General features: G+C 44.0%; 2 protein-coding genes and 1 pseudogene across 6 annotated transcripts; 1 reads left to right on the top strand and 2 right to left on the bottom strand.

Moving 5' to 3' along the window:
- The first annotated feature begins 26,292 nt into the window (after nt 1-26,292).
- On the top strand, nt 26,293-33,620 carry LOC120669524 (formin-binding protein 4-like). 5 transcript variants are annotated; one of them, XM_039949259.1, is made up of 10 exons: nt 26,296-26,549; nt 28,031-28,111; nt 28,590-28,711; nt 29,090-29,712; nt 29,794-30,983; nt 31,074-31,153; nt 31,650-31,742; nt 31,820-31,893; nt 32,786-32,930; nt 33,169-33,620. In XM_039949259.1, exons 1-10 carry the CDS (start codon nt 26,462-26,464, stop codon nt 33,250-33,252), a joined length of 2,580 nt encoding a protein of 859 aa, XP_039805193.1. In that variant the 5' UTR covers nt 26,296-26,461; the 3' UTR covers nt 33,253-33,620. The 5 variants fall into 5 exon arrangements, 4 of the variants coding, with proteins under 4 accessions (XP_039805193.1, XP_039805194.1, XP_039805196.1 ...); XM_039949260.1 differs by having other exon boundaries at nt 26,475-26,549; nt 28,031-28,386; XM_039949262.1 differs by having other exon boundaries at nt 26,475-26,549; nt 28,031-28,390.
- Nucleotides 33,621-35,255: 1,635 nt separating this feature from the next.
- Nucleotides 35,256-40,074, bottom strand: LOC120671489. Its single transcript, XM_039951831.1, has 5 exons — nt 39,444-40,074; nt 39,214-39,360; nt 38,953-39,114; nt 36,343-36,458; nt 35,256-35,685 (listed from the first exon to the last, which is right to left on the bottom strand). Exons 1-5 carry the CDS (start codon nt 39,615-39,617, stop codon nt 35,667-35,669), a joined length of 618 nt encoding a protein of 205 aa, XP_039807765.1. The 5' UTR covers nt 39,618-40,074; the 3' UTR covers nt 35,256-35,666.
- A 14,839-nt stretch (nt 40,075-54,913) lies between these two features.
- LOC120670539 lies at nt 54,914-56,701 on the bottom strand (annotated as a pseudogene).
- Nucleotides 56,702-72,089: the final 15,388 nt, after the last annotated feature.

The following is a 72,089-nucleotide window of genomic DNA, read 5'->3' as shown; positions in this document are numbered from 1 at the left end:
AACGGTTCAGTCCAATTGGCAATTTGACAAACTTGTATAGACCGGTCTGACCGGTTTATATGAGAGGCCTGACCGATCTGCCCAGATTGTCCAGAAACCTTAATCGTGCCAATTTTGAGTGTCAACATATGCCCCCCTGTTTGTTGGTAAAGCTTCCGTACCAAGAAATATATCTCAAAGCCCAAAAATGCACTTGAACAATGAGAAGCACCTACGCACCAATCATGTCTTGCTTTCAAGGACTATATCGTATATCGGCCACGTCATCTTGTGTAAGTGAGACAAACCTAAGTATATAGAACCCCGGCTGTGAATCATATCCTTTAAAGGAACTGCTTCAGTCCATTTAGTAAAATAATCTGTAGCAACTAACACAATGCAATGCCTCTTTGAAGATGGAGGATTAATTTAAACAATGAAATCCAATCCTCAACCTCGGAACGACCATGATTTGATAATAGGATGTATCATCACAGCGGTCACCAACAGTAAATCTCCAAACCACTGGCATTCTTCACACCCCTTATACTTCTTAAAACAATCAGACATCATGGTAAACTAATACAAACCAGCTCTTTTTAAACAACCACTTCATCTCAGGAGCCAATTAATGTGTACCACAAACGTCTTCATGAACTTTCCTCATGGCAACTTTGGCCTGATCCGAGTTCAAATATTTAAGAAATAAATCTTCGGCTGTTCAACGATAGAGCTTATCGTCGACTAAAACATATTTGAGTGTCATCCACAGAATATCCCTTTCTGCACCGCGACCAGGATCTTTAGATAGGAGATTATAGGAACCCTCCAATCCTGATCTTCGGCTTTAGTGATGAATCACCTTTCATAGCCGAATTGGTGTCTCTAGTAGTCTGAGCGGTCAGACCGGTTGCATCGACCGGTCGGACCGGTTCGTCCAAAACCTGCAACTCAGCTTTTGCTTGCATTGGCTTTCGAATATAAAAATATTTCTTCACAATTGCTTAGCCAGATGCTTGCTGAGCGAAAGCGTTAGCCTGTACATTCTCTTCCCTTGGTATATGTCTTATAACAAATTCATCAAAGGAAGAAATAATATTGAGGCACTTATCAAGATATGCATTTAAAGATCGATTGTAATATTAGCATACCTTGAATACTTGCTGCATCACCAGAAGTGAATCACCAAAGGCTTCAACATGTTTCACGCCCATAGATTGCAGAAATTCCAAGCCAAATAAGAGCGCTCATACTCAAATTGATTATTTGTGCAATCCTCTTTTGATCGGTTTGAGAACTCAAAAATAGCACCATTCAGAGAAATAAGAATATCACCAATTCCTTGACCATCATCACAAACCGATCCATCGAAATATAATTTCCATGGTGTGCAAGTAACATAGCTGACTTCCAAATCATGCTTATCATTAATCCGATGCTCAACAATGAAATCACATCGGTTTGACATACTACTATGTGAGTACTAGATAGTAGATAATGCCTCAATTTGGTACAAGCATAATAGAGAGACAAACATAACTTCTCAGCAAAAGTATACCTTGTCTCCGTATTAATAAGTCGTCGGCTTATATAAGTGATGACATACCCCTTGTCTTCGGTTTCTTGAGTCAAAACAGCCCCAATGACCTCGTCTTCAACAGCCACATAAAACCTAAAAGGAACCCCTCTCCTTGGTATCTTGAGAACCGGAGGTGAAGGCAAATATTGCTTGATCTTTTCGAAGACCACTTGTTGCTCTGCCGCCAAGTAAATTCGTCTTCATTCTTTAACCGAAGAATAGGAGCAAAAGCATCAATCTTTTCATGTAAGCTGGATATAAATCTTCTCAGAATATTCACCTTGTATAGAAACTTTTGCAAGTCTTTCTTGCAAATAGGAGCCTTAACATGCTTCATTACTAACAGTTTGCCAATTTTCTAGCTCGAATTGAAAAACTTCTAATTCGGCTTTTATTTGATGATGTTAAAATTTTCAACCAGCTCAAGACCTCAAATACTTAATCAAAGTCTTGAGAGCCCTTTGCAAATTGATCTGTTGCATAGAAACTTCATAAGGTAAATTATCATTTGTCAATATTTTGTCCCCCGAGCACTTAAATGTTGTTGAGCTCCATATTGCTGCGGTTTTGGTGTAGCCTTATGATCTACTAGCTCCTTATTGCCTTGTACCAAGAATGCTAGCGGTATTTCTCCATCGCAAGGAGTCAAAACAGGCATTGCCAATTTGGCTTTCTGTTCTGCTGCAACCTCAACCAGTCTGACCGGTTGCTCTGGGCGGTCAGACCGGTCGCTTGTACCAGTCAGATCGGTCGCATGAGGTGGTTCGACTGGTCGTGCTAGCTGGTCAACTGCTTTGACCCTCCATACCTTGCCCTGAGGGACCATTTATCTGTAGAGGTTGAATTGTTTGTCCCTCAGCCTCTTGAACTCCTGCTCCTTCTTCTATTGAAGCGTAAACGTTGCAGCTTCCTCTTTTGAGTACGAGTCAACCATGGAGGACACAATCTTGGTTGAAAGTACTTTGATGTTGAGCTACTACTGCTGGCCTCATGATCATTAGCCATGATTGGCCTTTGGATAGAAGGATTGACCGATTTACCAAAAACCATCGGTCTTGTACCCGCATCATTGACAACCACTTTGATATTGCCGATTTGCACAACATCATCGGCTTTAGCTTTCTCTGGATCAATAGTGGGTTGTACCTCTTCTTTCTTCTCCTTGACACGGTAAACCTATTTTGGAGAATGAGCTTTGCCCGGCCTCTGATGAGACCGGTCTGACCGGTTAGTGGTGGCCGGTCTGACCGGTGCAGGCTGCCGCCTCTGACCGGATTGGTGGGGTCCCAATCAGTCGTGCACTGGTCATGAAACCTTGCCGAACACAGGCCTTCTATGGTCCTCCTCCCTGTGGTGAGATGGCGGGTGTAGCATCAGATAACAATACATCCAAATTCCTTCATGCTCTCATGCAGGACAAGAAAAAACCGATGCTGGTGACGCCCACGGCATAGTAGCATACACCTTCTAAGAGGGGAACACTGTAGTGCTATCACCCCTACGCTTGCTGAATTCTCCCCTAGGAGAAGAACACTTGCCTTGACGTGGAGGTGAACTTGGTTCTTTTTTTAGTGGCCGATCTTTTGGAACGGCCTTTGTGTACTTGTTCAGTATCTGAACAAAGGTGAGCTTCTGCTTTGTAAAACTCCCCTGCACCTTTGACTCATTTACCTTCCTAGTACCTTCTTTCAGGCACTTAGGCTTGAAAGTTCTGGGTCAGCTTTTTGCCTGACCGGTCTGACCTGTTGAGGTGACCGGTCTGACCGGTCGTGCCTGGGCAGCAGGCCGACTCGTGTCTCATGAGGAACTCTCTTGCACCCCGGACTTTGAAGCTTTGACAGTGATCTTTAGTGACTCCTCTCCATCAGGAGTCTTCTCCATCGTCACTTCCCTAGCCTGAATCTTATTATTGATATTTTTTGGCCTTGGCTCACCAATGATAACATTTTTTCCTTTTACTCCTTCGGCTTGTTCTGGCCGAATGAGTACCTTGACATTATCCAAATCAATCGTATGGACAGGGAATGATGCCTTTTCATCTTTCATCTCATGCATTTCCAATCGTCCTTCATTAATGGCCGATTGGATTTTTCGACGAAAGATATTGCAATCATTAGTTGCATGAGAAAAAATATTTGCCACTTGCAATATGCATGCCGCTTTAGCTCCTCAAGCGACGGTATGGCACGAGACAACTTGATGTTTCCGCTTCTAAGCAATTCATCAAATATATGATCACACTTAGAAACATCAAATGTGAAACGAACTTGTTCTTGCCGATTCTTTGGAATCGGCTTAAGCGATGAACAAGAACATGGCTTAGCTTCTGATGGCCATATGAATTCAGCAACTTCCGTTTTCTCATCGTCCGAATCGGATTTACAATCAACATGTATGGACCGATGAGTATTATGGCCATCTTTTGCATTCCAGAGTCTAAATTCTAAACCCAAGACTTTCATTTGCAAATAATTAACAGTGTGGTACTCAAAGCCTTCGAGTTCTTTTTTCAAATAAGAACGCAAACCATCAAAAGCCAAATCAGCCAATTCCTTTTCAGAAACTGTTAAATTGAAGCATCGGTTTTTTATATCTTTAAACCTTCGGAAGTAATCCGAAGCATGCTCATCTTGGCCTTGCCAAACCGATGCCAAATCCGACAGCTTAGCTTCATTGTTCCCATTATAAAAACGATCATGAAACTTATGTTCCAACTGATTCCAAGATTGAATAGAATTTGGGGGCAATGAAGAAAACCAAGAAAAAGCGGTTCCAGTCAAAGATAATGAAAATAAGCGAATGCGCAAAGGATCATAGAAACCAGCTTTTCCAAGTTGTAACATATATTGATTAATGTGCTCCCATGGCGTTCTATTATCACCACCACTAAACTTCACAAAATCAGGAGCACACCAACCAGCAGGAAAAGAAACCAAGTCAAATTCAGCGAGATATGGCTTTTGGTATAATCTAGAATTACCCATATCCACACCGAGTTTGGGTTTCATCATACTAGCCGGATCTTCTTTTAACCTAGAAAGATCGGTTTCGCATCTACCACTCGTGGATGCTTGTGTTGCAGAAGTAAGACGATGTTCTATAGGATCAATTTGTGCCATCGTATGAAACGAACTCACTGGTGCACGCCTCAAAAGATCTCCATGTACATTATCAGGAATCGGTTCGTGAAGAAAACCAAATTCCTGTGGAGGCAACGATGGGACAAAATTTGTCAACTCATTTATTCGGCTAGGAGCTGCCAAACAAGGATTTGACGCAATCGGCAAGCTGACCACCAAACCACCGGTTGAATTGGTCATCTGACCATGTCAGACCTGGGGCAGCGGGTCTGCTCATAGGCATAGAATGTTTTAGAGTAAGGGATAGCATATGGATGTACCTTACCTCTTTTGTAACTACCTGAATAGTCGTATAACTAGCTGTAGTACAAGGAAACTACCCGACTGGATTGTAGTAGGACTCCAACAGTACTCGGCTAGGACTTTCCATGTAACCCTGTCCTCTCAGAATATATAAGGGCGGGTAGGGACCTCCTCAAAACACATCAACACCTAAGGCAATATAAGCAACCACACAGGACGTAGGGTATTACGCACCTCGCAGCCCGAACCTATCTAAATCCTTTCGTTCCTTGTACCATCGAGTTCCAGAGCTAGTCTATCCCTTACCTACAATCCTACTGCTAAGGGTATCCCTGAGCAGGCTTGGCGGCTAAACACCGACAGACTAGTCTGACCGGTTACATGGACCAGTCTGACCGGTCCTGTGTGGACCGATGAAGGAGGTGGTGTTTGCCCTACAAAATAGGTCATCGGCATAGCATACGATGCTTCTTGGGTAGATGCTGGCGTAGCCAATGAACTAGCAGTTTGAAAAACATAATTATCATCTACAGATTTGCTCTTTTTCATGATATTTAATTAATCCTTTAAATTACCAAGCAAATCATTCGTGGGCTTATATATATCAGCAATCTTCTAATCCACAATAGATGATAATTGGCTGAGCAAGTCGGAAGATGAAGTGCTTACATTGCTTATTACCTCGACTTGCTTATTCTTGAGTGTGAAGGAGGGCATCACAAAGTCTTGAACTCTCGTGACCTAACCTTACTGATTTTCTTGAATCCCTTCAAGAATTGTGCTTTGAAGTGCTCCCTGACCACCAAGTAATCTTGGTGCTCCTCCTTGCTAAGTTCCTCGATAGATGTGGAGATGTTGCCTTCGTCGAGGTCGGTGATGACGCGCATCTTTTTTAGGGAGTAGATTAGATCGGTTTTGAATAACCAGATTAATCGTTCCCCAGCGGAGGCGCCAAAAAGTGTGTTGACGCAAAATCTGGTCACACACTCGAATGCGCTAGAACGCACAGCAAGATCATCAAAACGATCAACACCAGCAGCCTCTCTACGCAGACTGGTCAAACCAGATATGCGGACCGGTCAGACCGGTGCTCCAAGGAGACGGTGAAAACCTAGGACCTCGAGCTTGGGAGGGACCCCGTCGGAGCTCGTGGATCTAGGGTTGCTCTAAGGTCGGCAGGCCACTTAGAACATCCTCGAACACCGTAGAGACGAGCGAAGAACAGCAGATAGGGTTGGAAAAGTAGGGTTTGGAGATAAAAAGTAAGGTACGAGTTGTTGAATCGATTGGGATTACCCTCAATCGGCCGTGACCCTTCATATAGATAGGGTGGGGAGGTCTGTAGTACCCGTTAGGAGTCGAAACCCTATCAAATCCCGTGTTAAAATACAACTCCTAACTCGGATTGGGCATTTTGGACCGGTCTCTGAACCGGTCTGACCGCCCTGGACCAGTCTGACCAGTCAGACCGGGGTGCAGGTCTTCCGGGAGGCATAACTTCCTCATCCGGACTCCAAATTGGACATTCTATATATGCATTTCGATTGTCTCAACAAGATCTACGCAATGGTTCAGTCCAATTGGCAATTTGAAAAACTTGTATAGATCGGTCTGATCAGTTTATATGAGAGGTTTGACCGGTCTGCCCAGATTGTCCAGAAAACCTTAATTGTGCCAATTTTGGGTGTCAACAGACACATCGCAGAAACATCACAGTATGTCCGGATCCACGTCCACGCCATCAATGCCGTTAACTGACATGACTAGGCCACACCAGCACTCCATGTGATTTATCCAGGCTGGTAGGTGACGTGTCGGGTAGCGCGTGTTGGAAAGAGGATAGCCACGTGGTGTGACGACGCAATGCCATGTGCCATTTTCCTACAAGGCCACGTGTCACTTTCAGATTCGCCCACATGTCATTTTCTCATTGGTCCACGTGTCGTTTCCCTATTGGTCCACGTGTCGTTTTGTTATTCATCCACATGTTTTATGCCTATTGGTCCATGTGTCAATTTCTGATCGGCTCCTATTTCGTCACAGAAAAATTTCATCACGGAACCATTTGTTGTAGAATCATAAAACAGAATCAGGAACCAGAATGCAATCTAACTAGGATCAAAGGCATAAAAGGTCGTATATAGTCTATATTTCTCTTTTTAATCCGTAATTAAAACTTGAAACCGGTATTTCTCTCATACAAACTACGAATTTGATGATTCTTTTTCATAATTTTATAGTAAATCACTCTCTTCCATTTAGTTGTGGTTTTTGACATGTGAGATATTGTTACTTCGATCTTGTTCATATTATGTAGTTTCTTACAACTAAGTACAAAAAAAAAACAAAATGATTCTGCATAACAATTGGAAATTTAACTTCATATTTTGTAATTGTAAGGTAAATACAATATTGTGTCCAAAATTTAGGTGTACATGAGGTCAGCGCTATGGAAACTTGAATGTTTGAGTTAATTTCTAGGAAACTATCTGGGAGATGTGATCATTTGACAAGTGTATGTACCTAAAATAAGGTGCTATGTTGATTTCTAGAATGTTCTGACAAATAGTTAATTTTATTAATTTTTTAGTACTACCTTAGACAAATATGTTTGAAATATCCATAACAAACAATTGAATTTTGTTTCCATACCTAGGACTTGGACTACAATGGTATATATGATCATGAATATATATTTTCGGTAATTTTTTGAATCCTGTTGGTGGCACATGTAGTTCAATTTGATCATACTTTTTAACTTACCTATAACGGTAAGTATTTTGAATATTAGTGTTAGATGGGCCGGAAAACCGACTGTGTGCCTTTTTCTATTCAAGCCCGATACCTACTAGTCGTTAATCTGGCCATCAACGATTGAGATCCTATTGCTGCGGCGTTCTTCGTCCCCACCACCCGGTCAGTAGCTGGTCATCCCCACTAGGCAGCCACTTCACTTGTCCGTCGTCCAATACCCCAATCCTTCTCGGCAGCGGCAGCGCAGGTAGCAGATCTAGCGGAGGCGTGCAGGGCGTAGGCAATCTGACCACTCCCTCATTTGGATCTTTGGGGAACATAACTACAGTTTCGTCGGTTAGTTTCGATTTTGGCCTAGTACATATCGTTGTTGTGTTTACCAGATTCCTGATTTGTTTAGGAACTTTGAATATCGATGGACAGAGGTTGGATAACTAATGGGAGAAAATTCACACCTTCTTACACTAATGGAGTGGAGGAATTCATGGATTTTCTCAAGCAACGATTTCCTGAGCACAGCCATATTCTTTGCCCATGCACCCGATGTCTTAATCAAAGTGAATTGGCTCAAGCTGTTGTCCACGATCACCTTCTTCTGTTTGGAATGTCAGCTGCATATACAAGGTGGACTCAACACGGGGAATGTGCAAATGCTGGGAACATTGAGTTTTCAGAGCAGGTGCGTGCCCATGAGTATGATTCTGGATTTGGGTTTCAAGAGGACGAATCTAACCATCATGATGGGATTGCTATGGATGAGGAAGCCAATAATGGTAACGAAGATATGTCGGATGTGGAGATGATAGCAGAATTGTACAGAGCCACAGAGGAGGATGGACAGGTGCCAAATTTTACTAGAGTGCTCCGGGATTTGAAGCGGACTCTTTGCCTGGGATCTAGCCACTCAAGATTCTCCTATGTTGTGAGGCTGCTCCGTATCAACTCGCGCTATGAAATCAGCAATACAGCATTCAATGCATTATTGAAGCTGATGTCCCTAGCATTCCCTCAGGCCGAATTACCTTCAACATACAAAGAGGCAAATAAGTATCTCCATGAACTGGACCTTGCATAAAACAACATCCATGTGTGCCATAATAATTGTGTGCTGTTCAGTAACAGTTTTGCCAAAATGGATGTCTGCCGAATCTAGATGGAAAGATAAGGAAGGCAAATGTGGTCCTCGGAAGGTTTTGAGGCATTTCGCACTAATCCAAGGTCGAAGAGGATGTTTGCTTCAAGCCGAACAGCTAAAGAGTTGCAGTGGCACAAAATGAGGCGGGCACCTGTTGAGGGCCAAATGAGCCATCCAGCAGATGGAAAGGCATGGAAGCACTTCGACAAGAAGTGTAGACCCTTTGTAGAAGATGCAAGGAACGTGGGACTTGCCGTGGCTACAGATAGTTTCAATCTGTTTGGCAACTTTAGCTCGACCTATAGCATGTGGCCATTGCTTATTATGCCCTTAAATTTTCCACCATGGCTATGTGCCAAGCCTTCGTACAACTTCATGTCTTTACTGATCCAGGACCAAAATCTCCCAGAAAGGACTTTGATGTATTTTTGGAGCCTCTTATAGAAAAACTTCTTGAGCTCTAGAGTGGTGTTAGCACATATGATGCTGCTAGCGGTAGAAGGTTCAACCTGCGCGCAGCAGTGCTTTGGAGCATAAATGACTATCCGCATAAAGCACCCTGTCAGGTCGACTAAGGCTATTATTCATGTATTCATTGTGACAAAACCCCATTGTTGCGTCGACTAAGGAATAAGTTAGTCTACATTAGCCACCATTGTTACCTTCCAATGACACATCATTGGCGGAGGAACAGATCAGATTTTGATGGGAATCAAGAGTTGCAGGAGACACTAGGAAAGTTCACTACAAAGGAGGTTGATGAGCTACTAGAGAGGGTCAGCAATGTCCGGCCAGGTTTGAAAGACGCAGGAAACAAGAGAAAGCGTGGAGAGAATGGGGACCAAGTAATTTATAGCCGCAAAGCTGGGTGGTGCAAGCTGCCATATTGGAAATACCTGCTGCTGCCCCACAATCTTGATGTGATGCACATAGAGAAAAATATATGTGACAACCTCCATGGCACATTGCTGAAACTGGAGGGCAAGACAAAGGACACAATGAATGCAAGGCTAGATTTGGCCGATATGGGCATATGACATCATCTGCACTATTACCAGGATGGTAGCATGGTAAAAACTCCACCAATTTTCTATGTGCTGTAGGTTGCACAACGAAGTGTATTTTGTAAGTTCCTCAAAGGTGTAAAGTTTCCAGATGGATATGCAGCCAACCTAGAAAGCTACGTTACTCCAGATGGTTCAAAGGTCCATGGTCAGCTGAAAACTCATTCTTGCCATGCCTTTTTACAAAGAATCATACTTGCTGGCTTAAGGGGGCTTGTGCCAGCTGATGTATATGAAGTAATTGCAGAGCTTGGGAACTTCTTCCGGGAGCTGTGTAGCAGAAATCTATGGGCAGATGTCATGGAACACCTCAAAAAAGAGATCCCACTGATCCTATGCAAGCTTGAGAAGATCTTCTCTCCTGCCTTCTTTGATGTGATGGTGCACTTGGCAGTCCATCTACCTGATGAGGCACTGCTTAGAGGTCCTGTACAGTATGGCTGGATGTATCCAATTGAATGGCAGCTTGGCACATTGAAGAATCTTGTAAGAAACAGGGCTAGGCCTGAAGGATCAATAGCTAAAGCCTACAAAGAAAGTGAAGTCTTGGCATTTTGCTCTATGTGCACGGAAGATGATGGCGATAAAGTCCAGAATTCGATGGGCCATTAGATGATGACACCTCTGTTTTCATGCATGGTGTTCAATTTATTGGCAAGGATCGAGTATAATACATCGATCAAAAAACCTTTGACAAGCTAGTTTGGTATGTACTAAGTAACTGCGAAGAAGTTGAGCCGTATTTAGAGTAAGTATCTTTTACTTTGTCCCTATTTATTATATCAACACACATATTTTGTCCACTGCTGATATATTGCTATTGTTTAAACTTTGTCATGAAGGAAGCACAAGGAATTGTTGGCGCAAGTAGGGGTATGTGATCTTGAGAGAAGGCATGAGACAAAGTTTGCCAAGTGGTTTAAGAAACATGTATGTTAATAACATCCTATCATTTATGTAAGTCACTGACATTATCTTACACTAGGCTCAACTACATTATCTTATCATTTATGCAAGTCATTAACATCCTATCGAGCATTGGTACAAAGAGGAACCTAATGCGGTCAGCGATGGATTGTATGCGTTGTCTTGTGGTCCTGATCTTCGAGTGAAGACCTGTGCAGCTTGCAGTATCAATGGAGTCCGATATAGCACACTTGACCATGAGAAAAACCTGAAGACATAGAATAGTGGTGTCATGGCCGAGGGGACACATAGAGGCCAGCAAATTGAATTTTATAGTGTCCTCAAAGAGGTAATTGAGTTGCAATATAACTCTACGCTGGAATTCCGTCGATCGGTGGTCCTATTTCGATGTGATTGGTACAATCAAGAGGGAAAGGTTGTAGGCATTAGAGATGATAAATATTTCAGGTCCATCAATATCCAGTCAATGTGGTACAAGTCTGGCCCCTTTATTCTGGCTATACAATCCACAAAGATATTTTACTTGCAGGATAATGCTTTAGGCAAGACTAGTGAGTTGTGCAAAAATTTGAACATAGAGGCATGTACAATGTGCTTGAAATAGATGATGATGTCGTACACCAAGACAATTACTGTTCGGATACTGATCGTACAGTGCATGAGGGTGATGAACATGCTGGTGATGTGCACCAGATAATCAATGGAGAGCACACTGTTGTCATTGAAGGTAATTTAGAAGTCCTTTTAGGAAATAAGAAGGGAGTCCATGAAAACGATTTTGAGTAACATGAGGAGGAAGATGAAGAAGATGACCCTGTCTTCTAGTATTGTAGTGATGCCAGTGACACCAATGGAAATGGTGTAAATGATGATGATGATGTAGCCGTAGACGACGACGATGATCTATAGGAGTGTGCATCGATTTCGGTCATGTGTTTCGTTGTTGCCTTTTATTGGACATGCAAACAACTAAACAATTATTTATTGTTATGCTGTTGTACAGTAATAACTTTTTATGATGCTGATTGCACTATAATGATGATGTACTAGAAGAATAACACATTTACATATGCAAAAGATTAGATTGTTCATTCATAATCTATCAGATACAATCTAATCTTCACATAGGAAGACCCTTTTTACAACACTATCGGCGCTGACATCATTGCCGATGGCATCGGCGGCTACATGAAACTGCATAATGAGCTCATCGAAGCCTGCTCAGTCTTCTCCTTCAGGGAAGACAGGCTCCAAAAGGTGAAGCTTGTGGCACAGCCAGAGTAGTTGCAGCCCCCTGGCGGACCCTGTGGGTGGCGATGTCCCTGGCGCGGTTGGGGATGTCCTGCAGTCGGTCCATGAGTAGGTCGCCTCTGGCGTTCACCGCTGTGGCGGCGCCGTTCGCCGCTTGGTGGAGGGCCTGAATTTGTGCCTTCAGGGCATTCCATGCAGAAAAAAGAGATGGTTATTACGAAACGGACTCTTGGATGGTTGAGTGCTTAGAGAGAAGAACCGCAATTGCAACTTTGCCATCCGCATCGGATAGCATCACCCAAGCGGCGGAGGTATCACCCTCGGCGGCGGCCAAGGCGGCCTGTGTGGCTGCCAAGCAAAGCCGGAGATGCCCAGCCTCACGAATTGCCTTGGAGTAGAGGTCGCGGGTCCCCTTCCACCAACTGAGGTAGCGCCGAGCATCGTCTCCGTTGTAGGAGCTTGCTGCGGCTATGGATTTGGCATCGCGAGCACCACTGGAGGCCAAGCCAGCCATTGAGATGGCAATGTATGATCAGAAGAACAGAGTTAGTGGTGCAAACATGCATGAGGCCACGCAAGATGAAGATCTTCTTACCCTTGGCGGTGAAGGCGGGCACGGAGCGGCAGATTGCCTTCTGGAGCTCCTTTCTGCTGGGCGCTTGTTGTTACCCATGATCCTAATCGGAGAGACCGGAGAAGATGAGAAGATACAAATTGATTTTCTTTGCTCTACTCGGGATATGTATTTATAGCCATGGAGGAATTGTTGGAGAAGTGGAAGGGGTGTCGTTCGAATTCATCGCCGTGAAGTTTGGAGGCGCGCGGGAAAAGGAATCGTCACGCGGGAACTGGCGAAACGTCGTTGACAAAAGATATGTCGTATGCTGTTATTAAAAAAATACAATTGTGTAGTTGCACGAAAATAATTGACTAGCACAGTGGTTTATAGATACTGCCCAACAACACTGTTCCGTGTTCGAACCCGCACGACAGCAGAATTTTTTTTCCTGTCATTTATTGCTCGTTTGGCACGTGTTTTTCTTCGTGGGCCGGATCGAGTTGGATCCTAAAACATCAATTTCATTTTGGTCGTAACATGGAAATAGGCTGAGGCCTTATTATCTGCGGCCTCCACCATGACACGCTAGACCCCACTGCACGTACACGTGGACCTCCGGGACCACCCAACAGGAACTACAGTTACGCATGCTAGCCACGTCGGCCTGATGGGCCCATAGTGTACACAAGGACGGCCAGGTCCACCTATCATGTGGACCCCTTGTTGACATATTTGACCCACAACCCTGACACTTCGACCTTGGGGTCCTAGTCAGCACATGTCACTGCCAGGTAGATATACTGGACCAAACAAACGGACCTACAGTTACACGTGTCAGACACGTCAGCCTGCTAGGCCCGCACTCGTACAAGTCGACACCTAGGCCACACCTCTCCTGTGGACCTGCGTTGATATTGTTGACCAACAAGTGTGGCACGAGGACCGGTCCGGTTCTATGACGAGTCGGGTTTTGAGGGCGTCCCGTTTTGTGACGCTATTAGATGATGTTTTGTGACACGCGTTTTACTTTCATCACAGTTCCGTATCAGATGAGGGTTGTGATGGTGAACTGTGACGAAGCTGATGATGTTATGTGATGCGTGTTTTATTTTCATCATAGTTGAACAGGGCTCGAGGGCCGTCACCGGGGAGCTATGACAAATCCTGAATTTTTGTCATAGAAGCGGTCCATTCAATGATGATTTTTTTGAAATGTCAAGCTCCAAAACATTATTGGAGCTACTATTTCTACTAGTGATTCTGATTCCCAGTAGGAGGAATGGGAATAATCGACTCAAGTGTGCAAGTAACTCTAGTGTCTAGCGGTTAAATGGGCCAGGAGCTTATTGGGCCACTATGTTTGAGCTGGCAGCCTGCTAGGGAATTTTTTTATATTTAAAAAAAATCAAAATTTCAAAAATATATGTCCGTTTTGAAAAATTTCAAAAATACCCCCCGGTCGCCCTATGGGGGGGGGGCGACAGGCCCTAAATGTAATTTTTTTCTCCAAATTTGCAACGAGGTCCCTGACCAGGGGTGCGCGCATGCAAGGGGGGCCTGTCCCCCCCCCCCCCCCCCCCTCCGACGACCGGTGGACCTCGTCCACAGGCGCGACAGGGGGGCCTGTCGCCCCCCACCCCCCTCCGCGGGCGACAGGGGGGGCCTGTCGCCCCCCCTCCGGGCGACCGGGTCCCCTGCCCCCTATATAAGCATTCTACCCCCATTCCCCCTCATTTGAGCTCAAAAATTCCACCAAAAATCCAGAAAAAAGAGAAGGGTGAGGAGAAGGGAAGCGGCGAAGCCCTGCCGGATTCCGCACTTGTGATCTGCATGTTAGTACATTTAGTTTATGTATTTTTCCATTGGTATTGTAGAGTAATTTAATTTAATTAGTGCTATAGTAGAACTATTTAAGTAGGAGTTTAATGATACTTTAGTTACGTAGTAGTAAATTAGTTTAGAAAATTAGTACTACGCGTTTATTATTACAATTGCAGTACTATTAGAGACATATTTATAAATTAATTATGATTTAGAATAGAATTTCGCATATGCAGTATAGAATTTGAGTGTCATCACGTAGTTATGAATACTTATATGTTGTAGTTGAATTCCATACTTAGTTTTTACGGATTATTGAATAAGGTAGTGAAGTAAAGAGTATAACTCGATAAGTATTCTATGATATACAGATATGTCGAGCAAGATGCAGTTTCAAGTATTTTATGGTGACTACAATGTTTTGTACGGGCCAAATGGAGTAGACCTTTCTGCCTTTAAGTGCACATCTAGCGCCATAGATAAACCTCTGGAAAGGAGTTTTGGTTCCATATGTAAGTGGCTGCAGCGTGGGTTCCGTGTTGATCCGTTGACACATGTGATGACCGTCCAGTCTCTTGTTAATTGGGAGGTAGAAAGTGATTTATGGGAATTAATGATGATACAAAGCACTGATGACTGGCAGAAGTACATGCAAGCAGCTCTAGAGCGTGGCTGGCATCTGGCCATTCTTGTTCAAATCCGTGAGAAGACACAAAATGAAATCCAATATGGTGCAGATCAAGCAACTCCGAGTATTCGAAGAGAGACCAACTATGTTGAGCAAGATGAGTCAGAAGAGATAGAGAACCAAAACATGGGACCACAGGGCCTTGCTGATGAGGGAGAGAGGATACATAGCATTGTGGACGAGATGGAGGCAGAAGACCAAACCGCAATAGAGATGGAAGAATATGAGGGCTCATCTGATGACGAGCAGTACTCATTGCCAAAAGAGTGGAAGGAGCATGGTTTTGGCAGTCATGTCGCAGAAGACGTATGAAATCAGGAGTGGGAGTACAGAGGGAATGAGGTAGTGCAAGGTGCAACATATCCAAACATTGAAGCCATAAAAGATGCTGTGAGACTATGGGCAATATCATTGAAACAAGAATTTAGAGTCGTAAAGTCTGGCAGTAAAGAATATGAGGTGAAGTGTGTGAATGATGGATGTTCATGGCGAGTACATGCATTCAAGGGAAAATGGAAGTCGAACTGGAAATGGTCCATTGTGACAGAGCACACTTGTTTGCTGTCAGAAGTTCTTCCCTCGCATCGCAATATATCATGCGACTTTGTTGCAAAGCAAATATATGGGTTGATTATGGACAACCTAAATTATGAGCCAAAAATGATTGTTCGACACATTGAGCAGACTTACCAATACACCATTAGTTATTTGAAGGCATGGCAAGCTAAAAAAAGGGTGTTCGAGATATGGTTTGGCACATACGAGGCATCATATGATAACCTACCTCGTATGTTATCCCAGGTTGTTGCTAGAAATCCTGGAAGCTTTTATGACACATACCTCGTACCAGCCATGACTAGGGGGCAAAGCATTCTGCAACGAGCCTTCTTTTGCCTAGGTGCCTGTGTTAGAGTATTTCAGTGTTGTCTTCCGGTGATCTGCATTGATGGCACATTTTTGACTGGAAGGTATAAAGGTCAGATACTCACCGCAATCGGGGTAGATTGCAACAACCAAATAGTTCCGCTCGCATTTGCATTTATTGAGAATGAGAACTTAGACAGTTGGTATTGGTTCCTTGAATGAGTGAAGGTTCTTGTTGTTGCTGCACGTCCAGATATGTGCCTTATTAGTGATAGGCACGCAGATCTGCTGCAATCAATACTGAAATTGCAATGTGGAACTGCGACAACGCCTCCATTGTGGCCCGATGTCCAAAACAGGTGGTGCATTAGGCATATGGGTGCAAACTTCTATGACCACTTCAAGAACAAGGATCTTAAGAACATGTTCAAGAGGTTGTGCACCCAAAATCAACAGAAAAAATTCAATGTATTATGGCAGATGCTTGATCAGTTGACTGCAGAGCTAGTGAAGGTAAGGGCATCAGGAACAAGCACGAGTCAGGCTGCAGAGGCTAGGGATTCAATTGTGAAGCCATTTTCACACTGGATTCGAGGTGCACCTATGGAGAAATGGTCATTCCTTTATGCTACCAACGGAATACGGTATGGTATTCAGACAACAAACCATGCAGAGTGTTTCAATATGGTTATGCGTTCTTGTCGTGCCTTTCCTCTTGTGGGAATTGTTGAGTTCATCATGTATGGGTGCATGAAGTATTTCAGAGAGCATTACATGGCTGCAAGCATAAATATCAGCAACTCCCAAATTCAGTTTTGCACAAGAGTGACACAATATATGCAAGAGAAGATTGAAAAGGCCAAACTGCACCGCGTCATATCGACAGGTACAATGGAGCATAGATTTGAGGTTCTATGCAAGAATAGAACTGGTCGTGGTATCCGTAGAGATAGGGTGGTACAGAAGAGTTTGATTAGAGTAGATGGCAAAGCCTTCTGCTCCTGCATGAAGCCTAAGTTATTGAATTTGCCATGCTCGCATCTCATTGCGGCATGTGCAGAGTCTGGGTTGCAGCCAGGAGTATTTGTTTCACCTTACTTCAGCAAGGAAGCAGCTGTATCCACCTGGAGACATGAGGGATACGGGATTGGAATAGTGGGGGCTTTCATTCAGGATAATGAGAATAAGATGTTTATTCCTAATGCAGCAACTAAGAAAGGCAAAGGCCGCCGTCAGACACGTCGTATTCGGAATGGTATGGACGAGTCCGAAGCAAGCAAGGCACAAAAGCGTTGCAGCCAATGTGGAGCATAGGGTCACAACTACAAGAAGTATCCTCAGAATGCACTTCACGATGCTGCTGACGTCGGTCCTTCCAGAAATCCCAGAGATGGAGCACCTCCTACATTCAGACGACCATCGGCGAGAATTGCTCGTGGAAGGCACTCGGTGTCATGATCCACAATTGTCGGTACCCAGTCGCAGGGATACCCACTTCTACTGCAGCAAGGCAAGGCTCGCGTAGTCATCCGTGTCTACGCGGTAAAGGGCGGAGCAGCCGGGCCCCACGGGTCAGGCCCTTTCCTCACCGGGCCAACGGCCCCGGACCCACTCCCCGCTTGGGGACGAGCCCGGAGACGCCACGTGTCCCTAAGGAAGGGAAGCTCCGAGCTGACAGCCGAGGCCGCGGACCCCCCATAGGGGTTCGGGACCTCCCGCGTCCATCCGGACATCCCACGTGGTAGAACCAACATCCCAACGGGGGGTCCGGAGCCGCCACGTGTCTCGCAGGCGCGGGTGCGGGCTCGAGCTCGAGTCTTCCGCTGGAAGACTCACCCACCCACCTTATTCAATGCGGGTGGTTGAGGCGTGCTCTGCCGTCGCGGCACGCGGGGCAGCCTTTGTCAGGCTTCACTGTGGACCGCGTATTACCAAGGTACACAGTGCAGCTGCCTGCGCCGCACCCGCGTAGAGCCCGTCTGCCGCATTAATTGGATACGATGGCACGACACTTTTCCATCATGCCGCCTACGCCGCAAACTACACGGCCCGTTCAGCTATGTGGCAGGTGACGCCGCTAGCTACGCCTAGCGCCGTTTCGACAAGACAACCCCTGGTTATGCTGAACCGGGGATTCAAGGAGCAGGCAAGGAAATCCAGGAGTGAGATCCCCTTCGTCTGCATCACCATAATGTATGAACAGTACGTTATTTTATACTACACCGGTTGGGCCCACTTGTCGGGGACCCAACGGCCATGTACGCGCCTCCTTTGAGATATAAAGGGGAGGCGCTCGCTGTACACAACAGGGCTCCATAGCTCTCACACAAGGACACACAAACTCTCGCAGACTCTCTCGAGGCTAGGCAATACAACACACAGTGGACGTAGGGTATTACGCTCTGGCGGCCCGAACCACTCTAAACCTGTTGTGTTCATCGTGTTCTTGAGCGAGATCGAACTAGACGCTAGCTAACCCCCGAGTACTCACCCTCTGGGCTTAGGCGGGTGCATTCCGCCACCCGGCTGTGGTTTGCCACACCACGACAACAATTGTATCGAACATATCTGTAATATGTAGTAATCGTGCGTCCAGTTTGTATGGAACATATCTGTAATGTATAAATATCGTGCGTGGAGTTTGTATCGAACCTATCTGTAATATGTAGTAATCGTGCATGGAGTTTGTATCGAACCTATCTGTAATGTATAAATATTATGCGTCCAGTTTGTATGAAACATATATGTACCTATGTGTTCTCATATATTTTTGAATGCAGGTATGGAGATGGACTCCTTGCTAGACCCAGTTATCGACTCGAGCCACAGGTCTCACTTTGCAGTAGTTGACCACCGAGCCCTAGAGGTGCTACGTCCTCGTCCACCCGGTGAGGCGATCTCTATACACCACGATTGGGTTGACAGGTATGTAATGAAATATTATTGTTTATCACTTATGTATTCGTCGGTATTCCTTTGTTTCGACAATTTTATTTATTGTAGGTTACGTGAGGCCGGTCTACTGACTCTGGGCCGTCTTGTCGAGGGTGGGCCTATTCAGCTCGACTGATCCCTTCTGACGGCGCTCGTTGACAGATGGAGGCCGGAGACACACACGTTCCACCTCCCGTGTGGGGAGATGACTCCTATGCTGCAGGACGTGGCCTACCTCCTCGGCCTCCCTATCGTCGGGGAGGCTGTAGGTCCGCGTGTGGTGGCGGCCTCGTGGAAGGATGACCTGGAGGCCCATTTTGCCCTGGTTGACCGCGTGGAAGAAGCAGGTCCGATCAACCCGCACCTGCGAGCAGCAGGTCCTTCGAAGACCTGGTTCCTATAGTTTACAGTACGTATTCATTGCATATTTAAATTTAATTGTTATAATTCATATGTTGCATTGTCAGTTGAAACCATTAATTTTAATTGTTTATGCAGCCTGCCCTGTTGGCTGCGGATGCCGACGAGTACAGTGTGACCAGATCGCTGGAGGCATACCTACTTTGGTTGTTTGGTTATATCATGTTCAACAACACTCCTGGCAACTCGGTCGATAGGATTCTCCTTCCGTATGCACGGGAGATTGCGGATGGAGACGAGGACGTACCGGCCTACAGCTGGGGTGAGGCGATACTTGCATCCACTTACCGTGGACTCTGCGACGGCTGCATGAAGACACATGGGAACGCTATCCTGGCAGGGTGCCCACTATTGCTACAACTTTGGTCGTTCGAGAGGCTAGCCGTTGGTCGGCCCATGGTCAGCCACGAGCCTTACCACGGGGCCATGTACGGCGACGAGGAGAACGACAGGCCCATTATGGGAACTCTCTGGATCTGGCGTCAGGTACGTTCGCAACAAATCTAATTTTGTTATTCATTGTTACATGATGCATTAGCGCACTTTTAATTCTACTTAATCGGACTGCAGAGGTCCTGGGCGCATGCGCAGGTTAGACGCGCATATCCTGAGTTTGTTTCTGAGCTCGACATGCTGACGCCCGAGGACGTTGTTTAGGAGCCTTACAGCCCAGAGGCTGTGGCTACCCGTGCACCAGCAGGCCTGTCTTCGCACTGCTCCGTGAATGCGAGCCTGTGGCTTACTACAGCCATCCTGGTTTATGACATCGCGGTTGAGGCATATTGCCCCTAGAGAGTCAGGAGACAGTTTGGGCAGCGCCAGGAGTTTCCGGTGCCCACCGCGTTAGAGCGTGTCAGTCACCAGGACCACAGGTAATTATGAATGAACTTGGCTCATACATTTGTGTCGAATCTAACGATTCTTCGTGGTCCACTTTTATAGGTTGTCAAGGAGTGGCTTGCCATGCTCTGATGATTGGGTCACCAAGATGCAGCCGTGGGTGGACCAATGGGAACAGGCAGACGAGCACTTGGTCCATCCAATAGGACCACACACAGACAGCTCCTTTAGGGCTTACCTCACCTGGTACTTACCCCGGACTCGGGCTCGTCTGGTTTATGTTGACACTCACCCGCAGCCACACCAGGCGAGGCCTCAGCATGGCTATGCCCGGCACCACGTGGAGGCACTAGCTGGTGCGGTGAGTCTCTTGATTATATTTGCATATATATTAATATTCATAAGATAATTCATGTGTTTCTAACTGTTCCTTTACTGAATGGATGCAGTTTCGCCTTTGCAACATGATGGAGACGGACTGCTCGACTTACCTGACGAGGGTACGTGCCGGTTCCCCAATGACCCAGTTTGAGCAGACAGAGGCATGGTCGAGGCAGCGTGACCAGTTGCGTCAGGTAGTGCACAACTTGGGAAGCCGTGTGCAGTACGAAGACAGCCACGGGTCGTCCTAGGCCTCGTCGTCGTTCCCGTGTCCATCCACCATGCACGGGCCGACGTCGCAGTTCTTCACAACTGCAGGTAATGTAGATATCTCTTTAAAATTAGATCAAGTGTTCCTACATATTTACTAATATCACAAACAGGATACGATCCAGCTACTGCGTTCGGCCATACTGGAATGTTTAGAGGGACAGCACTAGTTGGCGGACCATATCCAGGGATGGTACTGGGGCCACAGATACCAGCATACACAGGTTAGTTTATGTTTCGTATTTCGGTTTGTACATGTCATGACGAAAGACACGAGCGTACGCTAATATCCGAATTTTATGCGTAGGATTCTACCCCGATGCGGGCGCCGGACCTTCTTCCTCCTTTCGACCTGGTACATAACACTCTCTCAATGCACTCACTAATTTACCACGCAACATATGTTCGTTTATGTTTATATGTTACGCAGTGTTTGTTTCGAGTACGTTCGTTCCAGATAACGAGGGTTTCACCTTAGACGAACTCGACAGCCTGACTCTAGACTCACCTGGTGCGCACGGTGACCCCAATGTCTTGGGGTATTCACAGCTAGGAGGAGCACCACTTGGGATCTCTCAGCAGCAGACACCGCAGCCCCTTTTGCGTCCTGAGCGACAGGTGAGGTCTCCGGATCTTCACACCTACTCCGAGGGCCATGTCCGTGCCCAGCAGAGGGCTAAGAGGGTCCGACGCCCTAGGGGTGGTTAGATATATCCGATGTTTGTATCTCTGATGTTTATTTGTAATGAGATAGCTGTGGACCACTTATTTGTATCCGATGTTTATGATTGTGATAGTTTACTTGTCATTTGTTTCTATAGATACTATTGATGTGAACTTGTTATGTTTGTGGGTTCCATAATACTCGTGAAATAAGGGAAGTTCTTACGAATTTTTCCCATTATTTAATGAAGGACAAGTTAGGTGCGGTAGGAGTTAGCGGCCGAGATCCCGCCGACGATGATGACGACAACCGCATACAGTGTAAACTTCGTGACACGCTCGAATAGCTCAAAATAGGGACCATAGTGTATGTAGCTGCGAGTACAAGATCACAAGTTGCCACTGCTCAGCACGGCGATCACGGGTTTCCCACATGTCGCATTGTTTGCCCAGACATACGTGACAAAAGACGACAACCCAATACCAGTGCCCTTTCACCATTTCAAAAAGATGTGACAACACGGCAACCACACCAGCTCACCTTCAAAACAGTCTCTCTGGCGAGGACGACGGACCTGTCATTCTACAGCAAAGGTCTGTGGCGTGTAGTGGGGAAGGCGGCATCTAGGCGCGATCGACCGAGCGACAGCAATGCAGTGCTGTGAGTCTCCATGCACTTAGATGCTCTACATGCACAGAGATGCATCGAGTAGTCATTTCGAGAATCGAATCTAGCCTTTTCAGTGTTAGGTCAGCTAGCCTCTTCACTGTGTTGTCATGTAGGCTTTTTAGGTGCATTTACACTCCACACTCCGGGTATCAGACATTTGTGCGCCTATAAATACTCCGAAGTTTGTGAACTCCCAGCAGCACTCAAACACCAAAGCTCATTGTATACCCAATGTCTGGAGGTGGGTCTAGCGGGAAGAATTACTACAGTTTTGGGAAAGGAAAAGGGGGAAGAAAGGGAGACAACATAATATGGGAGGGACCTCTTGGACCTGATTCCATTCCGAAACCAGTGTTTGAGTTTCCGCCACAGCACAAGAGTGAATTTACCAATGAAACTCCTCTTCGACAATACGATAACCGTAGAGAACTATGGTCAAAATGCAGACATGGTGAGGACTGCTTAGTGCAGATGTGCACCGACGGGATGGATGACGGTCGTCATTTCTTTAAATGTCCACACGCATGGGTAATACTCGGTTGTTTCATTTCTTTATCTTCAATGAGACACCTTACATGAAATTTGTTTTGCAGTCTTCCGATGCTTCAGAAAACTGTGGTTTTACTAGGTGGGTCGATCCTGCACCAATTGATTCTGTTCAGGAGTTCACCGAGTACCTCCAGATAAAGATCTTTGATCTGGAATGCAAGGTGAACCATTATGAGGAAGTGAGCGAGGCTAACAAAGACGACGAAGATGATGATACCAGCAATGCTGCCGGTTCACAGGATGAACCATGCACTATTCCTTACTGCAACTGACCTTGTCACAAGAAGAAGGGTCCTGCGCCTCTGGCACCACCGCCTGCACCACTTGCAATGGGTGGATACTGCGGAGAAGGCTCAACGCAGTTTGCTACGTGGGGGTACGGCTACTAGGACTACCCTAGTGCTAGTGACATGCTGCATCGTTGTGTTTGTTGTGTTTTTTTTTTAAATTACCTAAGGCATGTTAGGTTAGTCCAGAATCTGTTTACCGTAGTTTGCAACGGGTTCTGCCATGCCACTGCATGTGTGATGTGTGTTTCATTACCGTTGTATTATGATGTAAACTTGATGGTTCACATTATGTAATGCATTTCTTAGTTCTTATTTCTTATCGTCATATTAATTAAATGTGTGCTTTTTAGTATTCTAGTGACATGAAAAGCTCCGAAAATATTAAGGATAAGTTCAAAGATTTCATAGATTCCCGGCTACAACTGCAAATTAATGGTAAAAGTTACAACACACAGAGTCAAGCTCTCAACTGAAAATATAAACAACTAGTTGCAGTGGCATGTGCACGTGACAAGGTAATTTCTTGTTGCATCTAAACCTACCATGCCTTATGGAATGTAAAATGCCGGGATTACATGGTACTACTCTACTGAGTGCACCAAGGATATTTGCCCTTCCTAATTGTTTCGGGCCCGGCTTCCTTCGCACGGCGTGCCCTCTCTCGCTTTCTCTCCCTGTCAGCTTCACGTTCCGCCGCCGCCTTACGATCCACCTCCTCCATCCTCTTGCGGATCTCTTCTTGCTCTTTCTTGCGCTTCTCTTCTTGCTGTTCCTCGTGCTTCATTCGGCGCCAACGTTCTGCAGCCCACCTTGCTTGTTGTTCCACAAAGTCCTTTGCCTGCTGCGACTACACGGTGTCGAACCACTGTATAAAATCACAAAGAAGCGGAGGAGACTTTGTCCAACAAAAGTTAGAATCATAACTCAATGTTAGGTCACAAAGAAAAATAGCGTCTGTTGTCCTGCTACCTTGGCCCGGTCTTTGCCGTATCGCTTAGGTGGATCATATTCGTAGTTCTCACACATAAAGAACCTCATGCCGTAGTCATCTCCTAAAACCTCAGATTGCATGAACTTGCATAACGAACCGTAGAAGCACATTGACACATCAATTCCTTCGGGTACGGTGGGTTCACACTTGCTCCACGGAATGTAGGTTGATCCTGACGAAGACATTGGCGCTATAGTGTGGTGCGCCAAATGACGAACAATGATTTCAATAATGCACATATCATATACCAAATCAATGCATAAAAATATAGAGACTGTCATAATTCTATTGTCTTATGCTGCCATATCAATAAGCTACTGTCATAAATCTATTCTAATTCATAATTAATTTAAAAACAAGTCTGTAATAGTACTGAAATTGTAATACTAAACGAGTGTTCTAAAGCATCAAATCTAATTCAGTTAATCCGCTAATTAAATTAAATTGTTATACAATATCAACGGATTCATACGGAAGTTACCGGTAGATCACAAGTGCGGAATTCGGCAGAGCTTCGCCGCTTTTCTTCTCCTCACCCCTCTCTTTTTTTCTGAATTTTTAGGCTCAAATGACAAGAGAATGGCAACCAGGGCTTATATAGGGTGGGAGAACCCTGTCGCCCCTAGGGTGGGCGACAGACCCTTGTTGCCCGTTGGGGGGGGGGGCGACAGGCCCCCTCCCCCGGGCCAGGGACCTCTTTGCAAATTCCAAAAAAAATTACATTAGGGTCCTGTCACCCGTTGCTTGGGCGACAGGACCCCTGTCGCCCCCCTATAGGGCGACGGGGGGGTATTTTTGAAAATTTTCAAAACGGACATATATTTTTGAAACTTTGATTTTTTTTAAATATAAAAAAGAAAAAGACGCCCCTACTAGTGGGCGCAGCTTGTTGAGTTCCCTATCTAGCTTGAACTCACTCTTTTTTTTTGAAGGAAAAACTGTGGAGGAGTTCTCCACAGCACTTCAATTTTCATTAATAAAAGGGGTTAGCATGGTTAGTACAGAGTTTGAAAGGATACTTACAGGGGGGAGGAATAAAATTGAGATACTTACGGGGGGAGGAATAAAATTGAGACACCTATACAAAGGTTAAATCAGAGAGAGGTGAGCCAGGTTCTAACTAAAGAGGCCCTATCATGCTTGAACCGGTGAAGTTGAAGCTGCACTTGGTCTTTGAACCTCACGGTCCAAAGGTGAAAGGTTGGATGAACTCCCTCGAAAATAACAGCATTTCTGAGCTTCCAAATTTCCCATGCTGCAATCAAAAAAAATTTCATAAAAAAGGATAGCATAAATGCATCCTTAGCCTGCGGAATTCTATCATGTATGTCCAATGTTAAGTCCCAATGGATTTGTAGCTTATGCCAGCATCTTGTAGCAAAAGGACAATCAAACAGGAGGTGATAAATGTCCTCCTCAAGACCTGAAGCACAGAGTACACAATTGACACCTGCTTGAATATTGAAGTTCCTTCTCCTGAGCATGACTCTCGTGTTTAGACGGTCATAACTGCTTGAACTCGCTCTTTATACTAATGAGGAGAAAGCTCACCTCCGCTCGTTACTAAATTGCACTGAACCGAGCATCTAGAGGTTAGTTTCTTGAAAAAAGCCATTGAATTTCTTTTGCATCACAAAAATAAAAATAGAAATTGGTGTAACTCAAAAGTACATATTACCAAGATTTGTTTTCTCTTTTCAGGGCTAAGATTGTGTTAAGCAGTTAGCTAACTTGTCTACATAATATCACAATCAAGAATACGATACACAAGATTTGGGAGTCAACATTAACATTCAATGTTTTCCGACCGGAAGATCGATGATTTGGTTATTCTAGCTCTATTATGCCTGGTAATCCTTGAAAATAGGTTTCGGACATCTCTGTCTTTCATGCAAAGCTCCTTTTCCCTATTCTTGTTTTATATAAAAAGAAAACTCACGGTCCAATGTTGTCAAATGTTTGAGAGTAGTTCCGGTATTCCCATTTTTGCGCGGATACGTGTACATAGTTTCAAAAGCAATTATGCTTATTTGGTGCTTTTCTCTCATAGTACCTGTGATGAGTTTAAGTACATGACTTTTGTCTTCACACCAATATAAAAGGATGATATCCTGAAATAGTCCCTTCATAAAATGACCCAGAAATGATGGGATAGGGATTTGGAAAAACAAGGTTGAAACAATATGCATCTCTCACACACACCGGCCTGCTAATATAATTCGATGTGAACTGGACCAGATAAAATGGGCCTTATGTGCTGTTAGTCCGTGGCAGAGCCCAAGACGCTTCTCTCTCCGCTTCGGCCCCTTCTTCGCCAGTTCGCCTCCTCGCTTCCGCGAGACCCCTCGCCTCTGCCTCATCCGTTGCAAACCTTTACGCCCGAACCCTAACCCTAGCTCGGTTTTCTCACCCCCCCGCAAACGCATCGAAAATCCTCGCTCCCCGACCGATGGGGAGGAGGAAGGAGCGCCGCCTGGCGGCCATGGCGGCGGCGGGCCGCAGGGTCAAGCTCGACCTCTTCCTCGATCCCTCCCCCGGTAAGCTCCGAGCCCCGCCCCGGTCTGTTTTCTTCGATCTGGTCGCGTTCGGCCGCGGGGCTGTGTCCCAGCTAGCATCGACATGGTTTGAGTGTTGAGATCGATCCCGGATCGCTCGACTTAATTGTCTAGCCTGTAAACCGTTTTATATTTTCTGCTTGATTAATACGAAAACTGGAGCTTATTGCGACCTGCTCGTAGTGTTTCACGATTAGGGTTTCTCTGGTCCTCCGAGTCCACCCGTCCTGCATGAGTGCATGCAGTGACCTTATCTCGAGCAAGATGGATTTAGACTAAGTTGTTTGATCTGCTCCGAGTTTCGGGCAACAAGATGATGATCTGTTCCCCCGTTTGGTTGGTCTTATCAATATAAGTTGGTTTCTATGAAAATCTGTGTCAATGTAAAACACACACATGCTCCCGCAAGGAACAACACAGGGCAATATGTCTGGCCATGTTTTCTGTCCGTAGAGTGTTCTAATGTTAGTATACATCACTTTGACATTCGTCAATCCAGTTGCAGTTTCAGTGGTATAGCAAGAAATACTATAGTCACAGTATCAAGTCCATTCTGCTGCTAATCTGTTACAAAGCATAATTGAAATGCCTACTATTTTATGAAGCGGTGTCAGGTGAATGGTCAAACCTACCAAATGTTCGAACTCAAAGAATGAAATCATTTCTAGTATTGAACTTTTCGACAGTTTTCAAGAAAATGTTAGGCGATAGCCTATTGACTAGCGCCTAGGAAGGTTAAACTAGGTTAAACGTAGATGTTAGGCCTCCGTTTAGCGTTTAATCTCGATTAAATGACATTTAATAATGTTTTTTTAACCTTGCTTTTCGACTTATCAACAGCTATAAATGCTAATATTCTTTTTCATCAGACTTAAGTAACAGAACTATAGCTGAATAGGTTCATTACCACAATGTACCAAAGCACATTGAGGTAATGCTACACTGTCCTTAGTTTGAAAGTTCCAATCTCGTTTTGAACTTTACGTTACTAGGGAACATAATCTTGGAACTAGGATGGTAGATCTGATCCAACATGCATGCTGAGGCATACCTTACCTTGCATGGATTTTGGGGGATTTTGGCTGGGAGGCGGGAGTGGTTGGCGTCAGCAAGGGTGATAAATAGCTTTGAGAGTGGGTGATCTCATGTTGCATGGTAGGTTATTGGTTAGTCGCCTCAATCAATGGAACAATAAAAATGGAAGCAACCTAATACCAAATGCCAGTTAGTAATAAAAAACTTATATCGGATTTTGCAGAAGGATGGATAATGTAACTATTTTTGGATATATTTCGTATTCATGTTACTGATTCAACACATTCTTGTAACAGTAGAGATACTGAATATCAGTGAGATATGATTATTAAGACATACCATCTGTCTCAGATCTGTTAGCATTTCAATAGGCTTTGATATGGTTCTATTTCTATACATAAGCTGACTCCTGATACTGTAACTTGCAGGGGAGGCATCACGGAAAGAGGGAATAGGAGGTGAAATCCGTGACCAACAGACTGTGGTTCGCACTTCACCATCTTCTTCAGGTGGGTTTCATCAATTTCCTTCCAAGGGATATGTAAAGAAGACATGCCTATGGATTATGGAACATAAATATGGTGGAAATTTGGATTTGTTGTACAAGCATGTATGTGCTCCGCATGTCTGGTTCTGAGATACATGTAGGGTTGCCGGCCTGCAAGGAACATTGAGTTAATTCTTCAGACTGAGCTGCCACTGTCAAAATTGAGTGAATGCCTACGGGCAATTTCCATTTGGCAGCATCTAAGCGTGGGGATTTCAGGATGTGATTGTTCCCTCGGTTCGTATGTCTCTTTCTTTGTATGTAGCTCCTAACCTGGTCTTCTTATTTATGGACACACATTAATAATTTTAACCATCTTTCTGATTTAATTTACACTATGTTGATATCACCAATTATGCTTCAGAAAAGAGTTGCAATGTATATTGGCATATAAATTCTTTTTCTTTTCTAATTTTTGCATCTATTTTATATTTTTTCAGATAAAAAGGAGAATCCTCTAGCGTTGCTTGGGCAATATAGTGATGATGAAGAAGAGGATGAGGAAGCAGCAGATCAACCCACTGGTGAAGCTAAGCAGAGTCCAGGGGATGCAAGTGCTCAGGTAATTTCACCTCACTGTGCCTGCCTGTAGGTAGTTCGATCAGGTTGAACTTTCTTGGGTTAAACATGTAAATCTAGTCTAGTTTTGTACTATAGGTCCCAAAATAGCTGAAGCCAGCAAAGAAGTCTTATAGACTGATGCCTCCAATAGATTTTTTTCTGATTCGCTGAGCTTATTTCTGTTAATAGGTAACTTTTGTTAATTTATATTATTATATTTTTCAGATAACAATTGTTTCTTCACGCAATGATTTTTCTTCATCTTCTTGGTCAACTGCATCTATCTTTTCAAATAGAGGACATTATTGCAGCTAGGGAGTATAAGCTCACTTTGCCATTTTTTTTGTCAGTCGTAATAATACATGTTTTCTTACATCAGGTAACTATTGAGCGTGCTGACACAGCTGGTGCTGCACAAACTGAACCTTTAGTTTCTGTTGGTGATCAACAAGAAGCACCTGAAACTGGTGATGTTAAGAACTACACTCAACGTGTTACTGAAGAAAACACTCTTGCTCCTGAGCCAACTCTGCAAGAAGAGAGCGCGATAGCAGCTGAATCTGTTCCTGATTCATCTGGCATGCAAATTGTTGGTGATATTGGTGGAAATTGGAAAGCAATAATGCATGAACAGAGTAATCAGTGTTATTACTGGAACACAGTTACTGGAGAAACTTCTTGGGAGATACCAAATGGATTAGCTTCAGGAGTTGCTTCTGATGGAGTTGCGTCTGCATCTGTTCCTACTCATATGGACTATTCAATCGAAGCTCAAGCACATGTCCTTTCCCAAAACACTCTGGAAGCATACCCAAGTGACATGTCTGTTGTTAACGGCACAGCAACTTATGCTAATTTTGGAATGACATGTGGAAGTGCACAGGTAACTCATGATGCTTATGCTTATGCACCTGCCGCGAGTCATGAGTCAATGGACATTGATCCCTTGTATCTTGCAAAATATGGTGAGGAATTGCTACAAAGATTGAACCTGCTATCAAGGTGCTTGTTATTATCCTTTGTTACTTTTCATGCATTCTTGTTCCTGTAGTGTAGAAAACTAATCAGTTATTATCATTGTAGGCTCCGTGGCTCGAATGAAGGTCTTGAATTGTTAAGAAGAGAAATTGAGTTACGAATATCAGACTGCAATGCACTCTCATCATATGGATATTCTTTGCTGCCATTGTGGTTGCATGCTGAGGTGCACCTTAAGCATCTAGACTCTTCTGTTTCCAAGTTGGAAATGAGCTATCGTGTGGATACAGAGCCTAAGGATTTGAAGACAGAGGTTGCTGAACAAAAGGCACCTAATGAAGCTGATATGATAGCACCCTCCAATGGTGAGGCTTTCAAATCTGAGCTTAGTGCTGGGATTACTATCAATGAAAATGTTACGATTGAAAAGCCAGCTTCAACATCATCTGCTCAGAGTTCACCAGATAAGGATGCTCCAGCAGTTACTTCAAAAGTTGAATCTGACAATGATGAAGATATGGATGTGGAAATGGAAGTTGATGAGGATAATGTTGAAGAGCAGGTGCATTGCAGTTCTGTACCTAACAAGGAGCATCCTCCATCAGAACAAGTGAGTTCAGCTGATTTGCCCTCATTAGAAGGTCCTGCTCCTCCTGAGGATAATGATGTCCCTCCACCTCCACCAGAGGAGGAATGGATTCCACCTCCACCACCTGATAATGAACCAGCTCCTCCAGTTCCCCTAGAAGAGCCCGCTGCATCATATATTCAAGCTGATACAATTTCTCAGCCATATATAGCTCAAGCAAATGTCGGCTATACCCTTTCAGGAATGGAGTACTATGCTACTGTTGGTACTGAAGGAACACATGCCAGTTACTATATGCAAGTGACTGAGCCCCATCTTCTTCAAGCACAGCAGAGTTCTTATTATGCACCAGTATCTGCAAGTGGCATATCTGTCCCTGTTGATGGCACATCTATTGCCCCAGAATCTTACTATACCTATCCTTCAGTCAGTATGGCTGCCAGCGGAATAGCAGCTGAACATTCTGGATACTTTGCTTCATCAACCTCTGGCATTTCTAGCAGTGCAACATATATCAAAACAAGCTCAGTTCCTCTTGTTTCTGCTAATATCAATTCCGATCCCAAAGGGCCTGATAAAGTTATATCTAAGGATGCAAGTATTGCACCTTTGACCCAAGCTGCAGTAGCAACATCAACTGCAGGAACATCATCCGAACTTGGAAGTTCTATACAGTCTTCTACCAGTACTACAAATCAGACTAAAGGTGATCCTTTTTTTTAATATCTTCATTGGGGCAATTACCCTGTTGGTCATGGTTACTCCATCACATTGTTGGACCTTTTGTGTTCTGTAGTTATTCGTAGCAAGAAGCGGGCTGTTGCTGTTACATCATCCCTGAGGTCTAATAAGAAGGTTTCGAGTCTGGTGGATAAGGTAGCTCTCTCTCACTCTATGACAAACCACTCAATGCTATTATCACATATGTGTGCAAATAACGGTGACTTGTGCCCCTAACTATGTTGGTACTGCAGCATGCACACACCACCCTTCCAAAAATTTGATGCATGAATTTACAACAAAAATTTGAAATTCTTGTCTATTCATGGAATCAGCAAGTACTAATTTCATATACTTGACCGATAGAGATATACTCAATTTTAACTATCCTTTTTCATCAACTAGCAGGGAGCTTCGTTTAAATTAGTTTTCTTGTGTGCAGTATATATCATGTCATGAAGAAACATTTGCTGGAAGTTGCATTTTGAACTTATGTTTCCTGGTTATTTTTTAGTTTTCATGGTTAAAATTTGATAGTATAAAGGCAGACCAGTGTGCTTCCATGGTAAGGTTTAAATTGAGGTGAGTAGTGATAACTGGTGTCCTGGCAATATGACTTTGCAAAAGCAGCTCATTTCATTCATTTTAACAGTGGAAAGCTGCAAAGGAGGAACTACGCGATGAAGAGGAGGAACCTGAAAGTGCTTTGGAGGCATTAGAAAGGAAGCGTCAAAAGGAAATAGAGGTACCTCTCTTTGAAGCAAGGGGGCACAAAAATTTCTCAAAGTTTTCTGAATTTAAGATATACTCCATTTGATCCAGGAATGGCGGAAACAACAGATAGCTAGTGGAGAAGCTCAGGAAAATGCCAATTTTGTTCCTGTTCGTGGTGATTGGTACTATTTCTGCACCTTTTGATAGTTCTATTTAGTACCTTGATACTATAAGTTTACAACTTCTCTGGCCTTTGTCATGGTCATGGTCATGGTCATGGTCATGGCCAATTTTATTTCATTTCACCATTTCATGGCCTCTGATGCCCTGTTTGCTTATAAGTAGACTCAATGTTTTACTTTCAGCCTGAAAGAACATTTTTAGAAACAGAGACAATCTTCCTGCATCTATAATAGTGTTAAAAGGAAATGTTCAAACTAACTGCAGTACATTTTTTTCGTCTTATACTAGTTTATTGGTCGCCCTACCTAGTGCCTAATAATTTCTCGAATACTGTTAATACATATATACATTATGTCAGTTTTCCTTTTTTCTTTGTAAGCATCAGAAATTGATACAACATCTTATTCTATATGTTCTCTGCATGGCCCCGATAGTAATTGGTTAGAGTGCATCCGAAGCACCTGTGAGAGATCATTTAGGTTGCTGACATAGCTGAATTGCAATTAGTTTGGTGCTTGGTTCTTGAAACTTGGTGGAATATGTATAACATTCATTTTCTTCATCTAGTACACCCCCAAGGACCTGTTACATTGTAGATATTCTCATTTGGAAGTTTGGTGATTTAGTTCAATTTGATCTATAACCCGAAACTCCCCAAAGAAATGTCCCATATGCAGTAAGTGTTCAATGCCATGATTAGTTTATATTCTTCTGGTTACATGCGAGAGGCCCTTTTCTAGCTACCATTCAAGAATAGGGTCTGATAACTGACCCGTTCTGAATCTGAACTTTAGTATTCTGAATCTGAACTTTATGAATAGCGACATGATTTCTTGCATTGATTAAACTGGGTGGCTGTTATTGTCTTGACTCAATTGAATTTCATTGCAGGCGTGACCGTGTGAAACGCAGAAGAGCTGAAGCAAAAAAGGAGCCAAAAGACGAGTCTGTTGCGGCATCGTTAAGTAGTGCTGAACAGCATAAAGGGTCGCCTGATCTTGCAGAGCTCTCCAAGGGGCTTCCTTCTGGTTGGCAGGTTAGTATTTTACACTGCTTTTTCTTTTGCTCGATATACCGAGACTGTCTTTGATGTTGTACGTACCATAAGTGGTAGCGTCCAGTGCAGCTTGCGATATTTGCATATCTATTGCATCCCATCCAAGTAAGCTATCAGCATCAGTCAATATCCTCTGCTCCAGCATGCTGTGAAACCTTACTCATATGCCATTTATGTTACAAAAAAGGTACTGATGTTCGTTATCTCCACCATGCAGGCCTACGTGGATGAATCTACTAAGCAGGTCTACTACGGGAACAGCCTCACATCGCAGACATGCTGGGAGCGACCAACGAAATGAAGATAGGACTGGTTTGTAGTCTCCAACCTGGGGCGAAGCTAGAGCTAGATTGAAAGGGGTGCACCGTTCATAGTTTTGCTGAATACTGATAGCCCTTTGATTGGTAAGGTGGAAATGTGATGAATGAACCTATATGGCTCCGCCCGTCTCCAACCTAGGTGCAGTGTCAATCAAATGAAGATAGGAGTAGCTTGATCATGCAGTGGCTGATGTACGATCGTCTGCTGAATTTTCGTTGTAGTTGTAGGTATCTCCTTGTTGAGTCCTTGAAAAAGAGAACAAAAATTGCAGAGAATGATCACGAAAGAAAAGTTTTTATTAGACCTTCCATGTAGCTTCAATGGGAGATAGCACCAAAGCTTGCCGGAGGATCATTTTGGACGAATCGTTTAGTACCGAGTTTGAACAATTCTGGACAGTGGGCAGAGTTGCAGACAATGCACGTGTAGTCGGAGTTTAGTTCAAATTCTCTGCACACTTCCAAGTTTTTTTTGTGAAAACAAACCCTATTAATATGATGGGAAAACGTACATTGACAAATACAAAAACGGTACCTACTAGATGCATACAGAGTGGACAGCTGTCCACCCAACTTCCATAGAAGATCCTAATAAATAGAAATTACAATCTGCTCCTTTGGATCCTCGTTCGCCGTGACTACCACAATCGCACAAAAGCTATGAAACGAGAGGATGGGAACTGTTTGGTCGCGTATGACCGAGAATATCCGTTTATGCATTGGTTGCACCCTTGCCACAATAAAAAAACTTGTCAATGATCAATACATGCAGATTTTGCGAAAGGGTCTGCAGTGTAACCTAGTAGTTATAAGAGTCTCAGTAGCACTTTATATTCTGGATTTGACTCCCTGTGGGAATGACATTTCCGTCAAGAACGAGACGTGTGCGGTGATTTTGTTAATATCGAAGATTTGCCGGCTCAATCTTCGAAGATATTTATTGAGTAGGATTTGCGTTCGTGCATAGAGGTGAGTGTACGTGTGTTTATGAGTGTCTGAGTTAATTAAAAAATTACGTGTATATTCTTCGCATTATCAACTATGCTTCTATTTAAATAACTAAGGAAGACTATATTTATCTCAACAAGTTATAGTTACCATAAATATAGGAGGGACAGCGGCAGGCACCATGGCTTCCCCCAACTAAAAAAAAGTACCCCTTTTTCTTTGGAGATTTACTCCTTTTAAGGTGACTTAGATCTTGTATTTGCATAAGTCAGCAACGTGGACCGTTGGATCCGTCCAGGATCGATCTCTGTGTTTTATTTTGTTTTTGTTTTTGTTTTGTTTTATTTTTGTGTCTTGTTTTTGTGTCTAGTGTTACAATTGATTTATAGAAATGCAATATCTAAGTCACCTGATGAGTTTCTTTTATATGTGTCAGCCCGTGGTCTGCAAGCCGATAGGGGCAAGAAGGCCCAGCTGGGTGGCAAATTCCATTGATTGCTGCTACTGCCGGCCTACCGCGACGCTTTGTTTCAATCTGCAGTGTCCTCATGCATATTATGTCGAATATTTTGCTCATGTTGCTGCATCTAAGGAAGTACCAAAGGTTTCTAATTTTCTTTTATTATCTTAGTTTTGTTGTCAACACTTTTGTGTCTTACTAAGAGAATGATGACAAGGGAAAATCTTACTGATCTTGGTGAGCTTGAAATTGCAGTGGAGCTAACCAAATTGGAACTTAGGGCAGGTGAGACTAGGTGGAGCTTGCATTATGACTCTATTTGCAGCCTTTTAAGGTTGTGCAAGCCTACATACCTAGCACTCAAGGATATTGCTAATACAAAAGGTCAAGGGACTAAGGCTTTAGTTAGAGAGAAGGTTGCTGGTGGTGTTGCATTGATAAGATGTACAGGATGCACAATATTTACAGGTTTCCTATGTAGTCAACTAAACACAATAACAGCATTTTTAAAAAAAAAATGAAAAACAGAAACAGAAACATAATAATGACCCAGTGGAAGCAAAATTTCATCAATGATAAGATGTGAAGCAAAAGCCGGTTATTTTATTCACATTCATCCATCATAACTCCTTATGCCATCTAGAATAGAAAATTTGAGTGAAGCTTAAAACATACTCAGGCCTGTATGAGAACTCTGAACAAGCTAAATGGATGTTGCTAAGATTCATCAGCAAGAACGAATCGAATCAACCAAGAAATCACACAATTCGAGCAAAGGTTTTTTCCCCCCCAAAGTACAGGGCTCACGTATGGTGTTTTACAAGTTTATAAAAGTCACATGCTTGGCAGCTCACACGGTTTGCTGTCGAGGAAATAGCTGCATTCTCACATTGAGAATTGCCAAAAGGCTTTTCTTGATCACAGCAAACCTAAATGCTGCCTCTGGCCTTCATCACGTGCAAGCAGACAAAAGCATGGTTGTTCACCTTATGAAGCTCCACAGCACCTTCACATTTGAGGCAGCAAAGAACATACTGTCATAATAATGCAAGGAAAATAAACTAGATTATGGTCGCCAGTAAGAATCCTTAAACTTCAAAACTAATGCCTACTATTGTCAAAACCCGTAGACTTCAAAAGTTATCCTTTTATCAAAATCTACTATTTAGTCATATTCCACAACATATAATACTACAATGCTATACTATTACACTAATATATACCTATTTCTAAAGCGAGTAATGTTTCTACATAAATGTTTGGTTTGGTCTGTCTCGTGTCATTGACAGATGGGTCTTAGTCCATCCCGTATGTGAGTCGGATTAGCTTTTCGTTAATCGGAATTCTAATTGGAACCGGACAAATCAATATGAATCATAATATGAACCCATCAATTGAAATCTCAATTGGATCCCGGACAATCAATGCCTCACATGATCACAAAACGGCATGTACATGGAGTGAACGTATAAAGGTAGTAATATTATGTAAATCTATTATATTACCCGTAGCAACGCACGGGCACCATGTTAGCCATTCATATACATATAAAAGAACAACATATTGCAGGCATTACAGCACATGTGAACCGCAGAAATAGAAAATGTCATCAATCAAAGAGCGGCATGGCAGTTTAGTAATGGAACTAGTTCTTGAAGCAAACCTTTTATATCGTTTCTTAGAACCACATGGGCAGAGAGCATTCCTACTTATCTGACCACTCTTCGCCAGATTAGATCGGCCAACGTCCATTGGTGTAGAGCCCATTAGATTTTGAATCTACAAACAATGAAACAAAGGCATGGTTACAAATATCAAACGATCCAGCACAATGGAAAGAAAAGTAAACGAAAACGCAATCAAGGAGATCGAAATCTGGTGTTAATAGAAGAAAAAAGAGAATATTATATAATGGCATCCAACACTTTTCCCAACCCATATGGGTTACTCAGAGCTCTTTACAAAGCTCCTTAAATATAATCCAGAAAGTTGTTTACAATGAAGCAGACACGAAAAATAGCATGTGTGAATGGAGCAAGATCAGAAGTCAGATACATCAAGCATGACCACATAAAAACTGAAAAACAAAATAAGAAAAGGGTACTAGAAGCCAAATCAGTCTGCTGCTACCGAATTATGTTGCCACCTTTACATACCAATTAAGATGTTTAATGATGAAAAATTTCAAGCTAATATGGAAGAACAAGGGTACTACATTTCTTTTATAAATGTGTAACATCACAAATGTAAGCATCTAGGCCCTCTAGGTATGTTTCGGTGATTAATGACAATCATTATTGTGATTAATGAGTTTGTACAGCTTAATGAATTATTATCGCTCATTGGATCATGTGTTAAAGAGGTCCCTAAATTTCATTATTCAAAAAGGCAATCTCGGTATTCAACTCAAGTATATAACAAGACTAAGGATCTTTCTAGTCCTAAGTGTCGCAAGGTTGAGAAGGACACTTAGGTTAGTATAGGTTTTATAGTTTTGTAGAGGTCGCACTATTAAGAGGGGTTAAGGCCAAGTAACTTGAGCATGGACATGGTCAATCAAAAATGGATGCACACTATGGTCACTCAGGTTCTTAGAAGTTCAAATAAGTGGTTTTCAACTTATATCTCAAGAATATTTGGATTTCATTCAAGACTCAAATCAGAAAAGGCAAAATCAGAAAAAGTCTATACACCGGTTTAACCGACGACTCCAATTTTCTATACGTCGGTTAAACGCAGTTATCAGAGTCTGGACAAGTACATACACCGGTTAAACCGACAATATTTGAAATTAACGTCGGTGCAGTTGCCCAGAACGTTGGTTTTTCCAGGGATTTCTAGTTATACTCACCGGTTAAACCGACGATATTTGAAATTAAACGTCGGTGCAGTTGTCCAGAACGTTGATTTTTCCAGGGGTTATAAAAGGTTATACTCACCGGTTAAACCGACGATGGATTTGAGTTAGCGTCGATGCAGTTGTCCAGAGAGTTGGTTTTTCAGTTGATCAGTGGACAACTACACTCATCGGTTAAACCGATGCTACGTCGGTTAATTTGCCCGAGTTGTAACGGCTAGTTTTCCAAGTGGGCAGTTTACATTCATCGGTTAAACCGACGATGACATTTGGAGGACCGTCGGAGTAACCGGCGTTGCGTACTTTTCTGGCAGCTTTTCTCCAACGGCTCTATCCGCATGAGCTGCCTATATATACCCCTCCAATGGCTCATTTTGAAGTCTCATGACACCAGGCAACATTCATACACTCATACTATTGTTGAGAGCCACCTTGAGCTTCATATTCCACACATTTGATCATTCAATCATCCAAGAAGTAAGACTAAGGACTTGAGTAGAGAGAAGCTTGTGTGCATCCGTTCTTGGTGATCGGTTCTTGCTCAAGTGAAGGCCCTAGCTTGTTACTCTTGGTGATTGGCAACACCTAGGCGATCTTGGTGATTGAGGTGTTTCTTCCGGAGCTTGCCAAGGATTGTGGGAGCCCGAAGAAGTTTGTACGTTTCTTGAGCTCCACCACGCCGGGATGGTGAACGGAGACTCTTAGTGAGCACCCTTGTCTCGGTGACTTGGGAGGTGACAAGACTCTTAGTGAGTGTCACAACGTGGATTAAGGGTGTGTGCCAACACATCGACACCACGGGAAAAATCCGGTCGTCTCTTGCCCACTCTTTACTTTCAAGCACTTACTTTCATGCAATTATTCATGTGCTTGACCTTAGAGATCATAACTTAGCTCTACCTTGCTTAGTTTCATATCTTGTTATATCTTTTATAGCTTGTGTAGTTTGCTTAGTTATCCGGTTGGTGAATTGAGCCTTACTAGTATTACATAGGTTAAGGTTGCTTTATTTTGTTTTAGAAATTTGAAAAAGGCCCAATTCAACCCCCCTCTTGGTCCATCGATCCTTACAACAAATCATTTTTCGTATGATATAATTTCCTTTATCCAGCTAAATGTGCCTACAACTTTACATTACTCAAAATATGCACTCTACTAGTATATTTTGTTTTTTTTCCTCACATCACACTCTTGTATGTCTTTATTTGTTACCCTTGATTCTCTATGATGTCCATTTTGCCTCTTCAATGTATTGTAGAATTAGACTATAATTCAAATTGAACAAAGCTCCAATACCCCTCAAGAGTGTATTTTGCAGTCATCTCACACAAGCTTAATAATACACATAGTTCCATATCCCACACAAGCTTAATAACACACAAGGCTCCATATCCTTGCCTGTCTTCTTATAGTTACCTCATTAAATGTCTTTGGCAATGGCTTTCCTTCTTCCTTGAGCTTTGCCATCTTCTTCTGTGCCTCTTTCGCCCATGTATACTTGGCCAGTATGTGCTCCACATCAGCAATCGTGCAGTTGCAGTGTTTGGTCGAATTAATCTTGTAACTGTTTTGGAGTTTCTGAAAAAATTTCATCGCAGACCATCAATCAATCTCCAACCCAAATTCCAAGCCCTCTAACCCCCAAAAAGAAAAGAAAGAGAACTCAAATCAGGGTACCTCGCCAGTGGGGTCGATGGCGCCGAGGTAGCGCAGCACGGCAGAATGCTTCTCGAAGGCGTTGACGACGGTGGCCTCGCTGGCCCGCCCGGCGACGAAGTTCTTGAACGTCCCCACCTTCCTCGCCATCTCCATTGTGTCCGCGAACTATGTAAATCCGACCCAATCGGCGAAGTGGGTCAAGGCGGCGCTTCGTCATTAGCCTAGCAAGAATGGAGCCGAAGCAGAGCTCGGCGCATCGTCGACTTACTGATGAGGGTGAAGGAGTCTGCCTCGGAGGCCTCGGGCTTCTTGCCGGTGAAGGTGGACTTGATCTTGTCGAACCAGCCGATGGAGGCGAGGTGCGGGGTCGACGAGATGCCACGGTAGGGCGTGAGGAGGTGGAGCGCCCGGCGGGAGGCCATGGGTGCCGTCTCCGGTGAGCTGCCGGCGGCGAGGCGGGGGTTGTGCGGTTTCTTGCTGAGGTTTATTGCGGCGACGGCGAGGAGGAGAAAGCAAGGTGCGTAAGATGGGCTTTGAAGAAAACGTGAGCAGTGAAATGCGCACGTTTAGGCCTTTTGACGGCCCAAACGAGGCTCAAAATGTTTGATTAGTCCAAAACGAAAATTGGGTTCTCAAAGAAATTGAGTTTGCCTCCATTTGGAAAAAGTTCTTTTTTACCTCTCTCAATTTTAGGCCGATTATATTTTTGAACAATGAAACCATCCAGCCAGCCTCCTCATACTCATAAAACCGTTTATATAACCTCCATGAGCGGTTTGAGGCTAAGGTGGCAGCGGTTTTTCTCCTTTTTTATATATTTATTTTGATCGAATCTTTAAAAAATCATAGTAAATTATAAAATAATTATAAATAGAAAATCTAATTTCGTTGGACTCTATATGGGTAGATCTATAAAATTAATATATTATATAGTATACTTTAGTACAATTTTTTGTTGTAGTTTTAGATATATGTTTTTCTGTATTTAATTTATAACTACAGTTTCTATGGTCCAATTATGGTGAAATTTTTATAGTGCGCTAATCATTATAAAATTAAGCTATAGTAAAAAAAATTTATAATTATTGAATCATAGTTGACTAAGCTAAATTTATCTATATAAACCTAGATAAATCTATAGGTAAATCTAGATGAATCTATAGATAAAACTAGATAAATCAATAACTCGTCATATATGATGCAATAATCATAAAAATGATTAGCCCACCATTAAAATTTCACTATAATTGGTGGACGCAGACTGTAGCTATAAATTAATTACTCTCGCAAAAAAACTAAAAATTAATTACAGAAAAGTATATATCTAAAGTTACAACAAAATATTTGTACTAAAGTATTCCATATAATATATCCACTGTGTAGATCTACTTATGTGGAGTTTAACAAAATTGGATTTTCCATTCAATGATTTTTTTTTTGATTTATTGTGATTTTTCAAAAATCTAGTCAAAATAAAATAAAAGAAAAAGGAGAAAAACAGCTGCCACCTCAGCCTCAAACCTAGGCCTGGGCGTTCGGGCTACCCGAAAATTTCGAGTCGGGTTTTTTTGGATTTTTTAAATTTCAAGTTTTGAAAACTCTAACCCAAAATTTGCTCAAAATAAACAAAATCCGACATTTCGAATTCGGGTTAACCCGAACAACCCGAGATGCAGCTAAGAAGGCAGCGAGCAAGAAGCAACACAGATGCAAAGCAGAAAGCAGTAGATCCAACAGGATATAGCCAACACAGCAAGCAAGCACAAGATAAGATGCAAACAGCCGGGATAGCAAACAGCCTGCAGCTGCCCGAAACCTCTTCAGCCCCGTGTGTGGTGCCGCCCGCCGCTGCGCTGCTGTGGCTGCATGTCCTGTTGCCGCTCGCCGCTGGGCTTCGGTTGCCGCGGCCGCGTGTCTTGGTGCCACCCGCCGGCTACCGTGGCTGGGGCACGAAGGCCTTGGAGGCGACGCTGCCTGAGGCGCAGGGGCTGGGAGGCACCGCCGCCTGGCCTCTGGGTGCGAGGGATGGCGATTGTGATTTAGATTGGGAGAGGGAGACAGTAAAGAGGATAAGGTTAGGGTGGAGGTGCGTAGCCACTTGCCAGGTAGGGGTTGGACTGTGGTGGGCCAAATTTACTTCTGGAGCCTTTAAAACTTATTATTTTGGGTGGGCATTTCAGATTTTCGGGTATTTCGGTACCGGGATTTAATACCCGAATTACTCGTAATAATTTCAGGTACTGGAGTTTGCTACCCGAAGTAGTGATTGGTCTTTCTGGGTTTGGGTTTTTTGGGTACGGGTTCGGGTTTTTCGAGTACAGGTTTCGGGTAATATGCCCAGCCATACTCAAACCGCTCAGGGAGGTTATGTGAACGATTTTGTGAGACTGAGGAGGCTGGATGGACGGTTTCATTATCCAGGGAGGAAAAGCATATTCGGCCCAAAGTTGAGGGAGGTTAAAATGACTTTCTCCCCTCCATTTTTTACTGGTGCTTCATGGAGAGGTCCAGGGCGCGTTCTTGAGACACGGGATGTGGGCGTCGATCACCTCTAGCCTAGGGCGCAGCTAGCCATCGCCTTGAGCGGATGGTATGCAGAATCATCACCTCGAGCCAGCGGCTCACCAGTCCTCTCTTCTCCCTTACTCTTTCTTCTCCCACCTTCTTCCCGACCCTTCCACCATTCTCCGCTCGCTACCCAGCCCCACCCCTACCCCACCGGCGTGAGCAGGCTAGGGTTCCGCCTGAGCTCCATGCCGCTGCCGGCCGATGCGGAGCTTCGGCGGAACCCTAGCCCGTCCGCGCCGGCCGCCCTCCCACCCCTGCTGCTACCGTCTCCCACCGCCGCTGCCATCTCCGTCCATCGTGTCGCCACCGTCGACTCCTCCGTCCCGGCACTGGCCCAGACACCGTCTCCCACCGCCCGATCAGCGGCCCTCCAATCACCGGCCTTGACAGCCCCGTGCCCACCTCCTCCGCTAGGCCAGCCTACCGCCACCGGCCGTCCCGCTATGGCCGGTGGTGAGCAGCAGCTCCCCGGCAGCCCTGAAACCGGAACCTCAACTAGCACAACTATGAACGAGTAGCGAGTGGTGGCGTGACCATGAGGAAGGAGCGGTGGCGTCACCTCCAAACCCTAACCTAGCTGGCTCAAATGGTAATTGGGCTAGAATCATCTACAAATCACCTTCAGGCAATGGCATCCACTACTAGAAAAAGGCCCTTAGGCACCGGTTGAGAAGGGCCTTAGGTACCAGTTTTTCCAACCGGTACCCCGAAACCGAGACTAAAGGCTCTTGACTTTAACACCGGGTGAAATAATCAGTACCTAAGGCACTAATTTTTGTCAAAAATATGCATGCGGGTGGTGGCTAAGATTCGAACTTGGGACCTCTTGCATCACGTGTACCTTTTTTACCATCTCACATACACATCACTTGTGATGGGAAGAGAGATATTTTCCTTTTGAAGTAACCCTTGGATGAGCCTTAAGTACCGGTTAGTAATACCAACCGGTACCTAAAGCTTAAGGTACCGGTTGGCGCATCCATAGATTCTATCAACTCCAAAAGTACCGGTATGAAGATGAATCGGTACCTACATCTTCATGCCAGTACTTTTAGGGTGGACTTTTGGCTTGTTTTCTACTAGTGATCGTGCGTGGTGTATAGCTCCTGCGTCTAGCCTAACCACCTCCCTAGGCAGCCTCCCAAGCACCTCCTTGATATCCAGATCGAAGTACGGATCATAAAGGTCGTCGTTCCTCAGCCCTTCTGGATCGGATCATCGGATCACAAACGCAACAGACCATTCAGACCAGGGGAACTAGAGGAAAAGGACGAAATCGAGAAGGGAGCTTGGCAGAAGGGAGTTTGGCAGGATAGAGGCCAGAGCGGATCCGGGGCCACCGTATTTCCTGAGAAGCAAGGAGACTGTGCGTGTGGAGGCGCGTGAGCGGGTTCACAAGCTAGTTCGAAAGCGCGGACATCATCGACGTCATGGTGGGGACGCCTGGGAGCTCTCCTTCGTCCTACGCGGCGGTGGGCTGCGCTTCCCCTTCGCCCTAAACTATAACAATGCGTCACAGGCAAAGCACAAGAGCATAATACATTTTTGATGTGGTCAATGGCATATCGCGAAGGCACGTGAAAAATGAAGGTATTTAGAAAGATTATAGACTGTTGGTCAAGAGGTTGAGCAAAGCAATAATCCGACCTTTGTGCTGTGAAGTAGTATTGATTCTTATCAAAATCACCACTTCAACTTTCTGAACAAAACAATAACTTTGCTGCATTAGCCCCTAAACTATGCCATTTAGTTCATTTTAAACTATAATACAATTTGTCTTTTTTTTTGTTTCTTTACACACAAGTTAAATTTTAATTTCAAATTTTGCATAGTAATATTAGACTTCAAGGCATATTATAAAAATTGTTATAATTTTTTCATCCTTATTCTTCATATAATTTTAAAATCCAATAATTAATTTATTATTAAATATCTTGACCTATCAAAATAATGATAAAAAATTGTGATGTATTTTTTCTAACATGTGTTTCTATGCATCCAAGCACAAGCAAAATGCGTAACATATTTAACTATATTTATCCAAGATGTTATTAGTCAACATCCTCCATGCAGCAGCTGGATCATTTTCTCCTGCGAAAATGCTTGATGGAAGCTTCTCTGGTTTGATTTCAAAGGGAAACTAACCCGCTTTTATCTTTCAAAAGGAAACTAGGCAGCATCTATCCTTCAGCAGCATACTAGGCTGCTTTTCTGGTTATTGTGGAACTTCAGCTTAAACGGTTCCAAATCGTTTCCCACATATGGATGATACATACATTCAATCGGCATAGAAACACACACAAAAAGGACTAAGAGAGGCTGTTGCATAGACTGCAAAATTACCTAATCGAGTAGTGATATATACAGAGACCGCACTATTACCAGATTTACAAAATAACCCCAGTAGTCAATTCGAAATGTCATATGGACGCATTCCATTTTACCACTGAATTGTAACCTCATATCGTTTTCGTATAGGGCGAAAACAAACATAATACTGGTGCCAAATCAGTGGCAAAAAGGAAGAAGAATCTCCCCAAAACATGCTCCGATCCTATGCATAACCGTCCACGAAGCAGCAACAAAAAGTCCAGTGGAAAAGTGAAGATAGACGAGTATGTATGCACAGGCCTAGGCGGTTCGCCCCGCAGGCTGGAGGGCGAGCCTCTCCCTGGCGTCGACGATCGCCTCGTCGAGGTCGGTCCACAGGGCCTCCAGCCGCTGCCGCTCCTTCTTCACGTCGCCGGCGACGGCCCGTAGCCTCCTACGGACGGCGCCATTCCGGGGGCGTAGCACGCACCGTCTTCGTCGTCGTCGCCATCGGCCGGAGGAGGAACCGGCGGCGGGTCGTGCGCACCGACACCGGCAGCGGCCGCGCCCGGCGCCGCCCTCCGCGGAGCGCGGCGCCTGCTGCCGCGGGACGCCGCGGCGATCTGGCCCTGCAGCCGGCCGCGCTTCACGTCGATCCGCGCCAGCGTAGCGCGCACCTCCTCGCGCCAGCGCTCGAGGTCCTCGACCTCGACATCCGTGCCCGCGCCCGCGCCCGTCAGGAGCCCTGCGAGCGACGACCACCCTTTAGCACCGCCGTGCGGGGAGGGCGCCGCCGCCACTCCATTGTCGCCGTCGTGATCGCTTAATTTGTGTGCTGTGTGCCTGATTGGCAACTGCCAAGCGGAAGCAATCGAACTGGAACCGGGCCGGGTGCGCGCGCTGCGCGGTAGCGCAAGGGACGGCGACGATGATCGAGGAGGCGCCGGTGATAAATTGAAGGGAGGTGGAGCGGCGAGTGGGCGTGAAGGCCAACGGCGCGGCGGTTGCGCCCTGCGCGTGCGTGCACTCGGAACGCCAAAGGTTATGCGCCGCGCACGTTGCTAGTGAAACCGCGCGTACGTACTTGCTCGCATCACATCTCCTCCAGTGCTGGTTCGACTCGTGCAAACCAAGCTAGTCGAACAACGCTTCAATTCGATAGCTGCAGTGTTGACATCTCGGTTTGTGGGATCCATGTAGAATTAAAAAAAAAATCTCAATTGCCCACCTCCACTCGCACTGAGAAAAAAACGGTCAGTGCATGTCCATGTCTCGTTCCTCATTGTAGTATTTTATTGCCCTCGAATCGAATCGAGAACTATGGTCGATTTTCACTCTGACAACAAAACGTCGACTGTCACTATGTGCTTTATTCTGTTTGTATAGTCTACGGTTCAATTTTACCGCACACTGGAGCTGCTCTGAATAAAAGAAATCAAGAAGATCATCAGTCACCTCCTTGTGAGGCCCCGTGGCCGTCGGCGATCACCGGCGACGTGAGATCAAGCACATGACATCGGATTCGGCACGGGGAGGGCGACGACCCTGACCCCCAGTTCTCTGTCTCAGAGTTCAAAACGGAAATGATAACTGTCTTACACGACTCGACCGACTCAGCTTATAGTGCTGGCCTCAGACGGACACGCAGGTCCCACTCCACATGCTACGCACGCGTTACTCAGTACGTAATTGCGATACATAAAACAGAATACACCTTCTACGCCACCAACATCATGACATTTGGTCTTGATCATGTAGTAATCCTCCCAAGTAGCTGAGGCAGCAGGTACATTGGTCCACTTGATCAGCACCTGAGGAACAACACGATTACCCTTCTTAACGAGACGACGATCCAGAATGTCCTCCGGTTGGACCTCCTCGGCGTCCAATTGAACTTGGTGGGGCAGCTCCGAGAACACTGGAGTGTGATCTGGTACAAAGGCCTTCAACTGCGAAACATGAAAAGTTGGGTGAATCAACGATGAAGCTGGTAAATCGAGTTTGTAAGCAGTGGGACCGATTCGTTCCAACACTGTGTAGGGACCAAAGTACTTCATGGCAAGCTTTGGATATGGGCGATTGACCAGAGATGACTAAGCATACGGCTGCAGCTTCATGAGAACCTTATCCCCCACCTGGAACACCACTTCAGATCTGTGGCGATCAGCAGCCTGTTTCATACGGTTTTGCGCACGATGAAGTTGTTCTTTCAGGATGTCCAAATGAGTAGCTCTGTCTTGCATGAATTTGGACACTAATGGCTGGGTGAAAGAAGACATGGAAGGAGAGACCCCCAAATCAGGATCATAGCCATACAAAGCTTTGAATGGAGAACAACCAATAGCTGTGAGGAAGTTAGTATTGCACCAAAACTCGGCTTGAGCAAGCCAGGCATGCCATTTCTTGGGAGCATCACTGACTGCACACCTTAAGTACATCTCCCAATACTGGTTAACGCCGTCGGTCTGGGGATGGTAAGTAGTGCTGAAAAACAGTTGTATTCCCACCAATTTGAACAATTCTGTCCACACCGAACTGGTGAAAATCTTATCCCTATCAAAAACCATTGTATTTGGAAGACCATGCAACTTAACCACACCATCAAAGAGCACCCGGGCTACAGAGAGAGAGAGAGCAGAGAAAGGATGTTTTAGAGGAAAGAAATGGGCATCTTGGTTAGACGATCCACCACAACCAGGACAACCGAAAACCCATCAGACTTAGGCAAACCTTCGATGAAGTCCAAAGAAATGTCCTGTCATACCCCTTGTGGAATGGGAAGGGGTTGGAGCAGCCCTGCTGGTCTGGTATTCAGGTGTTTTGCTTGTTGACAGACTGAACACTGTTGGATAAAAGTTTCCACATGGTGATTGAGCCCCTTCCAATAGAACATCCTCTTCACTCGTTGATATGTAGCACGTTGGCCAGAATGGCCCCCAACTTCACTAGAATGGAGAGTAGTAATAATCTTTGTCTGCAACCCTGAATTATCACCACCCCAGATCCTGTCTTTGAATTGGATGATACCTTGGTGCAGCGAGTATCCTTGCTCATTAGGACTATGGACAGTCAGTCGAGCCAATAAATTATGTGCTTGACTATCAGTAGTATAGGAATTGGCCACCTCTTGCACCCGAACTGCTTGAATGACAACTAGATGGCCTACTCTGGACAGAGCATCTGCAGCTATATTATCTCTGCCCTTGTTGTAAACCACTTTGAATTGCAAACCCATCAATCTAGTAGCCTTTCTTTGAAGCTCTGAATGCAAATTCTGTTCCATCAAAAAAGACAAGCTCTTGTGGTCAGTCTTGATAACAAATTCATTCCTTTGCATATATGGCCTCCACTTGTCCACAACTATAATGAGGGCTAAGAACTCTTTTTCATAAATAGAGAGATGTTTATGAGCTTCTCCGAGAGCTTTACTCAGAAAAGTTGTAGGCTGTCCTTGCTGTATAAGAACAGCACCAATGCCCACATTTGAAGCATCAGTTGCAACTTCAAATACTTCCTGAAAATTAGGCAAAGCCAGGACTGGTGTGGAAGACATAGCATGCTTCAGAGTATCAAAAGCTTGCTGAGCAGCTGAGGACCATACAAACTGATTTTTTTGAAGTAACCTGGTTAATGGCTTAGCAATTAATCCATAGTGCTTCACAAACCTCCTATAATATCCAGTGAGTCCCAGAAAACCTCTAACCTCAGTCAGAGAAGTTGGAGTGGGCCACTGGATCATGGCCTCAGTCTTACTAGGATCAGTTGAAACTCCTTGTGAAATGATATGGCCCAAGTACTCAATCTGATGTTGGGCAAAAGAACATTTGCTGAGTTTCATGTAGAGCTGATGCTCCCATAGTTTGGCCAATACTTGCTATAAGTGACTGACATGAGTCTAAAAGGAAGAACTGTAAATCAAATATGTCATCCAAAAAGACCATCACAAATTTCCTCAGAAATGGGGCCAGGACATCATTTATGATGCATTGAAAGGTGGCAGGGGCATTGGTCAACCCAAATGGCATGACCTTGAAGTGATACAGCTCTTAATGTGTTTTGAAAGCAGTCTTGTATTCATCCTCAGGTTTCATTCTTACTTGATGATAACCAGATTTCATGTCCAACTTTGTAAAATATTTGCTGCCAGCCAATTCCTCCAAGATCTCTTCAATGATAGGCATAGGAAATCTGTTCTTGATGGTCAAGGCATTTAGCCTCCTAAAATCCACACAGAATTGCTAGATACCATCCTTTTTCTGAATAAGCAAGACTGGAGAAGGAAAAGGACTGGTACTTGGAACAATGAGTCCACTGGCCAACATCTCTTGAACCTGTCTTTCAATTTCATCCTTGTGCTGGGGTGAATACATGTATGGTTTGGAGTTTACTGGCACAACCCCAGGGATCAGAGGTATAGTATGATCATAAGTCCTGGAAGGAGGGAGTGTTTTGGGGTCTGAAAAGACATCCCTGTAGGTGTCCAATAAGTTATGAATTTCAGGTCTTCTGGAAGAAAGCTAATCCTCTTTGTCCTTGGAAATTAGCACACAAGCCTTCCTTTGTACCATTTAAGAAACTATGATGCAAAAAGAGACTGGACACCCTAAGTAGATGGAGTGATCCCTTGAAGTTGAACCAACTGCCCATGATGCAGAAATTCTAAAGTTTTGTTATGCTAATGGCAAGTCATGGGACTGTGGATGGCCAGCAATCATAGCCAAGTATAGCATCAAAGGCCCCCAAATTCAAAACCCTCATATCAGTCTGAATAGTGTGTCCATCACACACCATGTCAACTGTGGTACATATGAATCTGAAATCATAACCTCTCCATTTGCTACTCTAACTTACTTGGGCACTGTGGGAACAGGTATAATGCCTACTCAGTTTAAAAAATCAGCACTCACAAAACTGTGACTACTACCACTATCAACCAATGTTAACATCACCTGATTCTTGACCAAGGCTCTCACCTTTAAAGTTTCACCAGAGTCAGTGCCTGAAATGGCATTGAGAGATATCTGACCAAAATCATCTAAAATAGAGTCTTCCATGGCTAACTGAGTTAGAATCTCCTCTGATAAGGGCATGTCCAAATCATTCACCACCAATGCATTAGCCTGAGCTTTAGCTTTCTTAGTGCATACTGTAGCATGAGTTGGATTGTAAGGCTCCCCACACTGAAAACACAAGTTATTGGCCTTTCGCGAAGGGGTTCACAGCGTAGTGGCAAAGGCCACTGGTTGGAGTGCTCCCATCCAGGGTTCAAATTCTGGGTGCCGCACCTTTATGCTCTAAGGGCTTCCCTTAGAGTTTTCCTATCAAAAAGTTATTGGCCTTTCGGTAATTCATCACTTGCCGCTCCTTCCACAAAGAAGAGCCTGAAACTGAAGATTTAGCATCCCCTTTGGACTGAAAACCAAAGCTCTTGCCAAAACCCTGCGGCTTGCCGGACTTTAGTTTACCCTTGTCAATGAGGTGCTGCTGAATCCGGGCCAACATAATGGCTCGCTGCATGGTGTCATGAACTTTTGAAAGCACAACCGCACTGATCTCAGGCAATAATCCTTTGATAAACTGAGTGACAAAAAATATTTCGCCAAGATGACATTATGCATGGGTCAGCTGATATTGTAAATCTCAAAAGCAGAGATATACTTACTCATCAACTGTTGCAGTTTGGTGTAAGTCAAACATAGTACTCAAAGCATCCCGATAATCCATGGCCCCAAATTTCTGCTCAATAGCCTCTATAAAAACACTCCAGGAATCCAATCCATGCTCCTGCTTATATACTTGGACCCACTTAGCAGCGTTATCATCCATGTGTAAAGCAGCAGCAGTAGTCCAAAATGTTTCAGGGATGTTGCACAAAGTAAAGTAATCTACACATTTATCCTTCCAAATTGTAGGATTCGATCCATCAAAGCGTGGAAATGACAATTTCGGTAACACAACTCTAATTGGCCCCTCCCCATCATAAGAACGCCTAGCAAATCCAGCCGCATTGTTGTGCGAAGGAAAATGAGAAGTACCTACCACAGAATGTCGAGGGCGAGGAGAAACTAGTTGAAAAGGAGGGCTGCTTGGGTGCTGACGATTCAGAGTCAAGTTGGCCACCGCTTGCCCAGTAGCTTCAATCTGTTGGCTCAGCGTACGTTGATCTAGCAACAATTGTTCCACGATTTTAGTGTTGATATCGGACTGAGCGGCCATCTGTTGGTGATGGGAAGAGATAGTCCCGACTTGAGCACACAAGAGATCCAAATTTTCCATGAGATGCTCGTAACGCGCATCCTCTTGCGCTGCGTGCTCATCCATCTTAGAGAGCACAAACTGAGTCTAAACAGAGGGCTTATGGGGCGCCGTGGTGAACACACCGGAAGCAGAGTAAGCACGGCTCAACATGGGATTACCTCGAGAGGTGCGAGCCGCGTCACCAAGCCGATGGAATTCAGTGATCACGCTTTGAGACCCACGAACTATGACGAATTGCTCGCCGTTGCGCCTGTAGCAGAGACCCAGAATTGGAAGATTCCGCAACGATAGAGCACGATCCCCAAACTAGGACCTAAGCGGCGCGGCGAAAATATAGGGGCGACAGCGCTGGAGTGCTAATTGTCGAGTGGCAATGGCCACCGCCGACTGGGAGTCGGTGGGCGGGGCTGGGACGCCGAGATCGGAAGGATGATCGGCGGAGCGGGTAGAGATCGCCGGGAAAGAAAATCTGACCGGAGCAGGGATGAAGACAAGGAAATGAACAGCGCCGCGCCGCCGATAACTAAATCTGATACCACTTGTGAGGCCCCGTGGCTGTCAGCGATCACCGGCGACGTGAGATCAAGCACAAGACATCAGATTCAGCAAGGGGAGGGCGACGACCCTGACCCCCAGTTCTCTGTCTCAGAGTTCAAAACAGAAATGATACCTGTCTTACACGACTCGACTGACTCAGCTTATAGCACTAGCCTCAGATAGACACGCAGGTCCCACTCCACACGCTACGCACGCGTTACTCAGTACGTAATTGCGATACATAAAATAGAATACACCTTCTACACCACCAACATCCTGACATTCCTGACATGCATCTTTCCCAAGCACAAACTGAAAGACGAAGCATCGGGCTACAATCCCACTCGCAACAGCATAACTTACCCAAACCTTTGCTGACCATTTGTCACGAAAATAACTACTTTTAATTTTCTTGAATCAGCTAACAATAAGTCGCGAGATTATCTTATACAAACCTCTTATCATGGACACTGGTGTTTGCTGACATGTGGTGCTCTCTTCAATTGACTTCTCATGTGGTCAAAACAAAAGAAAAGGACTTCTCATGTTCGTTCCCCTTGAACTGGCTACTCCTTGGTTCCGAATTGTAGGTCGTTTCGGCAAATTAAGATCCATAGTTTTTGCTATGAATCTAGATAAATATTATATCTAGACTAGATACATAGTAAAATTCATGTATCTAGATTTGTCGAAATGATCTAATTTGGAACAGATGTCCACACGATTGCGGCGCTGCAAGATTTGAGAATGTAACTATGTAATCACTTACAGTTATGCTGTGCAAAATTTAAAACTAATAAAACTAATATGAGTTGGAGTCAAGCATACCTCACCTTGTAAGGTTGTTCGAAAGAAAGAGTAAACGTTGTTGGCTTGATTCTTACCGTCAGGGGCGAAGCTGTAGTGTGATTAGCGGGTCTAATGCACCCCCTAAAAAAAAGGAAAAACAGTGATTATATCCATATCTTCACGATATTTGCTCCCCCCATAAATCAATTCTATATGCATGTACAAGGCAAGCACACCTCCTCCAATTTGCTCTAGCTTCGCCACTGCTTACTGTATCACATTTGCTGGACTTTAGAGGGGGTAGGTGCTGGAGACCTATATATATGGCAATTTTGGCAACTAATGAGAACAATATTAATCCTTGGTTTGAGGTTACAATCCATATTGTGACAAAGTTAGTACAAGAACCAGTTTGTGACAGAAGGAAGACCCGTCACTCCTGATTGTTAACTACTCCCTCCATCCAATTTTGATACATATATTTTCATATAGCACAATGACCAAAGGTATCAAGTGTGCTTATTAATCTAATAAATACAACACTGACTTTTTATTGGTCCTTCAATATTTTAACTGGAAACTCCTCGTTACTAGTGCTATTTATTGCCACAGCCTATGCCAATAATAAATATAGCTATCATTTATGGACATTTGAGTTTTTGAAATATATCTGCCAAAACTGGATGGAGGGAGTATGCATGAATTGAGGCCGGGCATCACTTCTGGTTCATTATCCGGGAGCGAGGAGGGGTGGGGGGGGGGGGGGGGGGTTGGAGTTAGTGATCCCCGGTTCCCAATAATGGTAGGAGTCAGATTGATCTTAGTGTAGTAGTGATGCATGGTTGGACGAGCTTGCGTAGAGCCAGGTGGTTGATAGTTCAAATCGTGGAAAAAGAATCACATTCCGGAACTGGGTATTTACCTTGCCCAAGCGCTATCCTGAGATCGGACTCAAAAGGTAGTAAGACATCCGGGATGCCACTCTTTAATACCATCCATCCCTCAGGGATGCTTCTCTCTCCATCCCTCCGGGATGCCCCGACCGAAGGGGAAGCAGCTTCAGAACTGGATCCCTCCGGACCGATAGTGGAGGGGAGCCTAGAAAAATTTAATGTTGTGTAATAGCACCTAGCACCTGTAGTTGCGTGGCTAAGTGAAATCACATGGTCTTGTTAGGATTTTTTTTGCTTCAACCTGACAAAGATTTGCACGGTGCAAGGAATGTATGTTTGGTTCTCTTGGTGTTTCGGGAGAAAAAGGGCATGGATTCCTTGTGTGGAAGTTGATGTAACAGCTTAACCCCTTGATGCGCGGTTAAATTAAGCGCGGTCTTCGCACGTTGCAGGATTGTTTTGTATCCATACCACCATCTCCAAAATGGATGTATGGTAGCTCAGTTACCTTTGATAATATAGAAAAAGGATAGAACTTAGGCAGACTGTTCCCAGCCTGATATATTTCTCACTGATCATGTGTGTCAAGTGGTTTATTTTCTTCTCCATAGGCATATCCATAAATTCTTTTGCCTTCATGTGTGTATATATTCTTATTATCACATTTGAGCCTGGCTTCTCTCATAGGGAGTTGAACAACTCTACTAAGGACTACGGTATCAAGGAACTATTTATTAAATAAATGTTATTGTTGCTATTTCATTGTATTAAATCATTATAAAGGGTTTTTGGATCATCATTGCTGTTGAATTGTGATCCAAATTCATTTATACACGTATAAAGTCTGACTTCGGAAGGAGCGAAGCCGAGGCCCGTCGCCGGATGCTTGGGCCGGAGTGCGGGGGGCTTGCTCCCGCGGTATAAATCTTACGACCCATTAGGGTTTCACCTTTATACATACTTCTTGTAAGCCGCCGTTCGGGATGAAAAAATCATTGTAAATCTCTAGCGTTTTAATTGTAACTGCACTCGATATAGTGAAGATTTGCCGGCTGGCGCCCGTGGTTTTTCCCTTCTATCTCGGGCCAATTTTCCATGTTAATCTCGTGTCCTCTGTGATTGGTTTGTTCTTCATCGTTTATTTGTCATCCGTTTGTAACAATTGCATGATCACATGTTGCTTTTGAATCATTACATGGTAATTTTTCCTCTCGGGACTCCCTTTACAGCTCAGCACTCCCGGCCTACGCTCACCCTTTTGGTCATCATCTTTGGCGTCGGCCTTCGGCGGCCCCTCAATTCGCTATCGTATTCTTTTCGAATGGGTATCAGAGTTTAGGCTCTCTTTGATAGGTTTAACACCCTAAACAATGGTCTATGGATACTCGAAGGCTTGCAAGGCAAGTTACCTTGAGGCTCTTTCTCCAAACTCCAAAGGCTTGGGAGGTCACCTCTCATTCAAAGGGTAGAGTTCCTCCAAAGTCTCATGTGAACCAGAATGCTAGAGATAGAAATGCTATTTTTGAGGCGATTATTGAGGACATGTTTGCTAGAGTTTGTATCAAAGCTAATGTGTTTTATATATGGGATGAGCTTGAGAAAATTCAAGTTGGTTCTAAGAAGCTTATCAAGTTCTCAAGAAAAAAGCTCAATGAGTTCAAGATGCTTCCAAATGAATAAGTTGAGCAAATGTATACTCCTTTAAATAGGCCTATTGAGAACACCAATGTTCTTGAAATTTCTTCATTGTCTAATAGTGATATTATCCATAAGATTTCACACTTTTCTGGAAGCCCAAGCACAACATTGTGACATCATTTCTCTATAAAGAGAATCTTAAGGAGCTCATTGCAGTTGATGTTGTTGGCAAGATTCGATCACATGAGATATTTCTCTTGAGAAAGTTTGAACCTCCACAAAGTGAACACAACCCCTCCATCAAGCTCAAGCAATGATGACCCTGTTCTGCTCCAGCAGCCTCCAGTCAGCCAGCAGTGTTTTCCTCTCACACCACTCCAGTAGCAGCCTCCAACCACCAGCCAGTCAAAAGTGTTTTTCTCTCACACCACTCCAGCAGCAGCCTCCAGCACCAGCACAGCGAACAAGGCCAATGAAGCTAGTGGCAACTCAAGTGACAAAGATGAAGAGAGAGAGAGAGAGAGAGATATAAATATAGAGACATAGAGCTTGCTGCAGTAGATTCACACCCTTTGTTGAAATGGGTGATATTTTTGCCCACCTCTGAAAAAATTAAGGCGTTGTTACAAATCGTTTTTATAATAGTGCCTGGCTAAGCGTAATCAAGATACGTGTAGATTATTGAGTGAATTTGATAAGCAAGATCAGTAAATTATATATTTGTTCTTCCGCTTGTAATGCCTGAAAATGATATCTGTTCTCCTGCTTGTACAGCTGCTGCGCATGCACACAGTTTGGGGTCAAGAAGGAATCACATCAGTTCCGGCAGGCCAAGGAAGCATAGTCGTAGCCAAACTCAAAAACTCATTTTTTGGCGTGCGTCATTTTCTCTCCCCGATCAGCTGCCGACACCCTCGCCGCTCTCGCTCTCTGGGACAGCGCTCTCAGCCGCAGGTGCTCACGAAGGCGGAGCCAGTCGTGCGCGGCGTCCAGCAGGACTCCGGCGAGGCACCACAGGAGCTGGTGGCTGACGGCGGGTGTGCAGAGCGGGCCGTGCCCGATCCAGCGCACCGCCGCGCGGGCGTAGGCGTCCGGCGTGGGGACGAGCGGCGAGAGCCAGCTGTCCAGCATCGCGCTCGGCACCAGCCTGGTCGCCACGAAGAACGGGGCCTGCAGTAATCATTGGAATTATTGAATGCGAGCAACAATAACCCATGTGAAGTTCAGAAGTTGCTTTGGTCTTGCAGTGAAGTTGAAGTTCGGCAGGTGACTGCGCCAATCAGGAACTGTTCTTGCTGAAATTTGAATGCCAAAAATTGCAGGGGTGCTTTACCTGGCACTGCACATCAATCCCTTTGCTTCTATACTCAACGTAAAGGCTCCTCGAGAACATAGAAACGTACCTGCTTACGGTGAACAGACCGTCAATGAGACGAGAGGATAAATTTAAATTTAAAAATCCAGTAATCACTGCTCTATGAATCGCAATCAAAGATACAGTACAGTGGGCCATTTAAATTTGGATGTCTTCTACATTGCAACCCAGTGCAATCTATCAGGGATAGATCCAACCAATCGTGGCATGGCATGCATACCGTTTAGTGGCGGCGTAGATGGTGTTTAGTGGGAAGGAGGGGATGGCCTCCGAGGACGCCGAGCCCATGTTCAGTACGGCGCCCCGGCCGCGCTCCACCATCCCCGGCAGGACGGCGGCCGTGACCTCCGTCAGCGCCCACAGGTTCACCCGTACCATCCTCACCCACGCCTCCACGTCGGCTTCGTGCAGGTACGCCATCGCCGGCCTTGCCACCCCGGCATTGTTCACCAGCACGCCGACGTCCAGGCCCTCGATCGCCGCCTGGAGCCGCCGCATCGACTCGTCGCCTGCTGTACAAGTCGATCAGAGATTAGCGAGAGTAGATCGCCGACGCACATGGACAAGCAAAGCTAGGTAGAGGATGATGTGTCTGTGGTGTGGACACCTTGAGGGGTGCCGACGAGCGAGAGGTCGAACACCACGGTCCGGGTGTTCACGCCGTGGCGAGACGTGATCACGTCGGAGGTCTCCTGGAGGTTGGCGGCGTCGAGGTCGAGGAGGACGAGGTTGAGGCCGCGGCGCGCGAGCTCCAGCGCCACGGACCGGCCGATGCCGGACGTCGGGCCGGTGACAACGGCCTGACAACGGCCCACGCGCCGTACCGCCGGCGCAGGTCCTTTGGCCGGCTGAGGCAGAGCGCGAGGTAGGCGAGGAGGCGGAACGAGAACGCCGCGGCGGAGACGGCGCCGATGAAAACCAGCAGGAAGAAGAACCACGCCGCCGGTGCCGGTCCTGCCATCCTCAGCAGATGTCTTCTCCTTCGTCGATCCCCTTGTTCTCGAAACTGCTAATAAGCTTCTGGTTTCTGAAACCCGACGATATGAGAACTTCCTGCTGGCTGGCAAGTATATGCATCTACACCTACACCTACACCTTGATTATCTGAAAGATGGAGACCTATTGCTACAGCTTGCACGACTGCAGCACATGCAAGGTGTGCAGTGTGTAAATGTATGATTTGCCCGGCCGGGCTGCTGCCACCAACCAGCTGCACAAAATTAAAGTTGGGACACAGTGACGAACTGACGATGACGCAGACATGCATAGGGAGTGTTTGGGTGTACAGATACGGGCCGTTTAGTTGCAAATGAAAAAAATTTGGATGTCACGTCAATAATTTGATCAGATGTCGGGAGGTCTTTTTGGACACTAATTAAAAAACTAATTTCAGAACTCACTTGGAAACCACGAGACGAATCTTTTGAGGCCTTTGACCGCATCGTTAGCACATATGGGTTACTGCAGCACTTATGACTAATCATGCACTAATTAGGCTTAAAAGATTCGTCTCGTCGTGTACATCCAAACTGTGTAATTAGTTTTGTTATTTAATTACATTTAGTGCTTCATACATGTGTTTAAAGAGGAGGTGAAAATTTTTAGGTGAAAATTTTTGGTAACTAAACGGCCCCGTAAAGAAAATGTGCATGGGACGCAGACATGGATGTGTTTAGAGAAACCGAGGAAGAATTGGAAGGAGATGAGCAACCAATGCCCGTCGGTCTGAATTCCTCCATTCTTTCCCCATGTTTGTCTGCGCTCCTGCCACATAGTACTGTAGACTTGATGACCCTCCTGTTATCGCCTTTTGCAGGGCGAGAAGCAGGTTTGCTATCTTCGTTGTGCTTCGTTTGATTTAGTTTCTAATTTTCTATATCTACAGTTTAACGTGCGTGCTTGCGTGACTCTGATACACATGAACGTGCTAACGCAATTATGCTGCAGTTGCAACCACTTGAATTTGAAAGATGAACTACGCGCTGTCATATAGTGGCATGGAAAACATATATATTCCCTGAAAAAGATGTCATCAAAGCGTTGCAACCAAATATATATGTACTGTTCACTCCTTGTCGCCTCTATCAGTCTAGCTATAGCAGCAGCGAGCATCTTTAATTTGTGTCTGTGCTATGTGCACAAGTGCTCTTCCGCAGTCACGTTGTTGTGCACATGCTTCATACGAAATCGCTAACAAACTGATGAAGGCAGGCAACGGGTGCCTCCCAACCGTCGTGTAGCCCTATATAATTCCTCTATTTTTGCCACACTTGCATGAATTAATAATAATCTTGTTCCTCAAATTGATTTGTGCCCAGCGGGCCCAATACTGCCGGGTAACCTCGCCTTATTGCTGGTGGCCGTTGGGCGGAGGTAAGCAATAAGCCGACGAAAAGGGGGCACCTTGCATTGCTAGCGACAAGCAGGCGGTTCTCTTTTAACAATCGGCTTCCATTGTGGCTGAAGTTGGGACCTCGAAGATAGGTATGTAGTTGGACGCCTCTTGAGTTGAGAGTTTGCTTTTAAGTGGCTTAAGTTTGAAATAAATGTTCAAGAGTTGGTTCCTTGACTCCTAGTTTATACCACCTGATAGTAAATTGGTGTCTGGTGAGTTTCACAGAAAAGAAGAGTACAGTCACAAAGGAGTATATCAGTAAGTTGATGATCAAATTTGGACGAAATTGATTGGTTAACAATAACACATTCATGTAGTATCTCAATTCTCATCTTTTCTGAGAAAGGTATTATGTCGGCTGCAAAATGGGTAGGTGAGCAGCTGGTGATGGTGGGGAAATTCAGTCTTCTAAGGTCATGTACAACAGTTTAGACAGTTGTTGTCTATTCGACATACACAGACAGCTAAATAGACAACTTTACAACAGTTTAGACATATGTTGTCTGTTTAGCAATTTATATAATATTTAATATGTACCATAGTTGATGTTGTTTTGTACGGGAGCATGAGCCAGATCAGTAGACGAGATAGTAGACATCAATACACTATTTTCTTATTTAATAATGGTCACATCAGCTCATTTTGCTTAGGGCAGTCTCAACCCAGACTCTACCATGGAGTCTAAGCCTCCTATTTATTGTGTTTTGCTGATGTGGCAATATATTTATGGAAGAGAGAGGGAGAGAAATCAAGACTCCAAGTCTTATTTAGACTCCAAGTCTTCACGCAAATCAAGAATGAATGTGAGAGAAACAAGTGGGCCATATAAACTAAAGTAACACACTTTGCATTGGAAAGTATAGTTTCTTGTGATGGAGTCTTTGAGACTTAAACTCTATGAGTGGAGTCTGCATTAGGACTGCCCTTAGGTGGACTTATATAGACGACTGTTGTCTAACTGTTGTACATGTCCTAAGGTAATTCTAGCTTAGCCACAGCTCGCCCTAACTAAGTTCGCCTGTGTTGACTTCCTGACTAAGATGCGGCATGCCGAAGAACTACAGAGTAATTTTAGCCTGGGCCTCATCCATATACAGAAAATTGTTCCCATCGAATAATTCCAGTATGGGTGTCAAGAACTAGAGAAATCAGGTTAACATTCAGTGAACAAGAATAGAACACCAGCAAGTATTAGTAGGTAGCTGATCGATTGGAGAATGTGTTCCTATTATTCTTCTGAAGTCTGATAGAACCGAAGAATGTGTTAACTGAATCTCAAACTAATTGGAACCCTACAATATATGAATTCCCTACCTATTGACGCGATATGTGCTGCGCCAAATACTTGAGCATTGAACGTGCAGTAGCAGTCCGGGTCTGGTCAAGTCTTCCCAAGGTCATAACTCTCTTATCTGAACTCCAAATCGAACATTCTATGTATGCATTTTGATCATCTCAACGAGAGCTATGCAATGGTGAAGTCTCTGCATTTTGACAAAGTCACCCTGATAGGTCAAACCGGTTTGTGCATACCAGTATGGCCGGTCTGCAGGGTCTGCCAATTTTGGTCGTCAGCACTGCCCACCTTGCACTAGCAACCTAGACGACTCGATCACAACTGAATCTTGTGGACAAATTGGTACTCTAGTGTTTGTATTACTCACCTGATTTCATACCTAGGCCACCATCCACCAGCATTGTTTCAACCATATGGTTCCTGCAGCAGTGGAGGTAAATATTTTCACATTTTATACTTGCAACTTTTGCGCCTTTACTTTAAAGTAGTTCCTGCCAGGATAACTCTAAGTTTCAAAACCCTTAATGATGGATGCAAACCCTAATGTAACCTTAGTTGCTCATCTAGATTTTTTTTTGATAAGGGAACTTTATTTAATTCAATGTTTTAACATCGATTTGATACAGAAAAAACTAGAAAATCCCTGACCTCAGCATTATGAGGATGCACACAAACTAAACAAAGCAACAAAGAAGTGGTGAATTGAGAGGCCAATGACTGTCAATCCGTAGACTAGAGCGCCACCCATGTGCCTGGGTAAAAATATCCTTGGCCACCTGAGTCAACTATTGCGATGTCACTGCAACCAAGTCTTGTAAAGCAGGTTTTTATAGTACAATCCATGAATGAAGCCAATGGATAACTGAAAAGATAACTTGCAAATGAGAAGTGTTAAATTTTCTTTCAAAAACTAAATCATTCCTGCAAAACCAGAACGACCAACAAGTAGTAGCTGCTCCTAGCAGAACTAGCGGTTTCATTTCTTTGCTTATACCCATAGCCAGTTACCAAACATATGTGATATACTACGAGGCTACGGAAGACCTAAAGCCACATATGTGATAGACCATACCGCACATGCAAAGTGACAATAAAAAAATGTTGAATCGTCTCGTTTCTAGAGCAAAAGCAACACTTCTTGTCACCTTTCCAGTTGCGCTTAATTAGATTATCTTATATCAACACCACACCCCTCCGTAAATACCAAAGAAAAATCTTGACTTTTAGGGAAGCTTTTAGTTTCCATAGATGCTTATTCAAGTTGGGGACATCAGCATGAATCATGGCTAAATAATGAGATTTTACGGGAACTGCCAAGAAGGGGGGAGATTCCAGTAAAATTCATGTTGTTCTTCGCTCAACAAGATGGTAGCAATACGTGGAACCAATCATTCCATGTTCTTATATAACTTATTGCCTATAAGATCTCTGCGCCATGAGATATTAAAATATGGGGTGCTAAAAATTTCTACCATTGTGACTTGTTTATGGTGATCGATGTTATATAGACAAGGATACTGCTCACACAATGTTGCATTACCTAGCTATTTATCTTCCCAGAACCTAATTTGTGACCAATCTTTAACAATGAAAGTCGCAAAATGGAAGAACTGTCGTTTCACCTTCATTAGACTAGCCCCAAAGTGAGAGTCTCGGCTTTTCCATTGAACTTGCAACAGAGGTTTATTGAGCAATATCTGCTGCCATATCCTATCTGTTGTGAGCAGTCTAAAGAGCCATTTGCTGAGCAAAGCAGTGTTTTTTATATGAAGATCATGACACTACTTTCTTCTATGATTGTCACTTCGCCAAAAAAAATATCTTGACCGAAAATAATCCAATTTTTGGAGCACACCTCTTGGGATTGTAAAAAAAGGACATCATATACATGGGTAAGTTACTAAGAACTGAATTAATCAGCGTCAGCCACCGACCTGTAGATAAATGTTTTCCTTTCCAGCTACTCAGACATTTTTCAAAATGCTCGTCAACATGTTTCCAGTTGGCATTTGACAATTTCCTAAAATGAATAGGAATCCCTAAATACTTAAGTTTAAGTGGAAACTCACCCTTGCTACAACCAAAGAGTTCTGTATAGCGAGCGATCGATTCTATTGCCTCACCGAAACAGAATATCTAACTCTTATGAAAATTAATCTTAAGATCTGAGAGTTGCTCAAATGCACAAATTAATAACTTCATGTTACATGTTTTCGATAGATCATTTTTCATGAGAACTATTGTGTCATCAGCATATTGTAAAATAGATAAACAAACATTTACCAGATGTGGTACCACTCCATTTATCTTAACATCATCTCTCCTTCTTTTTAAGAGGATTGCTGAGATGTCAGCAATAATGTTAAAAAGTAATGGAGATAAAGGATTGTGAAGCTGAATTTTAGCAAGCAAATTGGCCTATACTGTTGAATGCGATTTGCATCATGGATTCTTGGAAGTAAGATTACGACATCAAAATTCAGGCCAAAGAGTGGTAATACTCCAGCATGAATATCATGGAATATTTGCATCAGATCCCCTTTGATGACTTCCCAAAATTCTTGATAAAACTCAACAGGGAAGCCATCCGACCCTAGTTCCTTGTGTTCCATGTCAAAAACTGTGTTTCGAACTTCCTTTTCCGTAAAAGGGGCTACCAGGAATCCATTTTCAAGCGTTGTGACCTGAGCAATATCATTCCTTATTGTCTCATCTAGAGTGAAGGAATTTTCCACAAGTGCTCCAAACAGATCTTTATAAAAGCGTCTTATGTATAGGCTTTAAGATTTTCTTAGCCCTCAATTTATTTTATCATGGTCTTTTTCCTATGTTTGCCATCGGCAATTGTTTGGAAATACCTTGTGGTATTATCCCCTATCGTATCGGTTACTTTTTCTTGTTGATAATGCTTGATCTCATCTTCACGTAGAAGTTTGGTTAGCTAATCACGAAACTGCACTAGTTGATAACGTTGAGCTGCAGATAGGTCTTATCATGGTCTTTTTCCTATGTTTGCCATCGGCAATTGTTTGGAAATACCTTGTGGTATTATCCCCTATCGTAATATCGGTTACTTTTTCTTGTTGATAATGCTTGATCTCCTCTTCACGTAGAAGTTTGGTTAGCTAATCACGAAACTGCACTAGCTGATAACGTTGAGCTGCAGATAGGTCTTGTACTTCAACAGCAATATCCAAATCATTGATAATAGATTGTAGGGAGTTTTTCTCCTGCTTGTATACCCCATTGGTTTGAGAGGCCCAGCCATGAAGGTATCTATGCAGTCGCACATCCAGATAGCATGATCTAGTTTATATTTTGTACAAAATCGTGGAAGCCATAAGTTCTTGTTTTATGTTTGCCTATTCACCACTCCTTGTAAGCTATAAGAGTATCATTTGTTGGATTTTCTGGTGGTCAAAACGCAAAACATGTTGACGACGAAACCGGTCAAACTGGTATGCATAAACCAGCCTGACCGATTAGGGTGATAGTGTCAAAATGCAATTTTGACTTCATCATTGTGTACATCTCATCGAGACGATCAAATTCATATATAGAACATCCGATTTGGAGTTCCGATGAGGGAGTTATGACTTCGGGAAGACTTAACCAAGATTGGACCGGTCAGACTGGTCCGACAGGTCCAAGCTGCACAGTCTGGGATTGGAGTTATATTTTGGTATGGGATTTGTATAATATTAGACTCCTAACTGGGTAAGACCTCCCCTCTCTATAAATATGAAGGACCACGACTGATTGAGGGTATCCAATCGATCCATCAATCTATCTTTCAATCATTATTATGTTTTTACCTTCTCCAAACCCTAACTTTTCCAACCTCGACATGCTATTCTTCCTTCATCTCTATGGTGTTTGAGGATACTCTAGGTGGCCTGCTGATCCTAGAGCAACCCAAGCTGCGTGTACCCTGTCAGTGTTCGTTGGATCTTCGTCAGCTACCCCGACGAGACCGGTCTGAATGGTTAGCACAGCGGTGCTGCAAGGTCAAGGTCCGCTACTGCGTGCTGCATGTTCAATGCTCGGTATTTGGTGGGCATATTTTCACATCAACATACTTTTTTGCGACTCTGCTGGGGATGAGAATGTAGTTATCATGGCCGATTCATCAAGCTCGAGTAGTATGGTGGCACTTGAAGGATTATTTGAGGACCTACTCAAGGGTGTCAAAGAGATATAGTTTCTTCACGGTTATCGAGTAGCGGAACAAAGCATCATCATGATGAAGATATATGTCATCAACGAGTTGCGGATGTACGATTCTATCAAGGTATAGTAACTTCATAGCTAATGTTATAAGTGGTTTGCTTAATTTTTTGGATGATCGGATTAATGAAAATAAGAGTGTAGATCCAATTCTTGTTATTCAAAACTTGGCTATTGAGAAATCAGCTAATAATCCTTGTGAAACATTACCTAATGTTGCTGGTCAAGATAAAATTCAGCTATTTCAAGCCGAAATTGTTGACCCTATACCCCGTAGTGAGAGCATAGAAACTGTATTTGGTACTTCTACACTCGAGAGGTAACAAGGCAATGATAAAGGGGCCGGTTGTCGCACCCTGAAATTGTTGGATTTCAGGATGTGATTAAAATTAAAAACAAAACAATAATTTTATCATAATTCTAAAATTTTTCCAACATTTATTTTTCTTTACAGGGAATTTAGTATAAAAAATATATGATTGTCTTTTAAATTAAATGAGGTTGTTCGGTTTGTTTTGCATTCATGTTGCAATGCATTGTTTTATTGTTTGTGGTTCAGTTTGAATTTGAATTCTTGAATTCGAATTTGAATTGATTGTGTTTAAGCCCTTTTTCAGAAAATGAAAAACCTTTACTCCCCCCCCCCAACCGTTTCAGCCCAGAAGGCCCACTCTTTCCCCCCTCCCCCATTTTTCTTTTTCCTTCCCAGCCGGCCCAGCTCCACCTTCCCGGCCCAAATGGCAGCCCGGCCTGCTTCGCCTCCCTCTCTCCCCCTTTCACTGCCGCGCGGGACCCGCGCGTCAGGGACTTCTCCTACCCCGTGATGGACTAGGACTCTCCCGAGTCTGCCCGCATCCCGAGTCCACGCCGCGCCTGCCTGCCTTGGCATGCACGCCAAGGAGCCCTCCCCGTCCTATATAAAGGCGCACGAAGCCCCCTTGAACCCTATCTCGCAGCCGTCGCCCTCGCTGCACGCCAAGCCCTAGCCGCCGCCTTTGGCAAGCTCAAGCTCGGAGCTCTCCGCCGCGCCGCCACTTCGCCGCTCCCCGTCGACTTCGAGCCGTCCAGAAGCTTCGCGTCGAGGTGGAGATGCTCGCCGACCCCTTCTCTCCCTTCCTCTCGCTCTGCTCTGCCCGGATTTGCTCGCCGGAGCCCCGCCTCGCCGCTCCGCCCTCGCGCGCGCCCTCTGCCGCCCCTACGCGCCGCGCAAGCCACGCGATTGAGTTCGCCGCTTCGCAAGCTCGCTTCCCGACCCAGTCCTGAGCCAAGCCGAGCCCCGAAAGGTCGTTTCCGGTCTGCTCCGGCGAACCGCCGCCGTCCCTAGCTCGTCGCCAGCCCCCATGCGCCGCCGCCGCTCGCCCCACTTCGCCCTGTCCGTCAGATCTCAATCGAACGGCTCAGATCAGATTAGATCCAGGTCAACCCAACCCTATACCGGTCAACCCTAGGCCGTTTTACAAAAGAGACCCTCGGTTTATTCAAAATCAACCCACCGTCCTGCTCTATTCAAAAATAATTCTGTTTAAGTCCTTTTATTTGCAGAAAGAACCCTGAGCTTTTCCAAAATAGGACCCGCCATCCTTAGTGCGTAGTTTTTCAAGCTAGCCCCTGTAGTTTAGGTTTAATCTTGTTTTAGTCCCTGGTTTCTTTAGAGCTAGCCCCTAGAAGTTTAAATTTATCGCAAACAAGCCCCTAGAACCATGTTTTAGCTATAACTTTTCTGTTTTAACTCCGTTTTCACCGATTCTTGCGCTCACGTGATCCTTGCAACGTGTGCAATAGCTTTATCACCCTGTTATCCTATGTGCGCACACTTTGTTGTGTCTTACAAATCTTTTCCACTAGTTCTTAACCCTTTGGTTAATCGTGACTAATAAATTCCTGACTCACCGTTTATCCCATAAAATCGCCGTTTTAGCTCTGTTTTCCACGTTTCTTGCGTTCCCGTAACCGTAAGAGTGAGCCCTATCCTCCCGTATGCTCTTTTAAGCCTTCCTTTTGTTTTGGTGTATTGTTCTTAGTTGTGTTTATTGTTTACTTTGTATGTTTGCTCGATGATTGCTTCGAGTAGAAGGATCGTTGTTCGAAGCTTGAAGAATCAAGAAGATTTGTATGACCAAGAGCTGAAGAGCATAAGAGTAACTTATCCTTGGAAAAAGGCAAGTGACCCTAACCATACTTCTGTCTATGCTTATTTACAAGAATACTTTATTAATTGGAACATGGAGAACCACCCAGGAAAACAGTACAACCACAATACTATATGGCTCTGGTCTTTGCTGATTAATTAGATGAACTATATGTGTTGTTGGGGTGGCTAGTTTGGTGGTGTTTGGGTTTGTGTGGTGGAGCAGGTGAAGGAAGCTGTGTCTTCTGAGGGACTGCAATTGCAGGGACCAACACTTACATATAGGAATTCTTTGTAAAGGCCTCGTAGCGTCCCTATGCAGTCACACCTAAGGAAGTGTGATAACGTGCTTGGCCGGCACATGCATGGTTGGGTTCAAAGTTCTTCGGAACTTTTACGCAAATTGTGGTGAAAGTGTACAACCTCTGCAGAATTAAAACTAACAGGTTAGCCGTGCTCACGGTCAAGAGCGGCTTGGACCCTCACATGATTAATAAACTTAAAGATGGATATAAATTACTTTCTGGTTATTTCTTGTGGCCTTGCTGAGTACCAACCATAAGTGTACTCACCCTTACTTACTGCTGTTCAGAAGAGAAAGTTGTGGTGAAGTCTATTGAAGATGTTGCTGAGTTCTAGGCGTACGCAACCCCCAGTCGATTGCCTGTGAAGTTTGAAGCCTTCATTTCCAGGATAAGCTGTATAACTCTGATAGTCTTTCAATTACTTTTATTCTCTTTTTCGTGATACTATTACTGATTATTCACTTATAATATCTCTATATGTATGAAACTTGATCATGGCATACATATAGTTATGCATTCGGTTTTGTTCTTAAAACCGGGTGTGACACCGGTTGGAAAAAAACTGGTCTGACCAGTTTCATGAGCGGTCCAACTGCTTCGTGCAAGTTTTTGCATAATAAATCAAACCTATGATGGTTAATCCCAAAAAAACCTGGGATTGGTGTTTGAAAAACCTTTGAATCCAATGACCATCATAAGCATAAAAAAGAAAAAGCTAAAGCCAAATAAGATGTTTACGGCTAAATCCTCAAAACAAAAGGATATCAAACATGCAAGGTGGTCTATAAATTCCCAGCACCCAAAATCCGCTCCAAAACAGATTTTCCATAATTATAATCTGCAATGGAATAATTTTCCTACTTCAATGCCTTTTTCGTCACATGAATCACCTATATCTATGACACGTGAATCTTATTACAGCGTGCCTTATTTTTATCCCTCATGGTCTTATAATTCATGTATGTTGTTTCTTCCTAGAAACTTTTGTTCAGATTATATTAAATATAAGAAACTGCCCATTAATCAGCAACCACCTACAAATAATGACTGTTTTGATCATAGGAATTAATCTATGTTGAAAAATAAACATAAGATGACGAAGCAAGTCTATCATGTCAAAAGGATAGTATATTAAATAAAAATTCAGATTTGACAATAGACATAGAAAAGCTGAACATTGAAGAATCATCGGCTTGTTTTATTGATCAAATTTCCTCTGTTGTTGAACATGTTTCTAATGATATGGATGAGCAATGATCAAGTTCGGCTGGGGGACAAGATGATCTGAAAGCGACTGGTACTAAAGAAACCGGTCTAACTGGTGTCCAAACCGATCTGACCGGTCGTGCTAGAAATTCTGGCAGAGCTAAAAGCGTCACATTAAGGAATAAGGTGATGAAGAAGAAGCCATGCTTTGCTGAGTTGTTGTATAAGCACCAGTAGATAGTCAAGCAATAGCGAAGCAATTGGTTAGGAGATGATAAAGTAGGAATTCTTCATCACCAAAGGCAAAAAGGCATCAACAGTCCTCTCATCAACTTTCATCATTTATTCCATTGATGCATGTGCCATGGACTCCATATTTAGGTATATCCAATTTTAATCCATGGCTTTGGTATAATCCTTGGTTGCCATTTTATGAATATCAACATCCTACTTATGCTTCACAGAGGAGCCCTTATGCTTCACAGAGGAGCCATGATTCGTATGATCAGCAACCACCACCGTATCAAGAATTCTGGTGGTAAATATGTTTAAATGATTCAGTAGCCAAAATAATTTGCTTCATACATATTCACATGTTTATACTTGGTAAAAATCTTATTTCGGCTATATTAGCACGCATAACAAGTATAGAGAAGCAACATATGGCCAACATATCATTCATCATCATCCTTAGACAATTGTGGTCCAGAAGCTTATTTTTTTAGCATGCAAGTTTTGCCAAAAAATAGAGGGGCATATGTGTATGACTAAAACTGGCAGATTGTGCAGGCCGATCAGACCGGTATGCACAAATCAGTCTGATCGATTAAAATGACTTTTTATGAAATGCAAATTTGACTTCACCATTGCATATCTCTCGTCTAGATGATCAAAATGTATATATAGAATGTATGATTTTGAGTTCGGATGAGAAAGTAATGACTTCAGGAAGACTTGACCCAGATCAGACTAGTCAGATCGGCCCGGTAGACCGATCGGACCGGTCCAAGCTACATAGTCCGAGTTAGTAGTTGTATTTTGACACGGGATTTGTATAAAATTAAACTCCTAATGGATAAGACCTCCCCTCCCTATAAATATAAAGGGAGGCCATGATCGATAATGCGTATCCAACCGATCAATCAATATACCCTTCTATTGTTTTTAACTTTTACCTTATGCAAATTCTAACTTTTTCAACCTCGACATGTTGTTATTCCTTGGTCTCTGTGGCATTTGAGGACGTTCTAGCAGGTGATCTGCCAATCCTAGAGCAACTCAAGGTGTGTCTGCCCTGATGGTATCCCTCCCAGGCGGGCGTTCATTAGATCCTCGTCAGGCTGCCCCGACGAGATCGGTCTAACCGGTTGGCCCAGAGGTACTACAAGGTGCACCAATATGTGCTGCATGTTTAGGCTTGGTATTTGGCGCAGCACATTTTCACATCAACAGAAAGTAAGGAAACAAAAACAGGAAAAAGGATAAGAACGCGATAAGAGCCCATTCCACGCCTTGATCGGAGATGCAACCGGCTCGTGATTGTGGCCCCACATTGCCAAGCACTATATTAATAGTGGGGCCCGACGCTTTTGGGAACTAGTATAACCTAGCCACCCCACTACAGCCGCCGGATGCCTTGCAGCATTGGAGAGCGCTAGAGCGATGTGAAGGTCACCGCCAACCCACCGTCGCTATATCATCGGACAGTGCTGGTGACCCGAAGGCTGCCGCTACCGGCAACCTTCACCAACTCTAGGAAGCGCCACAGGAACGACTACGGACGCGCCTACATTGATCTCGTCACCAACCATAGCTGGAACCTCGTCGGCAATGACTCCCGGTCTAGATCTAAACACTCTTTTTGTTTCTTTGGGTTGTGGTTACGTTCTTAGATGTTGGATCTTGTATAAGTTTGAGTACTAAGTCATGTTTTACTCCTACGTCATTTCCTCTCAAACGAATGTCTTGGTCCAACCAGCGCGAGGCTGCTGCAATGGCCACAAAATGGAGAGCAAGCAGCAGATGGTGCCAGACCCTGTTGACCTTAAACCATGGGTTAGTGGTCTGTGTCTCCGTAAGTGAGGCTGAGAGGCCATTCCTGCTTGATTGATAAACTGCAAAATAATGTGCCACGTACGGGCCTTGGCACCAGATATATGGTGATAAAGTGTAGATTTCCATTGCATTATTGTGCTAATTTATCTAGACCATTCTTTTAATTTTCGTACATCAAACGGCTCCCAAATGCTTTTGATGAACTCGGATGGCAGACAAAATTTCGTATATAAAGGTAAAATTACAACTTTTCTTAGAAAGACGAACTAGTTAAAATTACAAGTATATTCGTAAATTTTGCTATATTGGTGCGCGAGCTAGTTGGCTGAAACCTCTGTGAACACAAACATTAACGTTGGCAGAAGTAAAGCACAGCTGCCTTCTTTTCATAACGTTGACTAGAACTGCCCTAAGATATTCACAGTCAAAGCCTTGAAACCGGAACAAAGTGCAGTTACAGCGAGCCTTCCTGATAATTCAATCATATTGCTTCCTCTGTCCAGCTATCATTTCAAAGCGTCAAAATGAAGATTATTCCTATATAAACACCATAGATGCCGTGAGAATAGACAAACTAATTAAGCAGAATCACTCTCCCATACAACAAGAAAGAGGCATAGATTAAGCTCGGCATTGCTCCCTCTTTCCCTAAGAGACTGCCGCTGCCTCCTAGCAGTATGAACAAGGCAATGAGGCAAGGAAAGAGTAGTCGAGGAATCGGCAGAATTCTCATGGAGCAAAAGGCGAGGTTGTACATCATTCGACGATGCGTTGTCATGCTTCTCTCCCACCACGACTGATTGGCAGATTGTTTTTTATTTTTGGAGTACGATTTTTGTTCTGGATTTTCGTTTCCAGGATGTATGAGTCACTACCAGAATCTGCAAAGTCCCCTAGTGTCTGATAGTAACAATTCTTATTCTTTTGTGTATATAGTAGTATACTGATCGAGGAAGATAAATTCATTCAATGATCTTTAGCCTATTGGCTGGCTGCTTGCGTTGACATTCCTCTAGTGTATTTGATAGATCAATACAATACATTTTGTTTCATTTCAAACAGTTGTGCAATGACTGAATGATGTTCTTTTGAACTTTTAGTTATACGAATGTCAGGGAATTACTGATCGACTCGTAGTTTTGAGCTTTTGGTCGAACATACTTACAATAATCGCAAAATTTCGTGTTAGGTTAAACATCAAAACTTTCTTTGTTCTGTAACAAGTCGATCCTTCATTACAAATTAAACTATAATCCTTGTTTAGTTACATGTGATAGGCAGCGAAAAACTTTAGCAATTTTAGTCACGAGTCCTCAGTGCAAAGATGTTCAACTCAAATTATATTGCCACCTGGTTCACTTCATTTAATGATGCACAATCTCTTTCTTGACAAACTAAATTCACAACCGGCAGAGGTTAATTCAATTTTCTTTAGAGAAAACTAATTGGATAGGTTCCCAAATATCGGGGAGCAGAGGCGTATAGGCAGGGGTATGCATGCACCTATATTCATGGGAGTATCAAATATTTTTTTATGCAAAAAATGACTGTACTTGGTATATACATGTATTAGTCCTCCTCAAGTATGCCCCCTCCGCCACTATAAATTTAGCGCAACCAGGCAACTCTCAGGCTGTGTGGTATTGCTTTTGCACATTTTTTTACAATGAAAATTCCTGGCTACGCCACTGTTGGGGAGCCAAACCAAACCAGTATAGAGCTCTCTGCAGCATTATCGTCCAACAAACGTGGAGACTCATTATCACATCTATTGACACAAATAAAAAGGATATTCTGTGGAGATAACTAGGAAGCTCATTGGAGTGAACGAAGTCGTAGTTATAATCCTCCAATATCAGTCCTGAAGTGGGACTAAACTTACAGGCTGCTGCTTAATTTAGTCATGAAGCATCCACCTCTGGTCATTAACTCCTTATTTGCTTAGAACAATGGCACCCGATAGAACATTGGCTGATGATTGGCACATCAACAGATTTAGCTACTGTCTTTGAACCCAGCGGGCGCACTTAGAATACGTCTGAACCTTTTTATACTGAAACGTTTTTCTCCTTTGGATTAAAACGGGCGAGACCCTTTTCTCTAATAAAATGGACGCTTCCGCTAATCCGCTAAATTGGCGCCCAAGTCAGTTGACTGAAAGCTTTGCAGCAGACACAAAAATTAAGGTTGAGAGAGAGAAGGAACGACGAACTATCTGCTCTCTGTGCCTTGGTCAAATAAAAGCTAGCTTTCGCTGCAGTCAAAGACTACGAGGTGTCCTAAATTCAGAGTACAACTAACCCCTTAAACTTGAAGGAGGTAAAGTTGCACGCCCCCCTAATCATTCAAACTTTGCTTCCTCTGCTGAGCCATGAACTGTCAAAATGAAGATTCCTGATGTGCACCAAACACTTGTGTTAATTAACTCCTCCACTGGGTTGCTCCATTCGTGTCGCCCCCAAGTAGGGCTGGGCATTCGGTTAGTGCGGTTAAATCGGTTCGGTTAATTCGGTTTTGAAATATTTCGGTTATGACAAACTCTTAACCAAAATTGTAGCTAGAAATCTTTTAACCGCGTAAATTCGGTTGCGGTTAAATCGGTTCGGTTTTGCGGTTAACCGTAATGTATACAATACATAAATAACAAGCAAATTAGAATGAAATTATGACATCAACTACAAGCTATTGGCCACTAAAATAAGTTTAGAAAGCTAGAAAAACAATTAATGTAGCCTCACTTAGATATCTTAATTATGAAAACCAAGAATTCTTGATATCTCACATGATTATACATATATTTAAGACATAAGATAAATACATATTACACTCAACTTGCTAAATCTGTTAATTCGGTTAGTGGCACATCAAAACCGAAATAATATGCGGTTAAAGAATATCTCAAAAAATTTAACC

Source organism: Panicum virgatum, chromosome 4N, assembly GCF_016808335.1.
Source record: "Panicum virgatum strain AP13 chromosome 4N, P.virgatum_v5, whole genome shotgun sequence".
NCBI lineage: Eukaryota > Viridiplantae > Streptophyta > Magnoliopsida > Poales > Poaceae > Panicum > Panicum virgatum.
The sequence above is the reverse complement of the archived record's forward strand: the minus strand, read 5'-3'. Positions and strand labels throughout refer to the sequence as shown.

Bases quoted from the DNA above. Each gene is read 5' to 3' on its own strand.
- LOC120669524 (XM_039949259.1), top strand. From the start codon at position 26,462: ATGGGGAGGAGGAAGGAGCGCCGCCTGGCGGCCATGGCGGCGGCGGGC. The intron at 29,713-29,793 runs GTGCTTGTTATT...TTATCATTGTAG, and splicing joins AGATTGAACCTGCTATCAAG to GCTCCGTGGCTCGAATGAAG. The intron at 31,154-31,649 runs GTAGCTCTCTCT...TCATTTTAACAG, and splicing joins TTTCGAGTCTGGTGGATAAG to TGGAAAGCTGCAAAGGAGGA.
- LOC120671489 (XM_039951831.1), bottom strand. From the start codon at position 39,617: ATGGCCTCCCGCCGGGCGCTCCACCTCCTCACGCCCTACCGTGGCATC. The intron at 39,115-39,213 runs GTACCCTGATTT...AAATTTTTTCAG, and splicing joins CCATCGACCCCACTGGCGAG to AAACTCCAAAACAGTTACAA. The intron at 36,459-38,952 runs GTAACTATAAGA...CATTGTTTGTAG, and splicing joins TGCCAAAGACATTTAATGAG to ATTCAAAATCTAATGGGCTC.